The sequence below is a fragment of the Corvus kubaryi genome, unplaced genomic scaffold, assembly GCF_017639235.1.
Source record: "Corvus kubaryi isolate FWS band 111438036 unplaced genomic scaffold, C.kubaryi_AGA036_p1.0 37398, whole genome shotgun sequence".
NCBI lineage: Eukaryota > Metazoa > Chordata > Aves > Passeriformes > Corvidae > Corvus > Corvus kubaryi.
Window position 1 is genome coordinate 36626857 of NW_024581137.1, and position 72089 is coordinate 36698945.

The 72089-nt window shown below is 38.4% G+C and overlaps 1 long non-coding RNA gene across 1 annotated transcript; it reads left to right on the forward strand.

The window, feature by feature from the left end:
• The first annotated feature begins 12050 nt into the window (after positions 1-12050).
• Positions 12051-15582, forward strand: LOC121671767. Its single transcript, XR_006018594.1, has 3 exons — positions 12051-13449; positions 15053-15224; positions 15328-15582. It is a non-coding gene; the product is annotated as an uncharacterized LOC121671767 (long non-coding RNA).
• Positions 15583-72089: the final 56507 nt, after the last annotated feature.

Consider the following 72089-nt stretch of genomic DNA (forward strand, 5'->3'; position numbering starts at 1 on the left):
TTAAGAGCAGAATTTATCCTCTTATGACATGAGTCTATAATATATATGGGAAGAAAAATATTAAATTAGAGATAGGTAGAAACAGAAAGATTGTTTTAGAGAAGTGTTTTATGGTAAAAGAAGTTTCATGAAAATAAAAAAATAATTTAATCCCCAAACAAAATGCTGACATACACTGTGCTAAAGTGCCTCAACTGTCAGCCTCTCATCTTGGACAATTCTTGAAAAATATAGGAAAACATATTTGAGAGCATTTGATTTTTTGTCTTTCCATGAATTGAAAAGAGCTGAAACTGTAAATTAATCTCTTTTTAAAATTAGAACAATAGCAATATTACTTCATGAGACAGCTTTTAAAGAAAGAATTACAATATGGCAGAAGGAAGAGCTTTAGTTAAGAGAAATTTAATGTCATCATAAATGTACTAAACTATTGACCGGCTGCTCTCATATGTGGTGTTTTTGTTTTCCAAAGACAGATGTTCTAAATAATTTATTACCTGTTTGAAGAAGTTAATGAACAGTACGAAAAGGGGACACTTTTGTTCTTTACCTTTTTTCATTCTGTGATGATGTTTACTGTCTGGCACAATGATTATTCAATTTTCAGAGATGTTCACCACCTTCTGCTGCTGATTAAATTCCTGTTTGGTTTCCCTGCCAAATCTGCTGGATTAAATTAACAAGCTCTGTCTGCTTTAGTGGAAATGACCTGCACTGACCTTCAGCTTGTACAAAATAATAATCTTTTCAGTGATTTATTGATTCAGTACTCTTTATCTTCTTTTAAAGTAATGTGCAATGGAAATGTTTGCCTTTACCTTGACAGAATTTGCAGACACGCTCTGCTTATTTCATTATGCTGGAGACTTTGGCCCTTTATATGTAATAGTTTTGGACTCTTTGCTATTATTAACACTTTGTTTTCTTCAGAAGATTCACTGGAGCTTGATTACCCTAAGGAAAAACTTCATATGATCCTTCAATCTATAATAGGTCCCAGTCTTGAAAATTACCCACATCAAAGGACCAATTTAAGAAGATTAAAGCCTTTCTCTTTTTTCTAAAGTAAATTCAATTTTTTTAAAATTACTTCCTTAATTCATTTGTTTTGTGGTTGTCAAACAGGTAGTGAAGAAACTGTAGAGAAATTATGTTAGGAGCAAATGTGAAAAGGATCTAAATTATAGTGCGTGTAAGTATCTTGAGTATTTAATCATACTTCCATTGCTGTTCCAGTTGACTTAATAATCACTAAGTGGAGAAACTACTTTTGAAGTCCAGAGAAATGTAAGTACAAACTCTCCATTCTTTTTGGCAGGATAGATTTCTGCTGGGTGGTTTTGCAGTCCTTGCATTATATGTGTGGGCTGTGAATGGTGCCTTGACTCATGAAATCTGATGGCCATTGCTAAGGCATAATATTCGTGATCTGCTGTGGAAAATAGTGCTCTAAGGATACAGATAACTTCAGATAACATCTGTGGAGTAAAGAAGGAGAAAGGTTGTTGAAAACAAAGAATGTGACCAAGCTGAAACAGAAACATTGCTAGACGTTTATCTACAGTTTGGTCAGCTTCCTCTTTGAGATTACTGTTTAATACTCACTGCCTTTTGTAGTGTCTTAAAAGGCACCACATTTCTAGAAATGACAGGTTGATATGGGCAGGTGTGAAAGACTGCCCATTAGGAAAGGGATCTACATTCCTTTTCTGAGGTGTTAAAATATTTTTCCAGCTGGTACTGTACCAGTTTCATAGTTTACATTGAAACTGATGAGCTCAAGTAGTACAACCCGTACATTTTCAGCTGCCTCAATGCAGATTATTTTGTCATTCATGGAAATGGAATCCATGTCCATATTTTATAACCTTTGAGGCCATGGCGTTATGGATGGTTTAACAGCCAAAGATATAGAATCCTAGAAAGAACAGTTCTGTGTCTGTTGGGGTAATTTGTGCACTCTTCAGATCAGGACTGCAGAACTAGAGTCATAGAAATGTTCATGGGGTAGACAGAACTCCAGGCCCAGGTTCATGATTTCCATGATCCAGAAGATGTCTGTGAAAAATTATCAAAATGAATGGATTATTGTTGCTGTGATCATATTACATTGGATAGCTAAATATTGTGTGGGATCTCTCACATTATGTACATGTGGGATATTTTATGTAATGACAATACCATTAAAAGAATACATTTCCCTTACACAGATGACTAAATACCTGTTGACTTCTGAAAACTTCTTTGCTAACCAGTATTTTTATGATTTTGATATCATAGTTCATCCTTTTGGCTGTATTTGAGTTTAGTATGAGCATTCCAGTTGTGCTTTTGCAAGACGTGACATTTCATCCTTTGACAATGCTTGGTTTTGTTGACTTCAAGTAGACCTACTGCGTTTGGTCTTGCTGACTGGGTGAGTTGAGAGTTATCAGTTGAGTAGCAGTGTGGTAGCCTGACACTTCAGCTGAATTCTTCAGTGGTCTCAGCTGAAGGCTTTCAAATTCTGTGGTCCATTACTCCAGTCCTTTGAGGTACTGCTGGTAGATATTCAGAAAACCATTCTCATGATGACCTGTTCTCCATCACATAGGCAGTGAGTCTTACCCATGACACTCTGGAATTCACAGAATCACAGAATTACAGCTTTGGAGCCAAGAATCCAGAACTTTCAAATACCTCTGGAGGGTCATAAATTGGCCAATGGAAATTTTGCTTGAAGTTATGGATACAGGAAAACTGAAACTCTGCAGAATAACTAAGAATTGCTTCATTATTTTTCTATTTATTTTTATCTTTCTTTTCTGTTGGGTTTGCTAAGGTGAAGGTATTTTTATTTTATAGAATTGGTTGTCACTTCACTTTTGAAAATACAGTTAATAGTGAAGCCTTTGTAGATCCAAAGCCCATCACCCTTCAGCTGAATGTTGTTTTCCCCATTAGACAGCTGGGAAAACTTTTAAAAACAGATTCCCTTTATTCATGGCTTTGGAATAGATATTTTTCCTTTGTTGTCAGAAGGATATTTTTAAAAATCTGCTTTGTTGACACCACTGCAATATTAAACCATTTCTGAGCTATTTCAGTAAATCGGTTCTTTGGTTTATCCCAGTTGCAGAGCTTCAGCAAATCCTTTTTATGTGAAATGTAACAGAAAAATGGTTGCAATACATTTCAAGCAAAAGACAAGATGAGCACTTACAGACATCTTCTTAAGTGACCAAGTGATTTGTTGATGACACTGATGAAGGGCAGTGTCCCTTAGTAAAGAGAGATGAGGTAACCACATAATACTCTGATATTGGTGTTTTTGTGTTATCGTTGTCTGTGCACATGGATAAAAACTAAAATGGCCATCTAAACCATACTTTAGTGCCTGTATTGATTGCTGGTTCTCAAACCAGCCCTGTTATGAATTGGCCATTTATCACTTCAGAGGAAATGAACATCCCCAGATTTTGAGCTACAACTTCTGTAACAAGGGTCTTTTCAGATAAAAACTCAACATGTAAGATGAAAGCAAAAATAGGAACTATATTTTCTAGCCTTATGTATGTGAAATAATCAGGAAAATACATACAGGTTGTGGTGTTTACTGCATACATGCTGTCTGTTGTGACACACTGGCTGCACTTGAACAAGTCCTCCTGCAAAGCCATTTGGTTTCTTACTCTGCTACACCCAGGAGGATAATAGCTGTCAGTGCACTCTCTAGGACACATTCCTGTGCATTACAGCAGTAATAAAAGTCACTACTGTGCTAAAATAAAATTTCAGTGAGGTCCAAAGGCTGTAGCTTTACTCTGAGCTTCATATTCCATGTAAAAATTGTGTCTGCCTTCATTCTGTAGCCTTCCACACTCTGCTTTTCTTGTTTTCTCTAAGTTTTATGTAAAATGCTTAGGTTTGCTTTGAGAGCACATAAATTTCACAGTCATATTTTACTGATGATAACTTTTACTTTGAAGAGAGTCTCACTTTCCTGCTGTGCATTTGGCAGCTGAAACAGGCTAGTATTATTTGCTTTACACAAGAAAATAAAGGATAGAGATTTTCTAAATTGATTGTCTGAGTCTTAAATACATATTGAGTTTTCTAGTTAAATGTCCTGTTTTCTACAGCTATACTCTATCAGTTGCTCTGAGGTTTGGAGAAAAACCTGAGTAAGCAGTGCTTTGGAAAAGCAGTCCTTCTTGGCTTCTAAATTAATTCTTGACATCTTGTTAAATGGTTTGATTTTTGGGTGTCTTGCTCTTGTAAACATTTTTGCTAACTTTGGTGGGAACAGCTAGCTGGTTTGGCACTACCACTTTAAACTCCATTCTTAATGTGATTTGGCATTCCCTGTATGTCTTCCTTATAAGTATTTCTGTATTTTGATCTCAATTATCCAGTTGCTGGTTTACTATCATTTTGTAGTCTAAACAGACAAGAGACATTAGATAATTATTTTGGATTATGAACCATGTATCAGCCTATCCAACTGGGCAAGCAAAGATCTTATTCCATATGAAATCTTCTGAAATTACTGTGAAGGCTCTTTAAAATGTAAAAATACTTTAAAATTGTAAAATAGGTCTGTGAAGGTATCTGGTCCTTGTGCCATTAGCCAGTCAAAAAACTAACTTACCAAAGTTATGTATCTCTGACTCCTTGTATAGACTATGGGGGAAAACAAGTTCCTTTGTGGAGAATACCGGATCTTGGATGAAGTGTTTTGAGATGTCTTAGTGAGATGGGATGGACTGGAGAAATACATCTATATGTAGACTATGTAACCCTTGTGACTCTGATCTGGAAGGAATCCTGCTATATCAGATAGATAGAAATAAGTAACAGGAAAAGGTTTTTAATAATAGCTATTGTCTTGAGAGTATTCTTCCATATTAATTTTTTGTTACTGGCAGAAATCAATTCTTTCCTTATTTTAAAATATCATTGCTGTCTCTAAAAAAATAAAAATCATGACACAATGATGAAATAGACATCCTTTCACCTGAGAGAAAATCGCACTTTCAGTGGGTAGGGGCTGTTCCACATTATGTTAGTGATGAATTGCAGTTTCATGTATGAAAGATTCATTGACTTCAACTTTGTGTCTCCCTATCAGCAGGCAGAAGATAGGCTATCTCTGTCAGAAATGTGTGATATACTGACAGGATGCCAAATACATGGGCTTGGGAAGAATTTCCTTTCTCCTGCTGTGAATTATGGATGCCTGAACCACATTTTTTCTACAAGCTGCAAGTGACTGTAAGGACATCCACAGTGCGCAGAGGCAGGCATACAAAACCCGTAGCTAAACAAGGACCCAGAACTTCTCAGGTGTGGTTTTAAAATGAATCACAAGATCCTCTTATCATTGCATGACTCTGGGAGAAGCTGCCTTTTGAGACTCACCCTGAGCCAATAGGATCTCTGGCTTGCTCTCACTGCAAGGGAATGGTGATCAAACTAGAAATCAGTCAAATCAACCAAGTTATGGAGAAAAGTCACTAAGGATGAACTTGACTTTTGCAGTTGAAAGGAGGTGGGAAAAGGCTCTTTTATAATGTGTGCTTCACTGTTAAGGTAGAGTTGATGTGGAACTGCTGTGTCTAAAGATGAAACAGCATCTTTAAAAGCACTAATGAATTTGCTGTTTTCATCTGAAGTGCTAGTTTCCCCGAGTTTGGTGACAAACAATGCTGTTATGTCCACATGCACACTTTTTCAAACTTAGCTTTCCCTTCTCCTCTCTTCAAACTACTCACTTGACCAGATCACATGTCTGGAGAGCCTGTAGAATCCTGAAATTCAGATTTGTTTGAAATATAGCTTCATTAACCCAACTGCAAAAAAACTTCTCACTTCTTTTTTTTTTTTTTTGCAGCATATAGTAAGGATGATAATAAGGATGAATAAAATGATCTGTATTTCATAGAATGAAGTTAAATGCAACTGTGTACTTTTATGATTTTTTTTTTTTTACCAGTGTTACAACTCCTGGTTTCTTAGCATGTTTACTTTGCTTTGCAGCTGTCTCAGAGCATTAAATAACAATGAACCCCAGAGAAACAGGCTAGCTATGGATACCCATGTATATGTCTCAATGATATGATGACAATGTTAATCTGATATTAGATCTTTGAGGACAGGAAAGTGTGGTTACTGAAACTGGCATGGTCAAAATATCTTGAATATCTGTAGGTTAGAAGTATTGTTTAGAACAGCCCTGAAACAGCTGTAAATAACTCTAAAGAACTGATTGATGAGGTATGGTACAAAGCACAATTATGGAACTACAAATGGCTCTAAAACCCCTATTTAGCTTTTTCGAATCCAAATAATAATATGAAAGCAGCTTGACCCGAGTTACTAATAGTTTCTAATTTTTCTTTCCTGAAGCAAAGCAAAGGCACATTTCAATGGTGCAGTGACTAGTACAGATGGCAAGGTGACTGGCACCTTGAATGAACACAGTGAATGCTAGGCAGCTAAGAAAATGTGGCATATAAAGTTAGTATGCTAAAGTTAAATGCTCCAATTAAAAAAGAACTTCAGATTATGACCAACAGCTGCCAAACAAATGCTTCCCTTAAATAAGATAGAAATAATGCTGACCTGCATCTACGAGGAGCTTACAACTTGTTAGCCAAATGTCCTTTTTGTTGAACAAAAAACCCCCAGATTTTACAGTGTTAACACATTTCTTCTTATAAGCACCTAAACACAATTTGATCTGGTATGTGGTATAATTAATGATTTATCTGTAAGTCAAAGGAAAAATGAGCTTTATTTTGTTTATACCTTCACTGATGTAAGATTTCATTTTGACAATGTAACATCACTAACACATTCTTTAAAACAAAGGAAGAGACATATTCTTGAGTTCACACAATAGCAATAAAAAATAACTGCATTTTTATAGTTCATCTTGCATGGAACGTTCTCAGGAGAAAATCAGATATAAAATTTTTCTTTGGAGGTGAAATGAAGGGGGAAAAATCAGATCTCAGTTTTTCATTCTTATTTCTGTCATCAGGATTGACTGTTGCCTGTTTATCACTAGAATTCCTCTTCCTCCTCTACCCTTGGAGGTCTCATGGAGAAGGCAATGGGAGCCATACACGAGGCATGTTGCATGTCCACCAGCTGCTCAGTGATCATTGAGGCAATGGGAAAATAAACAAAACAAAACGGTGGTATTTTCTAAATGCTTCCTAAAAGTAATCTTTCAACAGGATGGATTATAGATACGTGGCAAGGCTGGGTAGATCAGAATATACAATTCCAGTTGCTTGCATGACAGTGGTACCGCCTCAACTCTGATAAGCAAGATAGACCTGAAGATTATTCTGAAGCCCACCTCCTGTTGCTGTCCATTTCATATTAAACTCTCACTACCACCTGTCCATCCTGATTAGACTGATCTTACTGCTGCTTTTCAATGAGCTTGATGCTTTCTGCAATGTTTCAAATTCACTTTGTTTTGGTGGTCATAAGTCTAGAGTTCTGTCAGCAGTGATCCCTCTGTGCTCTGCTTCTGCTTCATAATCGTTCTGTATCACTTTCTTGCTTTGTCAAGGACCAGCCTAAAAAGTAGACTGCATGTTAAGTTGGACAGGGGGCCTACTTTGGGTGTCAGAGATGTCAATGTTGGTGGCATTAAGTGGGCCGTGTTGTAGCAGGATGGCTTATATGTCTCAGTATAGTTGAGAACTCTCTGAAGCTTGACCCTAAATATCAGCATGAACAGATGCTGTGTCTTGTTCTAAAGAGGTTTCTTTTTGTTTCTTTCAGCACAACCCAAGTAGTCATGCTTTTTCTGAGGAATATGTGTGCTGGAAGCATCTTCTGTTTGACTTGCACAGTTAGTATTATATATGTTGGATGCTGTGAGAAGCAATGAAGGCAAAAGATTGGGCCCATAGGAAGGTCAGGGAGTTTAGGTTAAAAGTTCAGTGGAGATGCAAATGTAAAACTCATTTTCTCCTACTGGTGTCTGAGCTTTCTTGGCTTCTGTTAAAGGACAGCATTGATCACACTGGAGAAATGAAATGTGGGTTTGTATCTTTGTGCTGGCTGAATTTAAAGTATTTTGTCTAATTTTGGATACATGATTTAGGTACTGCTTGATCTCTCCAGTTAAATAATCCTCATTTTTTGTTTTTTGAATTACCTTGCCTAGAGTAAGTTGCTATCACAGTGAAGGATCTTCTCAAGTGTGGATAATTACCCAGTATCTAATTGACATCCATAGTTTGTAGGTGTGTGCAATGTAAAAAGACGAATCTTTTAAATGTTTCTTAACTTTAAAGATCCTCCTATTTACAGCTAAGTGTTAGGGGCCAAATCTTCAGGTAGAGTAAAGCAATGTCTTTGTATCATGCCAATATAAACTATTTTGATTTACAGCTACTGAATGTCTCACCCAAGGTATTGATTTAATATTTTGTTTCCTAATAGGAACAGAGCCTGAATAGCTTCTACATTCTTTTTGCTTCCTCTGTTCCTTCTCCTTCTGCATATAAAAAACCATTTGATTATTTTAATAACAAATCCTGTTGCAGTTTTTTTACACTATATAATAAAATCCCTTCAGATTGTTTATTGAAGCTCACTCATTTATTTATGCAAAATTTGTGTATTCTTCACTTTTGTCTCATTTTTCATGGTGTTCGAATTAAATATTTTATTCATTGGTTGCAGTTGTGCCCACCATGCATATTACTTCATCATGATGGAATAAGATTGATGTGCTCTCTTCTAATCACCTATCTATTCAAGCCATCTTTGTCAATACTGGTTCATTTTTCTTTTTCTTTGCCAAGAGGCAAGTGCAGGAAATTGAATAAACCTGTATAATGCTGCTTCAAAATTAAGTTTATAACATGAAATCTGAAAAACACTAGAAAAATAATGGGAGACAGCTGGACAAAGTCCAGGCCACTCTTGGAAGGTTTCACACTGTAATCAGTTGGGCTTTTTGTCAGTGTTCCCTGTAGGATTAGATGGGTGTGTTTTATCAACATTAAAATATATTCAGCTTGAAGAAGAGTCTGCAAGTGTTGTTGCACTGGGAAATTAACATTGTAAAACTGCTTCACTTTCTATTTTAGTGCAGAGAGCTTTGTTTTAATATTTCTTTTTAGTTACTCAAAGACTTTTTCGTAATAAATCCTACCACACATATATTTATAATATCCCACTTTTATAGTACATGATCATACTGTATCACATTTTCTCCATCTCAGAGTACTAAAAGTATACTTCTTGATTTTTTTTATTAGCTTTCTGGAGCAATGAGTTTTTTCATTTTGTACATTGGTTGGCACAGGGCCTCATGCTGGCTCATGAATAAATACAGCAAGAATTAGGCTTTCTGCTCCATGATTCTTGTTAGAATGCAGTTGTGTCATATTTCAGTGTGTTCAATAAAGGCCCTCCTCTCCTCTGAGAAAATGTTAATGTTAAAGGCTTTCCCACCAGTCCCTGGTCTCCACTCCTGACTGTTCAACGGTATCTGAGGAATGGTGTAAGACACAGAGTCTTATTTCTTATTTAACTTGTATAAGGCCACATATAAATGCGTGTGTAGTTGTAGGGTTGAAGGAAATGCTAAAAGTCACAGATCACTATGTAACTTCAGGACTTAAATACAGCATGGATCCATTACAGCTTTTCTTGAGCATAAAGTTAGTGTGTGACTATCAGGATTCAAAATAGGATTATGCTGGAGACTATTAATCTTAGCAGAGTCATTTGCAACACACTCAATTTGAAAAGTTCTCTTAGTATGGCTGTTTCTGTGCTTAGGAAGGAACACATGCAAAAATAATTGGCTGAATCAGGTCATAATGTAAGCACTGACATGACAGGTTCCAACACTTCCTAGGAAAAATTTCAAACTAGAATTCAATTATTAACAAAAGATTAAAAAGTTTTGTAGGAAAATAAATTGTTGTGGGGTTTTTTTGTGGTTGTTTGTTGGGGGGTTTTTGTTGTTTTGGTTTTGACTTCTTTTTTCCTTCTAGTTTTCCTTTTTTTTTCTTTTTTCCCCCTTTTTTTAAAGCTTTTAATGGTTCTAGAATGCCTGGAAAAAAAACCCCAAACAAACAAAAAAAACCCCAAAAACCAAAAAACCAGGAAGTAAGCTACAAAGGTAATAAATAACCACGTGACTCCAACTTAGTTGTTGTAATTTTTCTTTATAGCATGACCATTTATAACCTGGTGGGCTTTCCACCTCAAAGCATGATAAGATAATGACATTTAGCTACTCAGCAAAGCAGAAGAACATATATCATGGTTGTATAAGAAATGATTGAATTCTATATAGGCAGTGGTGGCCATATGTTCTCTTTGCTTGTTACATACTACCTGTAAAGCACATTTGTCTCCTGCTAAACTATGTGAGTAGTCATATTTGGATTTTTATTTTAATTGAATTTTTACTTTTTTCCCCAGTATTTGCTTCAGGCAGGGCAGAACCAAATTCTGTTGAAATGAATAGAAAAATTCCCCAACATTTTATGGCTTTAGGTTCATAAAATTTTAATCAACTGACTACGAGTGCCAGTCTTTTTTTTTAAGCACTTCTTTCCTAACACTCCTCATGTTTTGTTTCAAAATGTAACCATGCTCATTATATCCTGGCTTCTGGTCCTCAGATAAAGCATGATAAACAAAGTACATCCCTTGTACATGTACAAAATCATAACCACAATATTTGGTTTTTTACCATTGAGCTGTTTCACCTCTTCAAATTGCACCTGCTGTTTAATAGGTCCTAATATCTGACTTCAAACTTGTGCTTGAACATGGTGCTGTTGGAGAATTATTACATTTTCAGCTCTCGAAAGAGACACAGAATTAGATTTCAGCTATTTTATTAACTCCTTGATTTTCACAGTGTAAGAAATTATTTCTACTGTTTTGTCCAACAAAACTTACCTTTCATAATGTTCAACATCTATCACCTTCATTCATATTTGTACTTTGGAGCTCTGTTTTGTAAGATGTTGGAAACCAATAGAAAAGTAGCAAATTCCTCTTGTACCACTGAAGTAGGCACAGTAGGGGCACAATCACCTCAAATATGATTTCCCTCTTTTTAAGTGACACTTTGGCTTAAATTAATTCTCAAGTTTTGTGCTAATTAACAAATCTTATATTTGTCATAATTGGCTAAGCCAAAGTATCCTTTTATGCAGTGATAGAGATTACTATAATGATGTAGATGGTATAAAGGGTTAAAAATCTGAAATGGATCCTTGTAGCATAGAGGCTATTAGCAGCCTGAGCTGCCTCAATCTCATGCTGGTTTTCCTTTTCCAGACTTTTTATGTTTAAAGTGGATAGGTGGTGATGGCAACATTTCAGTGTTCAGTACAGGACAGTGTTCTATAAATTTCTAAATCTAGGAACGTGTCATCTGACCCTTGCCATTTTAGATGTAGGGTGTGCAGTAAAAGAGGGGCGCTCTCAGAGAGGTGAAAAGGTTAGGTCACCATTCACTTATTACATGGATAAGATCCCACAGTAAGCTGGAACTGCAAGCCTGGTACTCTCTTTGGTTTCCAATGGTCCATGAACATTCATTGCATGTTGGATATGTCTGAGTACTTGCTTAACTGTTTGAATAAGTCATAAGTGTTTCAATTCCATCACCTTCAGTACAATTTTCAGAGCACAAAGGGGGGAGGCACATTATAATGAATGTAAAATTAACTTAAACAAAGACCTTTTAGGTTCAAGTCTGAACGCAGCTGGATAAAAGCACATTTTCTTGAATATGAGAGAGCAGCTGGAGTTTTGAATAAGGCAATAATAAAAAAAAAATGGTGGCAATGAAAATGGAAATACATGTTCAAGCTAAGTTATTTTTTAAGATTTTATTGCCTCTATCAGTGAAAATATTGCTTTTATATAATTTTTTTTACAGTGAGATATATTTTGTTAAATAAGTTCTTTTATTTACTTCTATAGAATTACCTCAATTATCTTTTAAGTAAGTGAAAAAATGCTTTTAATTCTTCTTAATTGTGTTTCACTGATTTACCAAAAATACAGAAAAATAGAAAGACAAGTATTATGCTGGTGTCCAGGCTATGGCATCTGCTATTCCATGTGTTTTATGTCATTGACAAATGGTGAAGATTCTGTGTGCTAGTCTGAATAGAAGCTCTTCAAAGGAATAACCTGTCACAAGCTAGTCACTGGTGTTGACAATACTATTATTATCTAGAGACAATGTGAGATGAGTACAATGGAAACTTCCTAGAGTGGAGAAAATACGAGTGAATTTTTTCATCTACAAATGTAATGCATGCTGCCCTGAGGTGGTAAGGACTGGATAAACTGGTAAATATAACCAGGGGACATATGTGAGCATTTCAACACCAGTAAGTTGGATGGATTTTCCTTTTCTTTTCTTGCTTTTCTTTTTCTTTTCCAGTGTTGATGTAATATATATATATTCACTAAAGAAAGCTAGGTTAGTTCTTCAGAAAGAAAATGGTGTGGCAAAAGAAAGTCCTTCAAAGTCCTCAGGCTAATCTTCTGTTTTGTGCTTTAATGGAGGATATAAAGGAACATGAACAAACACTAAGAGAAGAATCACTTGGTTTTGTCCCTGATGCCTTCAGTTTACTTAGCCTTTGGGAGACTGATGCACATCTCCTCAAAACTGGAGCACAAGTTTTGCTGACACGGGCCTGTCTGTGGGTGACCCTTCATGGTCAACACTCTGGCATCTTCCACTGCTGCTGCAGCCTGTGCAGCCAGGTGTTAGAGAAAGACCATCAGGGAAGGACATGACAAGTGGAAAACAGGGGAAGCAATGAAAAAAACCCAGAGGAGAGTAAGTCTTGGTTCCTTAGCAGGAAGTGAGCAGAGGAGTGAAGTATATCACCAAGTCTTTAATACAACTCTTAGCAGGAGTGTAATTGCTACTGTGATAGTTTCAGGTTTTCACATATATCTTTGTCCTTTCACACACTTTTGGATAATAATGTTTTGCAAAGGCATTAGAACTCTGGTTAAAAGGATGCATTTTCTGTCCTCAATTTCATTCCTTTCCCTCTGCCCCCTTTTGAAATTGCTAGACAGTGTGGTCAAAAACTCTGGTATATTTTAGAAAATGATGCACTAGCCAGAAAGCTCTCACAAACAAGTCACGAATAACTGTCACCAGAAAAAAAAAGTATATAGCGTGTTGTGATCAGATGTAATTTTTCTATTGTTTATCTGCAATTTTTGTAAGATTTCTACAAAAATGAAAACTTATGTAACAGTCTGGATGGTATGCAGAAAAAATAGATATGTAATTCTTAACTTCAGTTCAAGCAACTCCATTTTTTTTACAGGAACATCAGGTTCTAGTGGAAAAATACAGGAAAGATCTGTATTAAGAAATAATTCAACAAGAAAAATCTGAATAATGAAAGCATTTGGGAAAATCTGGTGAGTATTTATGAGTAGAAGAAACAAAGATGTCAGAATATTAATTGCAAATGTTCCATTTTAAGGAAAATATAACAAAAAAATGCCAAAAATCCCCCATCCCAAAAAGCAGAAAGAAAGGTTCAAGTGGCTGCTATTTGAAATAATTGAGCAATGGAGATTGTTGCATGTGAATGAGGAGATTTATAAAGGAAACAAGGAGGCTTGAATGGTAGATTATCACTATTATTTCAGGAATTAGATAATCAATGCATTAAATTCTAGTTCTCTAATAATTTATTTCCTAGCATTTTGTACTAGTTTGAAAAATAAACCAGTGGGAGGCACCAAGTCAGAATAACAATTTAATGGGGAAATTAAAGAAAAGGAAAAAAAAAACCTAAAAGAAAACACTGGTTTAAACTGACAGAGTCAAGATACAACCTGAGGCCCTGTTAGGCAGGGTGGTGGTAGCAGTCTGGTAGAATGGTGGCTGCAGTCCTCTGAAGCAGTGATCCTGTAGAAAAAGGGTCTGCTCTTCCTCAGAAAGTCCAGTGGTGGCTGTGTAGCTCCTGTCCTCTGGAAATCCAGTGGAAAGGGTTGTCTCTGGTGTTCAGAGTCTCAGATTATATCCACGATGGGATGCTTGGTTCCTCCCTCTGGGTGGAGCCTCTCACAATGGGGTAATGAGTCATGAGGCCAAGTGTTGATGAGGCTCATTAACAGAAGATAGTCCGGAGGGAGTTATCTCTGAGTCATGCGGCAGGACAATGATGGGCCATTACCAGAAAGACAGCCTGGGGGGAGGAGGCAAGGACACACTGCCCCACCTGATTTCAACAGCTCATGAGGATGGTAATAGAACACACTGCAACCCAGGACACTTCTAAGGTAAGTTTCAGAAATATTAAAAAACTGAGACTATTTACCACTGAGTATATTGTATATTCTGAACAGCTGATGCTGAAATAGGTCATATTTTACATCATGTGCTCTTATATTTGGCTGACTGCTTTCTGGATTCTCCCTCATTGGATATTTCTCTTTCTGCAACAGGAAACCAGGGACACTGTGCATGCAGAGTGTTTCAATGGATATGCTAAATCATTGTATTGACATGCTGTTCGTTTCACTTAATAGACCTTGCTTTTGGTCACGTAGAATGCTGTCAGCTTGAGAAATGCTTGTAAAGTCTAACAAAACACTTAGGACACCATACACACTGGGGACTGTGTGATGGAGTACAGGGAAAATTCAGTCTGCTGGGACTCAGGAGTGACTCTCCATCCCAATCTTTACTCTTTGTCATGTACAAAAAGATCACAGTGAAAGATGCTACAGCCTTACCGTGAATCTCTGCATCCTAGGAAAGGTATGTGACAATACAGATTTTCTACGTAAGTCAGGCCCCAGCTTTGTTCTGGAGGTAATACTTCTAGAGATGAGCACCAAACCTGACTTAGAATTAGTCTCAACCCTGAGGGTTAGAGCAGCTTCTGGAAGAGATAGCAGGAGCTTCCTCAAGGACATACTTTATAAGTATTAAAAGCAGTGCATTATGGTACAAAACATAGGCTGTCTAGTTGCCTTTTTGTTCCATGAAATTTCTTCCTTGTACTTTTAGTGTGTGAAGACTGCACCTTCTGCATATCTGGGTACCGTTCTGAATCCCACAGATGTTTAAAAGGGATTTATATACCTTGCAGCTCAGGACAGTCAGTTCTGAGTGATCAGGAAAGCAGAACTGTCTGCATATCTGTGCCAAACCAAACAGGGAGCTCCAACTGAACTCAAGGGTATGTTGCTGCTGAACAAGGAACTGCTTTCTCATAAATTTTGGGGTTAAAGATTACTTGTCTCTATAAATCCTGTGTTAGTTGCATAATTCTCAACTTTTAGCAGGTTTTTGGTTGATCCAGTGTCCTGGGGTGACGTTATGAAGCCGCTTTATTCCTTAACCGGCCACTCAAGGCCCAAGGACGCTGTGCCTTTAAGATGGACCCGGGGGCGGAGCCACGGGCCCGAGGGGGCGGAGCCACGGCTCAGCCCAAGGGGCTCGGGAGGGCTCGGGAGGGAACACGCCGGGAGCACTGTGCTGCTTTCCTGGGATTCCTCTGTGTCCCAGCTAGCTAGGAAAAGGTTCTGTTGGGGTTTTTTCTTGTTTTTTTTTCCCTTTCCTTCCCCTTGCCTCACTGCCTCCCTTCCCTCCTCGCTGGTCTGGGGGTTCTGCAAGGTGGCCCTGGCTGGTCCGAGCCCACGTGTCTGTTCCCTCTCCAGGAATTTGTTGTATTTTGAGGTTTTGGGGTTTTTTATCCTGTTCTACCCTGTTTTGTTTGTGTGTTAATAAACAGGTGGGTTTTTTTTCCCCACTTTCACTTCTCGTGACCCATTTGTCTCATTGGCGGAGGACAGGGGGGAGGAGGGGGGGCTCTTTTCCCTCGGGGAGGCGCTCATTATGGGGCGCTTCCTCCTAGGATTTTGTCTCCAAAAACCAAGACATCCCAAAAGCAATCATTGCTTGAAGGCAACTGGAGACCTTTGAAGTATTGCTATCACCACTTATGCAAAGCAAATGAAAGAAAACTTCCCGGAAGAAAAGTATTACATGCCCAAAGAAAGAAGCAGACAGTCCACTATGGTGTTTCAGCTATTCTAAAAAAAAAAAAAAAAAGTTTGTTCCAATATCAAGCTCCAACCTCCTATGTTGCAATTCAAGCTTTTTTAATATACATTGCCTCATATATATATATATGTTCCTATAGATGCTTGCATATAAAAAGTTCTGATATACTAGAAAATGTTATTGTGCCAGTTTTTTATTAGACAAAACTGTTGTGGTTTTCCTTAATCTCCCCTCATAGATCATGTTCTGTACATTTTTTTTCAACCCACCTGAACATGATTTCATCTAGAAGTTAGTTCTCCGGTTTGTATATTAGAACATTAAATTTTTTTCTAGATATTAGAAAGGCCTTAATAAAGTCCAGATATGTTGCAGCTGTGACTCTTCTATTATGCAGTTAGGCCAGTAATCAAAGAAAGAAAGAAATTACATTGACTTGATATGATTTGCTCCTGATAAGTCCATGTTTTCTCCTTTTTATTACCATCTTACTGTTTTGTGCCTTAGAAATGAATTTTTAGTAAATTGTCCCAGAATTTTTCAAGGAAGAACAGTTCAAGGACTGGTTTGTACCCTCCCAAGCAGAGATATTTCCCCCTTTTTGAAGTGTGACATTGTGATTGCCCTCTATTTCTCTTCAGGGAATTCTACTTTTCTTCATCAACTCTCCAAGGTAAGTGCTATGATTCAGAGATTACTGGGGTCGCTTTGTTAAGGGTACTTAATTGAAAGTTGTTGAACTAAGCTAAATTGAAAAATCTCTATCTTTTTCAATGTCCTCACCCATATTCAGGAAGACATGCCTATCTCCTTTAAAACTTTAATTTGATTAAGTATTGGATCACAGTTAACATCTATTGGAAAACTGAAAGAATGCATTGGATGCAATGGCCTTCCTTGAGTAATTTATTATTTCATCTCCTTAATACTTCCTTTTACTTCTTTAATGTGTCATGTATTTGTAGGATCTTTTCTTGTTGCTTGCTATGTCCCCTGTTAATTGCAACTCAGCCTTAGCCTTGCTGAATTTTAATGTATCTGAGCAATTCTTTAATATCCTTAAGATATATGCCCTTGTTTTCATTATGTGTTCAGGTCCTTTTTCCATTTCAGATCACTAAACTGCTACTAATACAGTCAAAATATCTTCTAGAGTTCTTATCTTTGAAGTAGTTTCAGTTGTGTTGTTGGCATAATGTTTCCAGTAACCACCAGGTCTCTCATTTTTTAAAAAAAACCCAAATTATCCATGCGAAAGACCTGACAATAAATTCTTTCCACTGATGTCTGCTTTCTCAAAGTGCTGTCAGTATTTTGTAGCCCCCCCTTTTTTTTTTCTGTTTCCAACAGCGTCTCTTTAACCCAAATGACTTTCTGCCTCTGGCAGAATCATTTAAAAATAGCTACTGCCCTAATAATTTCCCTTCCAAAGAAAAGATTGTCTCTGGTACATGGAGCCAACATTTTGGGCCCTACAATATAATTGTTCCAAAATACATAAAGGAAAGTCATGTCCCCAGTCACCAACAGGCTGCCTCCCTTGGGTTGTCTCTAAACAACCATATCCAACAGAGTCTCATTGTTTTAGCAGTGGAGATATTGCCTTAAAATCTCTTTTTTCTACCCCAGAAACGACTGAAACTCATTCACTGTATGTGATTTTCCCAAAGTTCAGAAAGTGCTCTTGATAAATAACCCTTCTACCATTGCATCTTGAGTACTTCTCACCCCTCCCTCGGTGCTTCCTTGTATGCTTGCTATATTCCACTAGTAATTTGTGACACCAATTATACAAATTAGTTAAGTGTTTGAGTTACTCCTGTTTGTTCCTCATGTCCTGACCATGTAGCTAGAAGGTATTTCAGATATTCAGTCACTTGTGACGTTATTCTTTTACTTGCCTCATAGTTTCTCATTTCTTCATCTCACTTTCTAGATAAAGGCTGGTTTCCCCTAAGAAGGAAAAATGGCTAAAGACAGGTCCTCTCTTTTGTTCCTAAAATTTTGGAAGCCAAGCATGTGTTATCACTGAGATGCTGTCTTATTTGCACTGCAGATTGCATATCCATTCCCTCTCCTGTCCTTTGTGTCACAAACAGACTAACTACATTTTGCAGATTATTAGTGACTGCCCCAGGTGACAGTGACATTGCCTTGGAATTAGTGGCAGAAAAGTAGGAACTGTGCCAGTGGATTAAAGTGTATTTGCCAGATTGCAGTCTGATGAAGTACAAAACATCTAGCTGTTACATTTGGTGTTCCTCCTTTGGAGTAGAAGAAGGAGAGTTACCCTAACCCTAGTACTAGAGCTGAAGCAACCACATCTACAAGAAAAAATGACAGCCTGTTCTAAGCCATGATTTTCTTTCTTATCTAAAATCAAAGGAGAAAAATCAGTTTTCTCCACATGCCTGCATTTGAGAAAGATTTGGGGTAGACCTTTTTCTGATATGAAGGAAAAGGGCAACATCAGTAGAAGTATTTGCAGTGATCTGGGTGAAGATCACATTTCTGTCTTTAAAAGAGATCATCTATGTGGGTAAACCAGAGTAGTGTCACTGCTGTTGCTGTTAAAATGCAGTTCGTTCAGCGACTGTCTAGAGAAATCGAATCTTTAGGTGTTTCAGCAGCCTGAGTTACAGCTTCTCTTGGGAAGCATGATACTGAAATATAGAGCCCTTCATTCCAAGGTCAGTGACTCAGATCTGCCCCTAGGTGGAAGAGCAAAAAAAAACCCCTCACCTGATGGCTTTTTGATGATACATGTGAAGAAAGTCAATGGATTACAAACAGAGAAGTGCCCACACTGCAAAACTACTGTCAGAGTCACTGATGCCTCAGCAAAATGGCCAAGGACAAAATAGTCATGGAGAAGCTACTTACAGCAAATTCCTTCTGGCAGCTGCTGAAGCCAGTGATGGTGGACATATACATGTCCTATCACTGTACTGAGCTTTTGTGGGGAGCAGTGGTGGGTGGGCAGTGAAGAACTTCAACCTGTAACTTCTCTAAGATAAAAGAATCCATATCAGGAAGCCATGTGTATTTGAGGTCTCACCCAGGATTAGTAATTTTTATCACAGATGTCTGAAGCCCTCCCATCCATTCTGAGGAGAAAGGTAAACATGTTTGACAGACTAAAAGCAGTTCTGAAATCTGTTCTGGCAGAAGCCTTCTCCTGGTGGGCTGTGCTGCAATAACTTGTTTTCTTTTAGTGCCACCCAACGCGTTATGAGGAAGAGTGGGATTCAGTGCAGTCTGCCATGTCTGAGGATTCTTCCTCAGAACTACATACAGAGCAGCACTCCAGGGGTTTCTAGCTTTGAGGGAGGAATAAAGCTAACAGGGTATCCATGGATCATCCACTGAATTCAGTGAAGCTCTCAAATGAACTCCTGTACTATGCTTCGGTTTGCACTGTGGAGCAGCCTCAGAGCACGTGAGCTGGATTCCCTTTGTGTGGAACTTAACTGGAAGATGCACTCCAGGAGTTCACCAGTGGCAAGCTGGCAGTCAGTCTGTGAGCAGAGAGCAGAACACAGCTAGTTTGATGCAGAAAAACCCCCATGCAATATGAGCAGGGAGGATGCCAGGTCCTCATCAGCTATTTCACTTTACAGAGCCACTTTCATTGGTCTGTATTGCTTACTAATATAGATGTAGCTTAGCTGGACTAAGGGATTTTGGCATCCTATAGACATGCGACATATTTTGCACTTAGGATAAAAAATTGTATGCAGTATATGTGTAAAAATGAGATAGAAAAATAAAATTTCTATTGCACTTAGTTCAGTGGTTTTTGATTCCTCTGTCATCTATATCAAAGTAAAAGAAAAAATCCTAGTGGATTGAATACTTTGCAATTGTCAACAGTATGTCAGGATAAAATGTATCCTTAAGCATAAAGTATAGCCAGTCTCAAGCTGATCTAGGGAGTTCTTGAAATGACCTTGGAGGCTGAGAATGAGGAACAGACATAGTCAAAAATGCTTTTTTGCCTTCTGAAGCCAGTGGGCTGGATTTGACCATCAGTGTATCACAGAACATCACAAGCTTTCACACTGAATATAGTCCTTTTTGGTGGCTGTGGAAAGCATTTCTACAAATTTTTAAGATTTAAATGTTAGTCGTTTTTTTTCCTAATCTTGGCAAACTCAGGTTTTTACATTTCTTCACCAAACATACTTGCAAATCTGCTTAATTGTAGCAGACCTGTTAATTATGGAAATAATTAAAGGATAAGATTAAAAACCCAAGGACAAGACATAAAGAACTTTAGATTTTTTCCTTTTCTGTAATCCTGTGACAGTCATGTTTTATTTCATGTGAAGAAAATAATGTCAGGAGGATACTAATCATCAGTTTGCTACAGCTGAAAACAGCACAGCTGGCAGATGAGTATTTTAATGTATTTCTAGATTAAGGAAGGCAGTTTAAAGAAAACATCATGCAAAAATTCAATCTCCTATGGCTTTAAAATAAAGTCCTCATCTGTGCCATGGTAGAATGAACAGCTACCTTATGTTTTATCATATTGCAGTGGATTATTTTTCTAATGAAGCTTGTGTCCCTCATAAGCGTTCTTCAGATATTTTGTGTTCAGTTTGGTCTATAATGCACTAACGATTGAGTGCAAGAGTGGATTTTCCTTTAGTAAGGCTCTATCAGGACACTTTTCTTAACAAATTTAACTGAAAGCAATCTACACAGGCAAGGAAAACAAAATTTTGATATATTAATTTCAATGAGATATTTTATTCTCATCAAATTGGATTCTTTGCAAAATTAGTAATGGTTTTGGAAAGGGAGGAAAACAGAAGCTTGGTTCTTGCTTATATTTGTTTTAATACCCCTTTTTCTCTTCCAATCCTTAAATAATAACTCCATATAGTACACTTTAGCTGGAATAATAAAGGTGGATCATAAGAGACTAAAAATTGATATTCAACACTTCATCTATGGCCAGAGATTCCTCTGCTTTCAAGAAGCCTAGATTGAGGGAGAACTAGATCTTAATTACTCCTGAGAATTAGCTAGAATACAGTTATTAAACATGTGTAGGAAATGGTTTCTAAACTGGAGAACACGTAAAGATCATGTAAGGAAAGTGCAGACAACACCTGTTTTTAGTCATTTGTACCTATTGTCTAAGGTTTGGAAGGCATTCACCTTTCCCTTGGCAGTAATAAACTTCTGTAGCTCAAATAGCTGGTCATTTTTGTGTGCTCTCTTGCACCAGCTGATCTATTTAAACCCTGTTACCTATTTGCCTGCTTTTTTTTCCTTTCTGATAAGAAGATGGCATACTCTCCCTCCCTTGGTGGTGGCTGCTTTCCCTGCCTTCCCCTCCCCTTCCCCCCCACCCTTATAGAGCCTTGGGCTCCTTTCAGTTTCGGCCCTGCTAAATGATTTATGTGGAGTTTTCCTCCTGCATCAGTCTCAGTCTCATCTCTTTCTTTGGTGAAGACAGTCTGGCATTCTCTCTCTTCAGTCCAAAAGGAATATTATCAATCTCAGTCAAGGAAATTATTTGGGGCTAATCCTACAAACCATATACTAAAAATGTCCTTCTGATAACCTTATCCTACATTTGAACATGTTTTTTTAACCAAGTACCTCTAGTTTTCAAGACTGGATATGGCTTGGGATATCAAGGGTTTGGATGGGTGCTTTTTGGGGATAATATACTAATTAAGATGGAATGTTCATTAAAGCCCAGTGGAAAATCCCCAGGTAATTTAGGTCATGCTGATCAGCCACTGACTTTTTATCTCATTTCATGCCTTCTCCTTTTGAAGATAATCTTTCAAAGTTGAAGAACCTAATAGTCATCGAAGTGTTACCATGAGAATAAGTAACGCTGTGCATGGTTACTTCAGAGTGATCTGATACTTTTTTAGCTTAGCCTCTCACCTTTTCTCCTCTCCAGTCATGACACAAGGTTAGCAGCTGAATGCCCAAGTGTTCTTCATTTGTTTAAGTTCTATATATAAAGAATATATAGGAAGTAGAAGAGATTTGCTCATTAGTCAAATCTGCAGATGACAGGCAGTTATTTAGAACAGTCAAATTCAGGTTATAAAACACGTAGTGAAGTGTGTGCAAGGTCAAGGAATGCTGAGTACTATACACGATAGGGGAATAGGACAACAGTGCAGTGGTCTGCCGTAAAGGAACAGAGACCTGCTGGCTCTGGTCAGTCCAGCTACACTGACCCCTTCATTTTGGTGGGCAGGTCTGTACTGCCCTTGGCAGAGCTGCAGAGGAGCGTTTCTGAAATCTTAGTGAGACAGCTTAAACTCATCCTCACTGTACCTAACCACTCTTCTTGTGAGAGGGATCTGCATAACAGGTACACAGAGAGGGGTCTGCATTACTTTGGGGATAGTCTAAAGAGAAAAGGCGATCACAGTTCCTCTGCTGATAAAAGTAAACCAGAAAGTAAGGTGGATAAAGAAGAAAATAGAAATTAATACATACTATTATTCTCACATGAACTACTGCACAGAGGCCTGTTATCCTAAGGAATAATATTGTTAAATTAAAGAGCAATCAGAAAAAGGTCTGATTGGTGTGATTAGGTGTTTGAAAATCTCTCTGATTATGATGCTTAAATGATGGGGAATGTCTATTTTAGGTGGACCTTTGCAGGGTTAAGGAGAGAAAATGAGAAAACCAACAATTTAGAGATGAGAGATAATGAAATTCTGCTCTCCTTACCTCATAAAAAAAAGGGAACAAAGAAATATTTTTCTGAAAAATCACAGATTTAAAACTTGCTAAGGAAGTACTTTTTCAGACATGGTGAAATTAGGCTATGAGACTTATGAAGGTATTCCCATAAGATACGTAGGGTTTACTTTAGACCAATTTTGTCACAATGGAAAGGAGGTATGTAGCTGTTTTGGTTGTTATTATGTATACAAATGCAACAATATAAAAGTAGAAAGGTATCACTTCAGAAAATGTATAAGGAGAAGAAAGAGATAGAAAGGATTAGAGTAGAAAGATATCACCACCTGTGGATTAGAAAGATATCACCACCTGTGGATTTAGCCAGGACTTGATTGTTTCTATTGAATTTCTATGTCCATTGTCCAAAGGAATGGTCACGTCTTTATCCGTCAGGGGTGGGGGAAGGCCACAAAACACAGAGTTCAATGGGTTAATATACGTTCACGTTTACTTGGGAATGCCCAGGTACCTCTCCTGGAAGGAGGGAATTTTCCACTGTCTATGGCAGCACTGTGGATCTGGTGTGGTGCGTGCAGCCCCCGTGCACGCACCACGCCTTGGACACGGCAGCAGAGCACCAGGTGCTTCTGCAAAGGGCGATCATTTATCACTGACCATTAGCACCTCAGTCTCCCAAAGTTGGGCATGCACAGAGTGGGAGTGGAGCTCTGGCTTTAGGGGCTGGCAGAACTGAGGAAGGAAGCACTGGGAGATATTGTGGGTGGCTCCTACCTGAGAATTTCAGCTTTTTATTCCTGTTTGCCAGTAGGGACCGTGGGCAGCCTCTTCTCTCATAGAAGAGAAGAGGCTGTAATGTCCTTCCTATCTCCAGTATTCTGATTTTCCTTTTGGATTAAAAAAAGTAGTTAAACAGATACAGATATGAAAAATAGTCAAGATAATGAGAGTAAATGCTAAAATAAAGTGCTAGAAGGAAGAGAGAATGTTGTGACACAGGTTTTGTGATACTTTTTAACAATCTGGACTTGGAAAATCTCTCCTTTGTTACTGAGGAGTTGGTGTCCTGTAGTGCCAGTCACCATCTGCAGATTAGGCAATGGTCTGTATGACAGGTCTGCGCCAGTATAAACATTCTTAACAGTATTGCAGCACTAATTGAAAACCCAAAGTGGGTTAAAAATCCTCTGAAAATGTCTGTGAAATTTATTATTCAATTTGGGAGGGAGTAAACTCAGTTTACTTGTATTTCATTACAGCTGCAGCATCTGTTCCCAAGGAAGTGTGACTGAGTCCTTGACCATGTCTCTCAGTAAGATTAGCAAAACTTTTCTGAGTGATACTGCAGAACTGGAGAGGTGAGGAGCTGGTTATGGGCCTGATTTTTGGAGGTACTGAACAGACATGTATCACTCTGACTGCAGCTGGAGCTGTGGGTATTCAAGGTTTCTGGTAGATTGGAATATTTCCCAAAAGTTTAATCAATCTTTATGGAATTACATTTTTATTAGTCACGAAATGCATTTTTTTACATTGATTATTTTTCTCCAAAAAGCGATTTAAGTGATGCATGAAAAGCAGAGAAGTAACTAAATTAAATTCAAAAGGTTTAAGGAATAATAATTTAACTTTTAAAGATCAATTACATTCTAAATGTAATTCAGAAGACTCAGAAATTCCTTACTACAACTTTTACAAACTTTGACTGCTTGTCTTCTTAATCATCATATAGGAATAGGAATACTCTGCATCTTAATACCCATGTAAAATTTGGTCTTACTTAGAAGTAGTTAATTTCCATTATAGTCTACTGAATAGGATTCACTATTTGCTGAAGACTGCTTAAACTGAAGAAAAACATAGCATGATAAACATATCAATAATACGTAAGTGGGAATGCTAGGAAAGATTTGAGTAAATGTTGGAAAAAGAAGACTTCCACTGATGAAAAAAATCTTGGTGTCTACAGCAGGCCTGAATTAAAAGGCTGCACACAGGGTTTTTTCTCTGCTAGCAGTGAATGTAATGATCAGTAGTTTTCAAATTACTGTCTGTAGATACGAAGGAATTTTCTAAGTCTGTCCTGGTTGTCAGCAGAAAAAAATGTTAATTAACAAGTTAGCCAGGGATGGGACCAGTGGCGGAGGAAGCAGCTCCTGAGAAAGGCAATTATGAAAAGTGCACTGTGAGATGGAGTTTCTCAAAACAGCTAAGCCTCTGGGAAATTAAATGGTGAAGTGCTCCTGTTTTGGCTGTTCTTTTCACATTTATGGCAGCTGAGAGCCCTTGTCCTAGAGCTTGGGACCCCTAATGTCCTGTACAAGCCCAGAGGAGATGGCATTGCTCCTAGAGAGCTTGTTGGGTGACAAAGCAGCTTGGTACAGCAGGTTCAGCGCAGGTTCAGCCCCAGGGACAGCTGTGATACAGGCTTCTGGCTTAAAGCATCAGAGAGCAGATTCAGGATTGCTCAAACCTGACATGCCCCAAGTGTAAGAAAACAGATGGATAGAAGACAGCCAAGAGAAGACCTGGAACCTATGAGACAATTCTGGTCACCTTGATAAGCAGTTATCTCAGCACACAGACTGCTTAAATACTTTCAGATTTAATTATTTGTGCTTTGAGTACTGGTTTTACATAGATTAAGCCCAATTGCTAAATAGCAATAACAAACTACAAAATCACAGGCTTCTTCCTAATGGTTTTCCTACATAAAGTTTTTGCAATGTTTATTTCTCTTGCACATAATGTGCTTGGATTTACTGACTAGTAAAAAAAAAATGCAAGCTCTTCTAATATAAAAGAAGAAAATGTGCTATTTCACTGATTCATAGTCTGGTTGTTTTCATTTTTCCTTTAGCAGACCATAAAAGAAATGTAACACTAAAGAAGGTACAAGAATAAGCATTACTGAAGAGTAAATGGAAACTTAGCGGAGATGAGTCTTACAGCTCGTATATCTTTGCTATCAGCAGCAATGCACAAACAATAGCTTGGAGCCTGTAGGGGTAGAAATATTCTTACTGTTTAGGTAAACAGTTTTTAAAATACCTGTTGGCAGTCCTCTTGCTCAGCTAAGATTAGTTGCTCATGTACTTAGTTTAACGGCAACCTTCACATTAACAAAAACTTCTGCAATGCTAAGTGCAGTGCTCTGAAAGCCATAGATATGCAGTGCAGAATTCTGTAGAAACATCTAACAGACTGAAATTTAATACAGCTCTGCATGGTATGATATCTTATTAAACAGATGATATTTATTTAACAACCCTCCAAACAAACTAATAGGTTAATTTTTTTTTTTTTCTGTACACATAATACTTCTTTTGCCATTGGAATTGTGCATGACTATAAAGCCTGAAGCTATCTTTTCAATCAATGGAAATTTCTTTACTGACTTAAGAGAGCACAAAAGTATATAGATACACTGCTGTTCCTTAGCAGTATAGCAGAATAGCCTTGTAATTTTGTCTGGGCTAGCTACTTGCAGCCAATTTTACTGTCAGTTCTGCTACATCTGTTTCTGAAAAATCTGAATTTGCTATTACTGAAGTTTTCTGTAGTTCTCAGTTTATGACTTAAAAAATCAGGACTTTTGTTAGCCTTTTGAGGTACAGGAAGTGCTGGATTCTTTAACTATGCTTGCTTGTTTTATCAGACACTTCCATCGTCTGTTATCTGTTGATAGACTGACTAAGCTGCTGAACTGTTCACCAATTGAAGTGAATGCTCCCTCTATGTCTCTGGAAACAGAAAAGAAACAGCAGCTAGAGAGCCGAAGTGGGACAGAATTTTATGCAGTATAATTTAATAGGTTATAAATTTATGTCTTAGTTATCTCATTCCAGTGCCTAAACCACTGAGGAGATAAGCTGTCTTTGTTAGAAGCTTGCCTCTGCACAGTTAGCTGATTAATACACTGCTGCCAGATCTTGCTGCAAAAGGGGTTAGGCTGTTTTTAGTTCTCAAAAAGTGTTATTCAGTTGAGTCTGAACAAAGCTGATTCCCAGACACAATGCCAGGGAACAATGCTGATTCCAAAACATATGATATTCTGGTAATTTTAAAGTTAAAAATAGGTTTGTTTGGGGATTTTTTTTTCTAGAACTAAGTTTCTCAAGCTTATTCAGCAAAACTAGTGCAAAGTAGGGCACAGTTCTCCTCTTCACAGGTCACCTTAGAGCACAGATTATTCACAGTTCCAATTTTGAAAATGAGGATTAAATACAGCTTCTGGAAAAATGAAGGGTGGAACATCTCATAAATGTTTTAATAATAATCCTTTTCCAAAGTTCAAGAACATTTCAGCATGGAGCAGATACATGACAACACTATAAATCCCCCAGATTAGCATAAAGTTTTAATGTTAGTACACTAACTTACTTTCTAGGAAGTCCGAGAATCCAAAACATGCCTAAAAAGCTATTTATATTTCTTTATTCTCTGCTGTAAAGAGTTTCAGGGGTGGCTACACACATTTGGACATATTTCTTTTAACAGTTCAAAGTTATCTTGAAAGTAGTTTCCTGTTCTTCCTTCCAATCTAAAAATAAAGTCCCTGAGTGATCAGTAATTACAGATACAATGTGAGAACCAAGTAGCAAAAAGATCAAACGCAGAAAAAAATCATCATAAAGAAAGACAGAAGCTTAGCGAATGGTATCTGAACTGGATTAAAGAAAATATTCAAAATTGGTAATCGTGTGGCACTGAGAAGATCTTAGGCTTATTGGGGGCTAAGAAATACATGTGAGAGTCCAATTAATGATTAAATTTGTTTTTACTGGCATTTCATTAAAGACACCAGGTGGCCACTGAGTTCTAGTAGAAGAACTGTAGTTTTCAAACCAGTTTTGAGTTTGTTTGGTTGCTCCCATTATGCTACTGACAAAGGTTGATATGCTTCTGTTTTATTAAAAACAAGGCCTCGTTCTGCGAGCCCTCCTTTCTTCCACGTCCCTTTAAAAATGAATTGGTTCAAATAGTTTTTCTGCCACCTGAAGACCCACGAGTCTCGAGTTTCTGGGCACTCCATATTCCCTTTGAAAGATAAGTATTACGTTTGTCTTCTTTCTGCCTTTTACTCTGACCTTCCAAGACCATAAAGATAACTCTTATTACTGTTGAGCTCAAATTTGCAAGTTGCCTCCCTCTAAAGCAAATGATTAAAATATCTGAATGCATGAATGTGGCTACAAAGGTAATGAACATTTGGGTTTACTCATATCAGAGAAAAAGAGGTCTTAAAAGCAAAACAAAGTGCACTTACTAGATGTGTATGAAAACACTTGAAGTAACTGAAAATTCTATGGAAATACTTCACTGAAAACATTCTAAAACTTAAACTAAAAATGTTTTTCTTACTGCAAATATTAATTCCAAAGCAATATTTCCATATAAATATATAGATTCAAACATACATTTCCATTTTCTATCACCTTCCAAAATATGCCCCATAAATGGTAAGCAAAAGTAACAACTGAATGAAACAATATTTTGTATTAAAATGTCTTAAGATGGGGATTAAAAAATGCTTTAGCCAAACATTGCTGATTATTTTATCATATAATCATACAATGGGCTGCATTGGAAGAAGGGATCTTAATGACCATTTAGTTCCAATGCCCCTGCTGTGGGCCGGGGCACCTTCCACACTAGACTTGTGTTTTTGGGGTTTTTTTGTTTGTTTGTTTTTGATTTTGTTTTTTGTTTGTTTGCTTGCAAAAAAAGCTAGTGGGATTTGTTTCAAAGTATAGACCTGGATAATCTAACTGCAAATGCCTACTGGTGATAACAATGCGTCAGTGTTTTGATTAACATTTGATGTTACTACAAAAGCCTATCTGAGTGTCTTGTAAAAACTAAGCGCCCTAAAATAAAAACCAAACCTGGTATGCAAAGTGGATATAATAAGGTTTGCTGATGAAAAAGAAAAGGTTGACAGCGAAGAACTGGGAAGGAATTTCACAGTGCTAGATAAGCACATGGTCAAGTGACACAATTGACACTAGAAAGTCACTGTATAGACATAAGATGATGTATGTAAGAGACAATCGTCGTTTCACAGGCACAGTGATGAACTCTGAAGGAGCCGTCACCACTTCAGAAAGAGAATGTGGAGGAAAGAAAAAGGAAATATATTGACTTCAGTGGCCAAATCTGTATTCTGAACTGCAAATCCCATGTGTAGTAGTAGTTCATATAACACCAGAAGGAGAAACAGAAAAGGTCCTCGAGGAGGCAAGAAAGCTGATTAATGGTATGAAATTGCTTTCAAATTAGAACATGGCTGACTAGAGCTGCCCCAGCTGGGGCTGATGGTGACAGAACAGGTAGAGCAGCATTGATAAATTAGCTAGGAGGATTCACGGTCCTTTCTCCTTGTAAAAGACTTACAAGTTATTGAAAATATAGATCAGGTCTCAGCTTTAGAACAGATGTAAGATGGTAACCTCTCAACATAGTGCATAGGTCAGCTAGGGGGTGGCTTTCTGCATTAAAAAGTAGATGTCAGAAGTTTTCAGGTGTCTAAAAAGCAAATAAACTAATGAGAAATGTCAGTTCAGGAATATTATTTTATACAAAGGATCATTTCTGGCTTAGGAAGTCCTTGATCTATGGGTCATTGTGAACCTGCAAAGATATGTTGGAGTCATGCATTGTCTATTTACAGAATTCCTAAACCCTCTCCTAGGTAGGTTTGTTAACTTGTGAAAGATAATGGGGGTCGGGCATGGTTACATGAAGTTGTCCTGTGGATGATGTTTGTTAGTGTTGAGCTATTGCCCTTTGCAAGGCCAGAGCTAAAAAATATTGAGTTTGAAACATAAACATAAGCCATGGTCTAAAACTGATCTTGCACTGCTCCTGTTTTACTCTTTGATGGTAGAGAAGTACTTTGGTTTTAGTAGTGGAAAAATTGTGTCTTGTGTTTGATCTGGGCTGAGATACATCATTGCCTTCTGTGACAATTTCAGGTGGACTGTGCAAAGATGAAATATGCAAAATACCAAATGTTGAACTCAGCCTAGCTGTTCTGGTGGTCATTATTAGAGATTTATTCTAAGAAATGCTTTGCAATTCCTAAAGCTGTCTCAGAAACCAAAAACACAGCCACTCTCTCTTTCGCTTTGCTATGACACAATGCTGGGACTGTTTTATAATTCTCAGTTCTGTTCCTATATATAAGGTAACCAGTAATGCACCCTGGATAATTCCATAATCATTTCTGCCTGTGTCTACAATAATGATTTTTTTTCAGTGCTCTTTCTTCATTTTAATCTCTACTTCAATATTTAGAAACTAACAAACTATCTGTTTGGCCTTACAAATGATATTTTGAAATGATGGCCTTCTAAAGCAGTGACTGTCTGTAAAGAGGTGTGGATACCTCTTAAAAGACAGTACAGTGGTACAGGGATACCACATACTCCAGTCTCCAACACTGTACTTAGCCTGTAATTAGAAAACCTGTCTTTCTGGCAAATTAATTAGTGCTAAATTTGAATAAAAATATGATAAGGAAGGTGAGTCTAGGGACGGCTAACAATGCTCATGTCCATTTAATTTATTTCTCTTTTCCTCCTTCCCTGTCATCAATTAAGTACATAAGAAGAAATTAAGTCTTCTGCAGCTCTCTATTAATTCAGTTTTGGAATGACCTCTGGTGGGGAGAAACCCTCGCTTAATATTAATTCTCTGTACAGGATAAATGTTGCTGAAAAAATACAACCCTTACATCTTAGTTGGTGTATTGTATACTACTCACTCTCAGTTAAAAATCCAGAATGGATCAGTGATTCTTTCAGTGCAGTGTGTTTTTCCATATTACGGTGATTATTTCCTCATAAGACAAGCCCACTAGTAAAGTTCATCAAGCATTCCACCTAATCCACTCCTTACCTGGGAGAAGCAAATTTGGCCAACAAAAACCCAAGAGTACAAAGCTCAGACATTTGGTATAAGTTTGTCATTTGATACTGTTACTGCACAATGCCAGTATTAGATCTATCTCATGCACTTACTGAACTTCTCAGAAGACACCAAGCTGTCTTAAGTTACCAGCTTTTATAGTTTCCTTGGGTTACAGAGTGGAATCTGACCCAGAGGGAATTAATAATTTAATTCTGGATGTTCTACAGTTTGTTGAATGCAGCTGAATGTCTGTGACCTTAAATGTAATTTTTCAAATTACTTACAAACAGGGAATTGAATGCAATCACTTCTTGTGTGTGTTTATACACAGGAGCACCTGCAGAATCTCCATGTCTTTCAATTAATCAGTAAAAACTTTAGAAAATGGGCTTTAGATACATGCACTTGCTAAGAAAGTGATAGTGGAATGAAGTGTAAGAGGAAAAGTATTTTTTCTAAGTGGTTATTGTTGGAGTAGATTACAAAAAAACCCAAAAGGATGGAACTTCACTGTCTTAGACTTCCAAATTAAGTGTCTCAGTGAGGCTTGGGATGTAAAAGTTCTCAAAGAGATCAATTTCCAGTTTTGTAAAACCAGGAAGTTTTGGAGCTACCTTGTGTTTAGTAGCTATATTAAAGTTAATATAATCCATGTTCAGTTCTTGAAAATGATCCAAAGTAACAGTGGAGCATCATTTTGAATTTTTATATTCAACCCAAAGAGATGTTTGTCTAAGGAGATACTGCTAACTATTCTTGCATTTCTAGAGATATTAAACTGATTTAGCTACTAGAATGGGAAGGAATGAAATCCTAAATTCTTTTAAATTTACACAAATCTAGTTTTGGTATTATTTGCTTGAGCAACAGGAAAACATCTACAACAAATGTTAATCCTACATGTAATTTCTAGTTAAAGTCATGCAGGGTGAGAATGAAAAGCTCACAAATGCTTTTTACAAGTGTACTAGTCCAGACACTCACCAAACCGTAATCTCTGGGATCAATATAAAGTAAAAATTCTTGATAAGAATTAGACAGACCCTAAGATAGATCTCCTGCCTTATTAAGCATCTCAAGTGCTTTTCCCCCAGGGAAAAAGTACCACTTATCTCTCATGAAAAGTCTTGAAGGGTGTTTGGATTTCCTTTGGTGTTCAGTGATGAAAAACTTAAAAACTTTTTAATGGTCTGGGAAAGTGTTTTCTAGACAGTCTACCAGTATCTACATGTACGACTAGATGTGACAAGCACAAACACAAAGACACAGATCACTCTTTAAGTTGATAAAGTCTTACATTGAATCAGGATAAGAATGTTGTAAATTGTGAAAAGAATAGATGATATTAGGAAAAGGATTATTCATGGAGAAAAAGAGTATGTGGGTATCCTTAGCATTCACATTTTGGTACCATTAATTTGTAATAGAAACTGAGTTAGGCTAATAGTAAAAACTGCAAATCATCAAAATTCAGTAAGCTGAGATGATTGCGAAAAATTTTGATCCTCTTTAGTTGAATGTGATTAGGGTAAAGAACTGCTATGAGTTGAAAATCCACAGGCAGACATTTCTGTAAAGTAGCTCAAAAGTCAAGCAAAGTAAATCCAATAATAGCACAGTATTTGTTGTCTAGTAAACTGATCAAAAACTTAAAAAGAAACATACAGATTAAGTTTAGAACTCTTGACTATTCAATTAAGAAAATAGTCTTTATGACATCCTGGAGCTGTTAAAAGGTTTTTCTATTGTTGAGAACTAACTCATTGATTAAGGATAATGTGGGAATTACAGACTTTAAAAAATGCTAGCAATTTCTATTATATGAAATATAAACATATATTCAAAATATAATCAGTTCAATATTGTCTTTTCAGGAAACACCTATACAGCTTTTACAGAAAAAAAACAGGACCGGGATAATTCTCTGTTAACTTCCTGTAATTGTAATGATATTTCACAAAAAATAAACAGTCAGTTTGCAATCACATCATATTAGTGCTGTTGAGTGTGTCTCATAGGACACTCTGGTTTGGAACTCATCCTGCTTATATAAATATTCTGTCACCTGTTGCTCTCTCAGTGCTGGCTGTCTCTGTCCTGAAACCATGCTGGTACATGCAGAGACTGGAAAGCAATGAGTACTTTGGTCTTCCCTGCCCATCTGCCATTAGGCTGTCTCTCCAGTTCACAATTTCCCTGTGGGGAGTAGTCAGAGGGGTTGGTGTATCAAACCTCCTTGGCTGGAAAATAGGTGCATGTTCTCCACAAATACTGTAGTTGAAAACCACTGACTGTGGATGTCCCCTTCATAGTGCTGGTCCCCTCCTGAAGAGCTTGGCCATGCTGCCTGATTTCTCCCCTACTTTCCCTCTCTTTTAGCAGAGCCCTTACTCTCTCCTCTAGGTAATGGCTGCAGGTAGAACAGGACTGAAAAATTTTTAACCTGCCGAGAGTTCGTGCAGCTTTTGGCTGCACCATCCTCCTTGTTCTTGCCTTGCCAACATTTACATTTTTTAATATAATAGCTCAAGATTTTTTTACTTCATGCCCAGCATGCATCTTGCCCATGAAAGGTCAAAAGGAATAACAGAAAACCCTGATTTAAAAGGGGTGGAAGGGAATGGAGGTATGGTATACTCCAATGAGGTCCCTGCAGTTACAGAACACTCCAGGGTCTGGAACTGCTGTATATCAGATACCTCTGCAACCTAAAATATACACACACATTACAATAATCCCTAACCCTGCTGTGACCAGGCAACTTTGTGCCTTCTCTCCTATGTATATTCCACTTCAAACTTCACCAGATTTCAAGTTCCTGATCTCATTAAAATGATTCTGAGAAATGATTCTGAGATCTTCCTGAACCTCAAGACATTGCTGGGTTTTGATGTCTTCTCAGAAGCATGTCTGAATGTTCTTCTCAAGGACATGAAGAGGACAGATGTGTCAGCTCAGTGAAGAGAATATAGGTTAAAATGCAGATGAGTTTATATTTAACATGTATGCCACTTGACCTAACTTTTTTTCAAAATTAGTGTGTGCTTCTGGTATCTTGTGACTATTTAGGTGCACCCAAGGAGAAAAAAAGCCTTGAGAATTCATAATAAAAATTACAAAGCACAGTGAAGAGAAATTCTTATAATGATTTTTTCTGTTGTTTTTCCAATTAAGGCAACTGGACAGTAGCTTGGAATATTTAAATAAAAAAAATAATTACATGCTTATCACTAACAAGGGCCATATAAATCTTTGAAGGTATTTTTCATGTGGTTTCACGTTATGCACAAAATGTCTCACTGGTTGAGATTTTTGTAGGATCTTTAGTATAAAGATCTGTTTTAAATGAAGACAAAATAGTGAAAGATTAGTCTTTAGCTCAGGCATTCCATCATTTTCTGAAGGTATGCACTGAGAAATCATTTAATGTGTGCAGAAATGCTTTAGTCAGAATATGCTACTACTATATAATTTGTCAAACTCTAAATCTTGTGCAGACAGAGAAGCTGCTGTAAATACTATTTCAAATTGTTTTCAGATGAGAATGTTATCTGAGAAAATTCAAATTATAAGATGCAAGAGAAGCTTTGCTGTTTGCTTGTCTTTCACAGTCAGTGTAGGATAAGATACATTGATTGCTGTGTTATATTTTTTCTTTCACTGGTAACCTGAGAATTTTGATGTCAACCTTCAGTATTTGCAGGTTTTTTTTCAAACAGGGATAACAGTTTTAGGTCTGTTTTCTGCCATATTTTTAAAAAGGTTGTACAAATACAACCTGGAGAGCTGAACAGATTTTCATGCCCACACAGGGTCCAGTTTTCCTGATATGCATAATCTTTCTTTTCCTTTCCTATCCAGGTTTTACCTCCTTTATTTTTGTTAAGGACTGAAATTCAGCTTCCCATTCATTTTGACAGTCTGAGAGGACCTCAGGGCTAGCCTTAGCCGAAAAACAGAACAACCTGTTGGCTCTGTGCTATAACAAAGTTGCATCAAAAACTGCGTAAGGAAAAAGCTATTCACTGTCTCCATAATACAGTTGCCAAAGAGACAGCAAACGAACTTAGCAAGCAGCTCTGTAAGAATGAAAGGGAGGGCTTTTTCAAAGAACTGTTTCCTTAATCCCTTTTTGATGGATGTGGAGGAGGACAATTCAGGCAGGTTAAGAGGCAGAGACCAACAGACACAAGACATAATTTTCCAGATGCTATTAAACACAAAGAGATACCTGTTGTGATTCCCTCAGTCACAGAGCATGAAAGCTGTGGGGACGCCTCAGTGGTGTCGTTATGTGTCTCGTATTCTTGACCTCTGATACTGGACATTGTGGGAGATAGGATACTGAAACAGGTATTCCCAGACGCTTGTGCTACAGAACAGTCTTGTTGTTCTTACAGGAAGAACCATTTCTGCTGTCTCCAGAGGAAAAAGAAAAAACAAGTAAGACTTAGATAGATTCAGGAATTGATGCAATGTTAAGTATTCCAAATATTTTGGCATTTGATATTTTTTTTCTTTCCCATTAGAAAAGACAGGAAGAAATGAGAAGTATTGCTTACTTCTTCAGATGTCCATTGCCCTGAAACTGTATCAGAATCAGAGAATTATGTTAATAGCAATTACAGAATTTGCTCTTTTCAAGACTACCATGTCTCACGGTATGAGATGAGAAAAAACCCAAAACACCCCACTACACTACCCATGAATTGATATTAATCTGAAAAAATTTGAATGTTGTCAGGACCATTCCTAGTAGCATAATTTCTCCAACCTTTGCAAATGAAGTTTAGTGAGGACTGTTTTGTCTAGCTGCTATGCAGCTGTTAGTGTCCCAGAATTTACTCCCATGACAGAAGTTTATGCCCCCAAAATTTACTGCTGTCATTCATATATGACAACTGGCCTGGATGTGTGCCTGACCATGTGAAGATCTGAGTCATTTCATTACAATGAAATACATAACTGGTAGAAATGGCAATAAAATTTAAAAAAATACTTAAATACTTAGCAACACTTTTAGGTTTCTGATTAAGGTTTCTGTGTTCAGATGCTTTTGGCATTTTAGCAAGGGAATTGTAGCACAAATAAGAAGTAATTCAGTTTCTACTATGTTGTTTGCAGTTACATCTGGTCCTGGGGCTTATCATAGTTCTGTGAAACTATAAAGAGAATAATTCAGCATAATATTGTGTATGAACTTGTGACATAGGTGACTTTGATTTGTTATAAACCACTAGGATTTTATCTGATTTGCATTGCTTTGGCTGAGAAACAGTTAAATTATTAACTTGGCAGGCAAAATCAAGCTCTTTGCACAATCACAACCAAAAATCACAATAGCATTTCTAGCTAAGAAGATTGTAGAAGAGAGAGGGAACAAGAAGGTGACTTAGATGATGTCTTTAGCCAAATTATTCTCCCAGAGAAGGAAAGGAACCACCATTACTGATATGTGTGATTCCAAGTGACAACAAAGTGTATTTTAAAAAGTTTAAAACTTGAAAATACAGAGCTCAGAATCTATTAAAATTACCAGAGCAAGACAACCAATCCCAAATGAACCATAATTCATTTAATATAAAGGTATAAATAATTCTCTAGGGCAGATAATATTTGTTTATTATTATGCTGTGATAGTGGCATCACAGTTCACACAGATTTTCTGTGTTTGCAACAAGCACATTGTGTTTTGCTTCTCATTTTTGGTCTGTAACATAGCCAATGGCTGTTTCATTCCAGATGCATGACATTCACAGTTGTTCTTTTTCTTATTTATCCATGTGTGAAAGAAACAGACTATGGATGTTTTGTCTCCAAATGGTTACTCACAATATTCTTACTTTAGTGATCAAACATTGTCCTATTTTTGTGTTCTTGCAACTTCTGCTTCCTACAATAACGCAGTTTTGATGGTGATGGGATGGAGCTTAATTAAGAGCTTCTAATATTCATTGTGAATATATGGGGCTGAACAGGCAGTCTTCCACAACTTTTAATTTTTTATGTGTGAAACTCCTATTAACAATGAAGCATCTGTTCTCTTAAAGGGAACCATTTTTCACACATGTTGGCATTGGGAGCTCTTGTGATCAATTTATAGTGCAGGACTAGATGTTCTGCTTGGTTCATGAGCCTTAATGGCACTTTGCAAACCTGCTGCTTTTCTTCCTGTAAATTATTTTATCTACACAAATATGTTGGTTTACATGTGAAATAATCAGGGTCTCTAAACCAAAGCAAGCCCCTTCTTTTGGCACAAATTGCTAGTCATATATTCCACTTATTCCCTGCTACAGTTATAACTGGTAAACAGCAGCCTTTTAAGAAATTCCCCTGTGGTGCAGCTAGCAGGAGATTGCTCAAATGTATAATAATCAAATCTGACCAGATGGTGATGAGGCTGGGTACTAAATGTTTTTTAAACTCTCCTGCTAGGTTTTCTCATTTAAAAGAGCAGAAATCACACTTTAAGGCGTACATGATTTGAAAGACACCTTTCCATGAGGCAGAGAGCTTTGCCTATTCTTCCACATAGTGCAGCAGTTCACATTTTCAGGCAGCGTAGAGAAGGGTCATGACTTATTTAGGAAGTCAGCATGTTGCTCAAGGAGAGTACCAGCCTGGTGGCTCTGGAGAAGAAAAGTTAGGGAACACATAAAAATTAGATATGGGAAGCAGATAGTAAGTACCCTATTTATGAGAGCTTCATCTTTATGCAGCTGCAAAATGTCACAGCTTGAGAGCAAAATACCATGGTTGGAGGAGGGAGACTCGAGGTCGGATTCAGCTCACAAATGGAAGGTGTACACTGAGGTGGTCTGTGGAGGTACCTGCAGGTGAGGCAGGGGTCTCTGCTCCAAGTGCAGTCACGAGGTGAAATCAGTACAGTCGGTGACGATGAGAGAGAGCTCTTAACTTCATGAGCTGTGTGGGCAGGGACCTCCAGTGACTGCATTGACTAGAGCACAATCAGCAGAACATGGGAGCTTAAGTACCTGTTGCACATTGCAAACAGCTTCTGCCATTAAATGTGGGTTGTTAATTACTCCCTCTTAATCCCTCTTTCCTTATTAGTCTGTACAGGGGAAATTCTGATCATTTTGGGAACTGTGCAATTCTCCTACAAAAACTTCTTGCAAGCCAGGCCTGTCTCTGAACTGAGAGTCAAAAATTTGTCACTTCAGATCCTTCAGATGTCAGGTCTTGCCTACCATACTTGTATTACTTTGGGTCAGGCTCCATGGGATTTTTTTTTAGTATCAGAAGTTAATCAGCCAGTTGAAATGCTACTGTTTATAGCAAACTTCAGTAAATTTCCTTCTACTGAGTATGAAATACTTTCAGTAACAGAACCCTTATGAACTTCTTTCAATCTATCTATAGAATTGAAGGGTTTTAAAATAAATAAAATCTACTTACCTTAAGTTAGCACTTTCCAAGAACACAAATGTTATCTCTGAAGCATTTTTAAATTTTTTGGTTACTTTAGGTATTTTCATACAGCAGCAATCCAAACTGTAACAATGAAGCAAATGTAACAAAGAACAAGTAAGTGATTATTTTGTGTGAAAATCTATTGTATTTTGGCAGAGAGTTGTGTAAAATGGGATTCCTCATGATAAAATAATTAGCCAATCTGTATGTTGGACACCTATATCAATCTATAAATAAGAATTAGAGAAAGTGTGAGTTTTGGATGGTATTGTAGTTCATGCATCTTACATGTAATGAAGGATTTCACACTCCATTACAAGGATTTCAAAGCACAGATTGTTCTCATTTCCTGGTTTGTTTGTTCTCTTCAGTGTCTAATACTTACGGTTTGAGTCATTGATAACTGGAGTATGAGGTCTGGCACTGGCGGCATAAATGAGGGTTGAGTCTTTTTAAGTTGATGGACATAGGGGTGCTCACATCTCTGAAAAACAAGCCTTTCCAGAAAGATAAATTACTGTGGTCACCTAGAACAAAAAAATTTTGACCACAGTCTTTACCCTGTTAATACATCACCCTGTTAATTTTCATTCAATAAGTATGGCACTTCCATATCTGGCCTGCCATTTCAGATTATTTTGTAACCTGACACTGGGTAGGATGCCATCTTTTAAGTTTCTATTTTATATGGGCAGCAACTAATATTCCAAAGGAGATTTTGCTTCTTCATGTGGCAACTCGGTTTTGACACTAGATTTTTCTTTTTTAAAAAGCCCATGCCCTGTGCTTGCAAGGAATACTACTCTTAGTGACTGAAATATATTTAGTGCTAAAGGTCTTCATCTGTCTACTGATGACAGGCTGAAGCCTGATGTCCCATGAACCTAGTTCTGTGTCTCCTGGTGGTACTGTGGCTGTGGTGTGGTGTCTCCAGGCACCCTGTCTTCTGTCATCCCATCTCTTCCATGGGGTGTCCCCTCTTTCCTTTCTTTGATTTTATTCTATATTATTGATCATATTTTGCTGCCTCCATGCATTCCTTAAATGTGTTTGAGCTAAACACTTTATCTTAAGTCAAGGAAAAAATCCCCTCTAATTCTCTGACCTCCTTTTAAAAAATATTCTTTATTCCCCAAATCAAACTGGAGGTTAATGACAACTAGAGGAATAACCTGATTTTGAACACTCTTGTTCCTTAAGTTGCTTTCATATGAAAGCTGTGGTACCTGTTGCTCAAGGTCTATTCAGCACAATATCTAGCAAGAGGTGCTGCTAGCAGAAGCTAGTTATTGATTCAACATTAGCTTTTGAAAAAGAAAAGCAAATTGCTTTCTGCAGTAGTGAGATCTGAGGAAACAACAAAGCAAGTGTTCAAAAAAGTCAAAGCACCTTGAAAGTGCAAAGCTTCACATAAGGTTATGTATACTCCTGTACAGTAACTCTGTTCTTCCTACAGTAACCCCTAACTCCTCACCTTAACTTAGAAATGCATTACCTGCATTTTCAAAGATGGTGGAAGAAATTGTTTAGACATGTAAGAAACTTCCTTTGCCAAAATGCCGACAAAGCCACTGGCCCTTTTGTGCTCCTCTGAAGAGCATTGGCAGAGGAGAGCACAGCTGAGTTATTGGCTTGGCAGGTGAATCATTAATTTCCAAATCAGCACGTTTTGTCTGACAGCTGCTGCCCTTCCCCAGAGGAAGAGAAGATGGCCTGGCTGGCAGCATGTGCTGCCAAAGCTCCTGGCATCCCTCTGGAGCTAGGCTGTCCATGGGTGCATGAGCCTGGAGCTGTGCCTTGGTCTGCATGTGGGTGTAACCTCCTTCTGCTGGCAGCACAATCAGCTGAACATGAAGCCAGCACCCAGGCGAAGGGTGCTGGAAGATGCTGCAGCCTCACCGGCTGCCTGGGGCAGTCTGCAGTGCAGTGTGCCATGAGCAGGTCAGAGGGCTGGGCACGGCTTAGGTGCAGCTTTGTCTGTGCTATGTGCCTCAGCTATTGCCATCTGAAACCAGGACAGCTATTTTTTTTTTTTCATCCAGAGAGTTAAAGAACTGCTACAAGTGGAAGGGAAGGAAAGCAGTGCTGTGCTTGTGCCCTTCCTCCAGGGGTATGTGCAGATCTTACCCTTACAGTCTGTGGTGTCCTAACCCTATGCAGTGAAGCTTTATGCAGTGCTCCTCTACACACAAGCTGTATTTCCCTGTCTCCCCATCTTATCACTCTGGAAGTTCTGATGTAATTTTTGTGAAATTAGAGATCTTTTTCTTGTGGCATGAATTTAGTTTATTATCCGCTGTATCTGTAGCAGTCAGGCTCTGGCCTTTGTTAAGAACAAAATCTTCAGTATCTCGACAGTTTATTCATCACAGATGTTTCACTTAAAAATAACTCCTTCTTCTTCAGAGTTGTCATTCCTGTGTTTTACATGCATTCAGAGCTGATCCTACCACAAATGCAATTCCCTAGTGTCAAAACTCTACTCTGGCAGTAATTTTCTTACCCTTTTTTAAAGTGCTGAGTACTGGAAGAAAGGCCTATGACCCTTCGGTTTCTTTTATTGTGTGGTTTTTGTTTTGGGTTTTTTTTTCATCATTTAATATCTGTTCTCTCCTTCTGTGCCATAATCTCATTTGTTCATTTTTATATTTCACGTGTTATGAAAATTGCACCAGCTGGTACATCTTCTGAAATGACATACACTAATTAAAGGACTTGCTGACCTACCAGCCACTGAATAATTACATCCTTAGGTGGGGGAATTGCACCAGACTAAAATGCTCTTCAAAGTGATATTCAGACAACTTTCTGAATACTTTTATGTCTGTTTGTGCACATACTTGATGTGAAAGATTGGTAACTAAGGCTTTAAGTTAAAGTATAACCAGCTCTTCTGTAGTCCAGGGAAGAATGGAGTTACCAAATGAGAAATGCTTTTTCTGCCAGGGAGAAGTAACAAATAAAATGAAGCTGGGCACAGTCCTGAAACTGTTTCTGATGGAAAGAAGTGGTTGTCCTAACCTGTACATCATCCATCTCTGCAATAGAAAGCGCAGTTTGAAAAATGGAGAACTGTTTGGAGGGTTTGCATAAGTATGTTTAATTAAACTGTTTGAAGCAAGAAAAGCTACTTAATGGCTTATTGTCAGCCAAGAAACAGAAAGACATATTAATGGCCTGCAAGTTAGGTGAGGATACTGTGGTAGTCATCAATGTTTCATGTACTTTTGCTAAAAACTAAAATGAGCAAAGCTGAAACGATTAACCAGAGCATTCAGTGGCAAGCGATGCCTAACAGGAGTTACTAGTTCAGCTGAGAACAGTGAACCAGGCAGGGCAGGACAGCTTAGGTTTGCCACTCAGGAGTGCAGGAGCCATTTTTGCATGAAAGAAAAGCAGTGAGCTGGCCTTAGTAATTGCATCCCCAAGATAGGACTGTAAAATTTTTATGTTGTGACATAATGTGTTTTTCTATGCATAGTGGATGAATTTCCTTGTTACCTACCATTTTGGTGTTTTTCTTTTCTCTTTTTGAAGTAATGTGGTTTGTTAAGCCGGATGATTCATGTTAGATTAGCTTTTTGAGCATCAGAATGTTTTGTTGAGTTTTTCCAGCATTATAGATGAGCTTTTTAATCAATGTCTCATTAACAACTCTTTCAAATTTGAACCCTTTCCTTCCATTATGTTCCTGGCAGAAACGTTGCAGTTACATTAATCCAGTTTTTATACTTCAAATTTTGGGATGAAACCAGCACTAGGTACATAAATGATTATTTTGCATTATTTCATGCCAAGGACTTTTTTGCAGAGCCACAAGAAATCAACTTCTAAACCAATGAAAAGAAACAAAATAAAATCCTGTTCCACTATCTTCAGACAATTGTCAGGACTCTGTCAAAATAGTTCAGAACCCCGTGCAGTGCTACTGGCTTGGGAATGAGGATCTGGGTGCTGGGATGATTTATCCTGGAGAAAAGGAGGCTCAGGGGAACTTTATTGATCTCTACCACTACTCAAGAGATTGTTGTAGCCAGGTGGTGATTGGTCTCTTCTTCTGGGTAACAAGTGATAGGATGAGAGGACCTCATCCTATCATGAGAGGCCTCAAGTTGCACCAGGGGAGGTTTAGGTTGGATATGAGGACAGAAGTATTCACCTAAAGGGTTGTTGAGCATTGGAATGGGCTGTTCAGGGAAGTGGTGAAATCATCATCGCTGGAGGTAGATGTGGTGTTTGGGGACATAATTTCATGGTGGACATGGCAGTGCTCGGTGAAAAGTCTTAAATGTCTTAAAGGTCTTTTCCAGCCAAAAAAGTTCTATGATTCCATAATTTTATCATGTATCTTAAGGTCCTGGGAATCAACCTAGTGTTCCTCAGTGATACAAAGTAAGGGACTGTTTTGTCGGTGGTCATATGCTTGGAAAGGCACTTATGTTCCTAGTCCTACAAATAAACTTCCAGTGCTTTGCAAAACCTTTGAATAAGATTCACTTAGCTCAGTGAGGAGCTGTGGCAGAATTCAACCCCAAGGCCAGCAGCTGCACCAGAGGGATCTCAAATGGTGAGGACTGTGGTTCCAGGTGAGAAATCATGCTTTGCAGCTGCTGTCTGTTAAACTTGTCATTGTGAAGATGAAAATAACCTGTAGTTTTGGGGCTACAGAATAGGCTGAAATGCAAAGTGTCACCACCAACTGATGAACACAGGGAAGAAGGAGGAGGGAAAGGCATAGTCAAGGTGGGAGAAATTATATGGGATTAATAACTCTATTTTTCGTATCTGTTTCTGGAAGTGAGTGTCCAAGGGGCCTTGCCTGAAAGAGCTTTCTGGAAAACAGTACTTTTCAAGGGTGAGTCTGCTGCGGGAACTGGGCAGAGGCTGGAAATGTAAATACAAGGCCGATACTCTGCTTTGGGCACTGATGTATCAAATGAAGGTCACTGTTTAAGTCCATTTCACAGAGACTGAGATTTTAAGCACTGATGCTGCTTCAGTTCTAAAAGAAAAGTAGAAATGCGGAGTCCTTGTCTGAAGAGAATGAGGCTGGGAATCTTGGCTATCTGTAAGCATTTTCAGATTTCAGTACCTGACATGACATGAAGCAATCTGTCAGTGGAAAGTCACTCAATTTTCTAAGCTTCTGGCAGATTTCTATAAAACTGAGCAAGGTGCCAGGAAGTATTTGGATTCCAGCTAACTTGCAAAGTCTGATGAATGTGCATTTTAACAATAAATCTATCCCAAGAGCTTTTGTTGTGGCTTTAGTTTTTGTATGGATTTAAGATGCAGCCAGATAAATAGTTTATGGTAGTAAAGTTAAACATGTTTCTTGGGAAAGTTTCACCAGACATCACTTGAGCAGTCTTATTTTAGCAAAGTTTATGAAAATAGTAAGAGATCATCAAACATTGAATAATTTCAATGAACTAGTAATTGAGAAACCTTTCTGAGATTGGAGTATAGGCCCAACTTCGCTCTTGTGAGATTCTTCACGCAGGAAAAAATATTTAGTACAGTTTAGAGAGCAGCCTGATTTAAATACCTCTTATTCATTTAACAGTATAATTTGGAACCAGCCGGGACTCAGTATTTTCTGAAGGAAACTTTCTTTGAGCAAAAGTTTTGCTTTGATCAGTGAAAGCTCAGAGAGGAGGTAATTATCAGTTGAGTCTGCTTTTAACCATCTTTGGAAACTGGAAAAGACTTTTTTTGTCCTTAATTAGTTGCGTTGCTGCTGAGGGGTGTGGAGATGGGGGGAAAAAAGATTTTTTCTTTAGTTATTTTTGAGAGGGGAAAAGCTGAGGAGTTAAGGGCTTATAGGGAAAGGCAACTGGGCATAGATATGCAAGTTTCAGGAGATCTTTCTGCCATAGTGCACACAAAAACACTTTAAAAAAGAAAAGGCAGAAGCTACTCTTAGGCAGAGGGTACATTTTTGGTATCCAGGATTGAGGAAAAAAGACGTAAATACTGCTTTTATTGAAAAATTTAAATTGGGATTACCTAAAAAAAAAGAAAGAAGTACTTGCTGTGGCAGACAGAGGAACATGTTTTATATAACCTGTAAACCAGCAGCTGTCAATGACCACTTACAAAAGTCCTGGTGTATCTTTTAGGAATACATATAGATGTTTCAGAGAGAATATTTATTTTTTGTGACACTGACTTGGGGAAGGACCTTTAACAAGGTCAAAAGACTAGAAGGTCTATGCTTTTACACCGAGGTATTTATTATCATAGAGCCCTGATAGTATCTGAAAGCCTCAGTGTCTATGCCCTGGTCCATCTATACATCATTACTTTTGTCTGCAGTATCCTATAATAAAAAAATATATTGTAATATAATTATGTGTTATAAATGAAACTAAACCATAATGACCAGTAGTTTAAACAAAGTTTTCCATGCTTGTGCCTGAAAATAAGTGTAGGAATTTCATCATCTACTATGTCTTTTAGGAATATGCAAATAGTGTTCTCTATTGGTTTAGGTCAACTTGGGTTGAGCATGGAGCCATTCTGAGGGGAAATTTTGACTCTTCTAATGTTGAAGATGTGGTTAAAATTATTTAGTAATCTTTGTGAAGCTACAATTCATGCATTTAAAGTAATCTCTTTACAGCTATATGAAAAAGCAATATGAATTTGAAAACACATTAATCATTGCAGTTTGTAATGAATAATCCATTTGTTTGTTTCTGCACATTATCTGATAATATATGGCAAAGCATGTTTTCCCTCTTCAGTTTGCACATTGCAGCTTTTATGAAACGTATTATGTGTGGAACTTAGTTGGAATTTTTTGTTTGCTTTGCCTTTTTTCTTTTCAGTGCACTTTTCATGTCTGGGAGGGTAGCCAGCACCTTTCCCTTTCTTCCAGCATTCCTACCCTTTAACAGCTGTCTTCTTCAAATATTTCAGCTAAATTTTGCAAACATGTAGAAGCCTGAAAGGTAATTAAACTCCCAAAGCTTTGTGAAAATGTGTAGCCAGTGGAGGAGGAAGTCTGTTGAAGTGGCTCAGCTGAGGGATCTGTTGAGTACTCACGTCACAGGATTCCAGGAAATTCTGGGTGGAAAGATCTGATGAGGGGCACAGAGAAGGAATGTACAGTACACTGCTTTAGGTACCAAGAGCAGTGATGCTTAACTGTATCTACAATCTGCCTTATCCAAGCCACGCTATGAGTTCCTGTCACATCATATCATAAAACTAAGATGTGGTCAACGTATGCCTTAAAGGACCAAGTTTCCAGTGTAAAACTTGGAACTTATTTTCTCCCAGCATAGATAGCCTCTGAGATATAAAATTATGCAACATCTAAATCCATAGGAAACCGGGCTCCTTCAGTGTCAGTACCTGTGGAAAAACATGCTTTCCCTCTCTCCCCTTTTCTTATTTTAAAAATTGCATTTGAAAAAAGACTAAAGCATGGTCTGGAATGCAAGACTCATCTTCTGGATGCACACAGCCATCTGCAGAGTTCTGCTGTACCACTAATTGAAATGAATGTAAAATTTTCTTATGCTATGTATTTTATATTTCACCAGTAGTCCTCCAGTAAATCAAAATATTCCTGTTAAAGAGGAAAAGGTATCACATTTATGCTGCTCTTTCGCTGCTGTAATAAAATAGAATTGCATCAAGAGGGTCTGAGGATAGAAAGTGTTAGAGAAACATTCTGTCACACTCCTCAGGTTTCTTGCTAGTCCTGATCCTCAGCTGTGAGCCATTCTGGTGTGTAGCAGCTGAGGTGTGGGCTGTTCATGCTGTCAGGTAGGTCTCTGAGTAATTTCCATCAGGGGAGTTATTTATAAGATGGACTTGAAAAGTCCAAGCTCATGAAGGTGGAATTTTTGTAAAATATGTAATTAAAATACCGACAAAACCAGATCTGTCTTGTGCTTGCCAAATACTCTATTTTTGTTGTATGACAAGCATTTTTTGTGTTGACAATATGCCTACAGGAGAAAGCAATATTTCCTATAACTTCAGGAAAAGATAAATTATAGTTTGCTCTTTGTCACATTAAATAAAAACTGATAAGCTAATAACCTAATGGGCTTTTCTATTAATACTTGGTTAAATAAAGCACTAGCAAAGAAATATTTGTCCTTTGACTATAAAACCCATTCCAATAGACTAAATGATACAACTCTATAACAAATAAATCTTTCTCACAAATAAGTGTGTCTTTTCCTCAAAAATACCCGTATTTAAGTATTCAATTATCCCTCCCCTGCCCCCCCACTGCATCAGGAGGAAAACAATTCTACCAAACTTGGGGACTTTATTACATAGATAAATGGGTAGTATATTAAAGAAGACAAATAGTAGCTTGTTTCAGTTTGACTACTGAAATATTTAGATTCAGGTAAATGTAAAATAAATATGTTTGCTTCTTTTTCCTTCTGACTGAAACAGATGAGAAAAAAAGAATAAAAAAAATTCCTGTGGAAAAAATTATTATTTTTTTCTACAAAAGAAATTACAGTTTTATATTCTTGACCAACTGAACTTTTCAGTTTACAATGATACTTTTAGGGTGCTGTGGTGTATTGGATCCTTTTTTTTTATGAAGCAGTGCAATATATTGCTTTCTGGTGACTGTTCCACAGAGGGAAAAAATAACTTGTTATTGCTTCAGATAACTGAGTTCTCTTGAAGTGAAGTAGTAGTAGTAGAGGTCAGTGATTTTGCCACAAAAACACTGGGCTCCAATTCCTCAACAAATATTGGGTGAGTGAGGTTTTTTCACTATTGAGCCTGTTTGAAAAACAGATTTCAACAGGCCTCAGATTATCAACTCATATTTTCAGAAATTTTTTCATTCCCCTAAACTAATTTCTATCAGTCCCTACAACAAATAGTTATGAGACCTTGAACTAATTTTCTGACATCTGAAGAGTAATGATTTAAAACAGAATTTTCATGTTCTGAGTGTCTCTTGAATTGGTCTCCTTGAAACTTAAAAAATCCATGCTTATCTTTTCTTGTTGTTCTTGAAACACTAAAACTAATATTTGTTCAGAAATGACAAGAGTTTTTATAGCCTAGTGGGTTTTTTTTGTTTGGTTGGTTTTTTTGTTTTTTTTTTTACATTTTCTAGGGCATTTATCATTAAAAAATATTTTATATTCCAAGAACTTAGTTATGATTAATTTCAGTTGCAAGACTGAGCATACAGTACTTCCACAGCCAGATTTCAAGTGTCTAAAAAATGAGCCGTAAAATCTAAGGAACACAGTTATCAACCAAACATTTTTATGAAATTATTTATCTGGCATCTCTAGTAGGCATTTGGGTAGAAGGGAATTATCTAGGACACCATTTTACTCCCTTAACCTGTTTTTGCTTTTCATTCAATACATCTTCCATCTCCTACAATATGTGACAGGTTTCCTAGAAACAAAAGAGTATTATACAACCTGAATTAGTCTTGTTGCCCATAGGGAATCCTTTAGAAAAATAGTATAGGAGTATTTATTGTCGCTACTGGGGCCAAATAAGGGGGTCTTGACTTGACTCAAGAACTTCTTAATGGACTGTTTTTATTAGATTTCCTTGGCTGTACCTCTTGGCGTCCTTGTGAGGTTAAAATTCCTGTAGTCTCTGGAGAAATACATGACAGAGAAGATGTACTATAAAGGTGGATTGTGCAGAAGAAGGAACTGATGAGGTTCACGGACGACCTAGTCTTAGTAACACTCTGCAAACATTTTTTATTTCTTGGGGAGAACCCAGAATATGAACATTTGGATGAACTTTTGCATGAGAAGAAAAATGCCTGTCCTTGATGTAAAGGTGAGTTTTCCTTTCACTGTGTTACAACGCCTTTGCCCCAGGAGGAAGGCTCTGATGGTTCTCAGTAGAATGGCTAGAAAATGTTACATCAGGAAGTGCTTTTTCTGTGGAAAAGTTGAGTAATTTTAAACTGAAATAAAAACAACAGAAGGACTGGGGAATGCTGAAGTTAATGGTTAGTATTAGTGAAATTATAAGTAACCAAAATGTGGGTATTATCCACTGTCAATCAACTTTAAATAGAGGCAGTACTATCACTGAAATCTATTGTATTAATAGAAGAATGTTAAAGCAGTTAACATAAATAATTTTCAAATAAGACTTCGTGCTTATCAGAAATAAATATCTTTTCTTTTTCAAAACAGCTATAGCAGTCTGAGATATTTAGAGAGAAAAGTCCTCCTATAGAGCTTCTGATATTTTCTCCATATTTTAGAGGGGCAAAATCCAAATAAAACAAGTTTGGAAGAAAGGTTTGGGCTATCACTGTTAAGGATGAAAGTGAAACTTCAGTCCTGCAAATATGTGGGCTCATTTGCCTTTGAACTCATGTGCAGATCAATTTATTTATCTGAGGAAAGCTGTACTTTTTTTGCAGAATCAAGGCCTACATCTGCAAAATACGTTTTGTTTTTGTGCAATGGAGTTCCATATGAACTCATGAGTGTTGGTTACCTTATGGCAGAGTACAAAGAGTTTTCCCCTCATGTGAATTCCCATTAAAAAAAATCCTATCTACTCAACTTCCTAGTTTTAGGTATCTGTGCAGAAATAAGGAAATAAGGTAGAAAAATAAACACGGGCTCTAAACCCCGAAATGTTTTCTTATGCTCCTGCCATGGCCATTTTTTCTCTCAAATCTAAAATATATTTTGGAAGAAGATGCAATCTGAGCAGAAAAGATTTTGAAGACGTATATATATATATATATATATAGTCTTGATTCACAGTGGTACAGTCAAACCTTTGAATGGTTCATTCTCCTAAGCAAAATACTTACTAACCCTCCACATACAGCTCCAGAGAGTCACTAACCTCACCCTGAAAACTTTGGTAGCCTGGTGGGTGTAACAATACTGAGGGTGTGAACGGTAGAAGTACATATGTATGCACTTGCATAAACCTGCAATATTAGTACATATGTAAGTTAGGAAGTACATATATAGTACATACATAAAGCTTCTCATTTTCTTAAATTACAGCAGCTATTTGGAAGGGTTTGTCAAACTCTTTGAGGATCGGAAAAAGAAAAACTATCGCAAACAAAGTCTGCAGTGAGAAGAGAATAGTTCTCTTTCTGATATGTCTCCTTTTGAATTTTTTTGTCTATCCTTTAGCAGTTAAGCTGCTCATTAAGAATTTAATCCTGAAGAGTGGCTTGCTGTCTGTCTCCATATAATTAGATTTAGAAGATGGTGCTCAAAACCTTCCACTGTACCTCTCAAACAACCCGGTCTGACACAATAAATAGTGATCACCTAGGTCTTTTCAAAGATACAGAAATTTCCACTTACTGGAAATTTTCAAAACATTGGTCAGTTAACTGACAATAATAATGGAAGTTTGACTATTTTAAGCATTTAGGCTGCAGGCACTTTTCCACTGTCATTTTCTCCCACAGCCCAAATACAGGAATTAGGGAACCCTTCCTATTCAGCTGGGTGTGAGTGAGGCTTCTGGGGCCCACAAACTTTTGTGGTGGTTGTGCAACATTTCTTGGATATTCTGCCCTGGGCAGAAATTTCCCAGAAGGATCAACCACGGTGCTGATAACTGACACTACCAACTATAGAAGGTATGAGGAAGACAGATGGGACTGTGCAGCTGCTTGGTAGGCAGATGTTTCTGCTACAGACAGGGCAGTCAATGGGAGAAGTCTGGGTTAATGGCACAAAAGGAATTACAAATTGGATTGTGTCTCAACAAGAATGTCATTCAGACTCTTCACAGTCAACACAAAATTCTTCTTACAGTTATTAAGACACTGGTAACATTCTCCATGAATACCTCAAAAGCAGAGTTTATGATGAAAAATTCATCAGTTTGATTTTCTGTGAATGCAGGGCTGCCACCTACAGCTCTACTATTCTACAGGAATAGTCATCAGTCTGTTTTTCTGTGAACATGCAGCTTCTCTGTGGGCACCTCGGGATGGTAACTCAACTGATTCCTCCAGTCTCAGAGTTCTTCCACTCATTTTAGAAATGGAAATACTTTCTGTACATGCTTCCCTCTTCCCTTAATGACTGATGGAGAGGCAGGTCTTTAAAGGAACTCCTCCCTGGTGATCCCAACCAGGATCGACCTTTCTGGGACCTTCAGCTTGCTGTGAGGCTTTATACCCATTGTTCACATAGGTACCTAGTATAGCATGCCAGGGCCCTTATGGGCCACCTCCATAAGGGACTGACAGCTGTAATAGAGGTGTATGGGATATCCACAGCCATGGATGTTACAGTGGTGATACTGAAACGTGTATCAGACAATGAGGCCCGTGGAAAAGAAATCTATATGGACCGATTCTTGATAGATGTTTCAGAGATGTTTATTTCTCCAGCCGCATGGCCGGGGCTCTGCCGAGGAACTGCTCAGTCACGGGACCCGAGGGTCCCTGCCCACACAGGGGAACACAAAACAATCAATGGGGAACGAGGCTGAGCAGGGACAGGGAAACCCCGTGTCTGTCCCCAGGGCCCCTCTCCCAGGGCTACATGGCGGGGGGGGGGGGGGAGACCCAACATTTCACCCGTTTATTTTTAACAAAAAGAGATTTAAAACTTAACATTGAAAACAACTGGATAAACATGAGATAACAAGGACAGTTTCAAAACAAAACAAGCCACCCTCCTGAGTCTTTAAATGTCCAAACAGATTCTCTGGAACATCTTAAGGCTAACAGAAGGGAGACAGGACTCTCCGAGCATGCTTTGTGGGGAAACTGAGGCAGGAGAGGGTTTCTTCCATTTGTACCTGTTGGAACGCTAAACAATTAATTTCTTCCCTCCCCTCTTCATCCCCCACTCGGCATTGGAAAGGGATTTTTGGGGAAACAATTGGCAAAGGCATGGTTTTGTGAAGGAAACCATGGGTGAAAAAATGGATTGGGAATACACTGGGGGTAATAGGATAAAAGGGAAAGGTGGGATTAGGAAAGGGAGACTGTAGGCTTATAATGGAGATATTGTCTAACATGACTACGATTTTTTGCATATATACTGCCTTTTACAGAAACACCGTCAGGCCCAGTGACCTCTGCTGCTTGTAACCCTCTTCTACCTCACACAATTTTGAATTCCACCACCTCTCCATCTCCCAAGCTTGGGATGCATTTTTCAGGGTTATTCTTTTTAATAGCAGTTCTATGAACAAATATGTCTTCTTGGTTGTCACATCTTGCTATAAACCACAATTTTGTTTAACATTATACCATTTCACTGTTCCTTAAACCCTTGCTATGATGATTTTTTCCTTTTTTCGAGTGGTTGCTGTTTTCTGTCTCGCTGTGTTTTTGCTTTCGCTTTCACTTGCTTCCATATTGGAACTGCCAGGGCTGCCAGTGCTGCCGGAGCTGCTCGTGCCTGTGCGCTTCCCGGGGTCGCACTCGGGGCCGTGTGGGCCAGGCTGGGCTGCGCTGCTCAGCTCCCCACGCGCCGTCTCCTCTGCTCTCAGCTGCGCTGCCGCTGCCTGGCGCCGCACCCGTGTCTCGGCCGGGCCCCTGTGCGACGAACCCCCCAGGCCCTGCTCCAGCGTGCATTTCGGCTCGGTGAGGCTCTGCTCCACCACTAGCCGCTGCCCATGTGCCGCTCCTCTCACAGGGCTCGCTCCACCACGCGCTGTGCGGGGCTGGGCGGGCACCGCCGGGTCCCGCCGCTCCCGCCGCGCCTCGCTCTCCTGCCGACACTGCAGCTCGCGTCGCTCTGCCCGCATGGGAGAACTGCCTCGCTGCTGCTCGCAGAGGGCTCAGTCCACGTGGCCTGGGTCGCACGGTCCCTAAGGCACGCTTCCCTTCGCCAAGACACAGCTGACATTGCTCAACAGTCTTAGTAATTAAATAATATTCACAAAAATATTCTTCCATCGGCGTATATTTTGACTCAGAAATTAACTGAGTCCAAACGGTCTTCCAAAAGTCTTTGGTAAGAATCAGATCCCAAGAAACACAGAAAAAGTTCTTAAACAACCATGCCAGGAAGTGTTACAGCTCCTTTTGAGCTTGAATTAGGCTAAAATTTACAAATCGTTGTTCAAGAATCTTTTCAAGTTTAAGATAAATGTATGCAGCTCTGAGAGCCAAGAGTCTTTCCACGGTTCCTCCATAGTTTAGAGACAGAACAGCAAAACAAAAACAAGAAGAGAAATCCAGAATTTACTCACAAATCAGTCAGTGGCCTTAGGGATTGGGGATTGTTCTGCCCACATTACCCACCATTTGTTACAGCGGGGATACTGCGACATGTGTATCAGAAAACGAGGCCCGTGGAAAAGAAATATATATGGACTGACTCTTGATAGATGTTTCAGAGATGTTTATTTTTCCAGCCGCATGGCCGGGGCTCTGCCGAGGAACTGCTCAATCACGGGACCCGAGGGTCCCTGCCCACGCAGGGGAACACAAAACAACCAATGGGAACGAGGCTGAGCAGGCACAGGGAAACCCCGTGTCTCCCCCCAGGGCCCCTCTCCCAGGACCACATGGCAGGGGAGGAGACCCCAGCACATGGAGACCAGCTGGAATACACTAAAGACTCCCAAATGGTCTCTCGAGTGTGTGTGTGGGTAAACCAAACTCTGAAATCCTCAAACACCTGACAGGACTGGACATATTTTTGGGATCTCTCTCACCTGAAGTTTCTTAGCTGGCTGCCTAGATATCTAAGCAGTTTCTGGGATGTTTCAGTGTTGGCTGTTGCAGTATGACATGACACCTTTGTTACGCAGCTCTGAATACATGTAACTTGAACAGAATGCAGGAGCGCTGTGATTGCTGTCATTTATTTTACCTTTGAGATGTATTATATCTTCCTGCCCCTGATGATGTACTAAAGGAATTTTCTTTTTCTTTCTTTTATTTTTTTGCTTGCCTACACTGGTTTAAAAATTAGATTTCTTAAATGAAGTTAAACACATCTTTATGATATGCTTTTTAAAGAATTGGTAGTAGTCCACCTGTAAGGGCTGAGATTAGCACAACCATTTGTTACATAGCACCTGGTCATCTTCCTCTGTCGGGTCTGACTCTCTGGTTTTCTGTCAAGAAATTGTCCTCCCTTATTCCTTGACCATTTTTATTGCTCAGAATACTCTCAATTTTTCTGAATAATTTTCTGCCTAGAAGTTTGCAATATCATGCAGTCAAACACTGGTATAGGTTATAACTTTTCAGGCTCTTGGGTTAATTTTCCTAGTTGTCACCATCCTTTGACTTCCAGAATCTTTCAAGTACTGCATCCACCTTCTCTCCACCAACCTTAAGTGATGTAGAGTAGGTGTTGTTTCAGTCCTTTAACGAGGTTGCTCTATCTGCTACAGAGAAGAATAGGTCTGGCTGGTGAGGGCTTATTCTAAGAGTTGGTGTTAAGAATATATTTATAAGAAAAATAATCAGTTGTGGGATGAATACTCCTTATGCAAATGGTGATCTTCTGGTCCTGGCCTTAGAAATACTCCAAAGTACTACTGACTACAAGTCCCAAAGGGGGAACAACTCAGAACAACCTACCTGAGGAGTCTCTCAAATACGTTCCTGCAAACACTTTTCTCTGATGAACTGGTCTTTCCCAAGGAAAGTACTCAAAGAGCATTTTCATCAAGGAATTCCCAACTGGCCTAGTATTCAGAGCAATGCAACACTCATGCTCAGATAGAACGAGCATTCAGGGAAGAGAGATGTTCTCATTAGATTTCACTAGCACTGTGTGATATTACCAGATTTCCATATCTGAGCTGACAGAGATGATTTAGAGAGCAAATAAACTATTAACATAATAAGATTAGACATACCATGGTGCAATTAGAATTGTCTCTGTCAGACCATTTTTCATTAACAGAACTTATTCAGAATATACTGTCTGCTTCCTGCTTCTCCTAGACTAATTAGTTATATGTATGAATGCTTGGATTGCTTAATTATTTTCACTATTCACCATTAACACCTTGCTGAACTGGGCCATAGTGTCACTCAGAAAGAGGCTGTGGAATTGACCTGGGTCCAGCAGAGTTGGCCAGACATCCACCAGGCTGAAATGATGGTAAGTCTAGGGAAGACCTTAGAATACAGAAACGATACATGGAAGGAGTTAATTGATTTACTGTGAGAAGAGGAAGATATCAGCAAAGTGCTGCTTGGCGACAGATCTTGCTGCTTACAAACAGAACTGAGAAAATGAATCCCAGATAAAGGAGGAAAGTTACTGAGATCTGGGAGAAGGAAAAGACGAGAGACAGGAGAGGAGCCCTTTCATTATTTTTTTCTTTTTAATAGCAAAATGTTATGCTCTTGTCGTAATCTTCTGATGTGATAATTCAAAGATCTCCACAGGCTTTGGTTTTCTAAGCCTTTTAATTAAACCTGATCTAGTAGACTTCTTGCTTTGGTTGGAAAAAAAAAGTAAATTTGAAGTCTGTTTGGGGAAAGAACCTCAAACAACCACACCTTCAGAGATGTCAATTGAAATGTTTGTTAACCTTCCCTTTAGAAAAAGGCAATTTGGGAATGAAAAATACCATTTCAAAACAAAAATAAAAGTTGACATTAAATGAAATGTCAAAACAGAGTGAGTCAACATTTCTAAAATATCTCCTTTTCTCAACAGTCTTCCACTGAAGCTATTTTCCAAATGTGGAATGAGGGCAATTTTCAGCTCCTTCCATCCAGACTGACATCATGCTACATTTATTTTATGACCCAGTATTTTCCAACACTTTTGGCCAGCACTAGTCTTGTTTTTCTGTGAGGGAGGCTTACAAAATCACTCCTCCCAATGCTTTGGTATAGTTCTACCTCCATGAGAAGCTGCTTTCTGAAGCATGCCAAGAAAACAGAAACTCAGCACAGGGTGAAGAAGCACAGTGCCCTCAGTAGACAATACAGCTGTCTAGTTTGGATGAGCACACTGGAAAAGGATTGTGTTGCAATATCACCAAAATGGATAATTTCTAGTCTAACAACAACAACAAAGAGTATGTTTTTCTGTTTAGCTGTGATGAAAATGCTGATATCATCTTTCATCTTAATGAATAAGGATTCAGCTATGCACTGTTATCCCTTCTAATTTCCCCTCTGGCCTTTTGACCTTTCCAGTAAAAAAACAACTGGCAGTTCCTTATTGAATTAGAAGGAAAACAACAGTGTGGCAATGCACTTCTGGTCCCACCTGCATGTTTTTTGGATACAAAAAAAAGAGACAAAAAGGTGACTAAGTAACTTTGCATCTTCTAATACACACCATTAAAGGCAGAATCATGAATTCCTTCAGTTTATTTAATCATAATTCAGTTGTATCAGGCTTTTTCTCATAAATAAAACCTGAACTCTTGATAATCTGGTATGATAAAAGTTCTTAACTTCTTGGTTAATTACCAGACAGACAAATCAGGACCTGTTCAGATTATTTCACGAGTTAGAATTTCAGGTTTAAAAATACCTTCTTGGGCTTAATGTATCATTCAGAGAAACTAGGTCCTCTTCATAATTCTGATAGCTGCACTGATATAAAAGAAATAATAATGAATTTCAGTGAATTTGAAGATTGAAGAAATTTTCCCATTGTATGCTTAGTAACGGAATATTCTGTTCTGTTGTATTCTACATTCAATATATCTCTCAATTATATCTAATAAATGGATAAAATGTATGGAGTTTTTTTGTAATATAAAAGGATAGATTAATAGAAAACTTAAATGTGGCGCAAACGGGCAGAGTTAAAATTTCATCAAGCAGTTTTATTCAATATATGATTGCTCAAGGTCTTTGGGCATGGATATATTCTTTTAGCATACCATTGAAATTACATTTAGTGCTAAATTAGAAATGACAGTTTGAGATATTGTTCACATTGCTTTTCTGTTGTCACTTCAACAGCTGCAGGAGAAGATGTTCTTACTTTTTAAACCTGACATTTCAGCTCTAATTAGGAATGGTTGTGCTGTTAGTTTGTTCACAGCCCTTCTCCAGGCAAGTTGCATGAAGCTTATGGAGTCTTTTCCTTCAAATACTTTAGTGGGTTGGTGGTTTCATTGCAAGAATTTGTAAACTGTGAGCTAAGTGTTAAGCTCATTTGTAGTGATTTCCTCCATATTTTTTTCAAAATCTCTTCATTTCTAATCATTTCGTGCCATGGTTTAGTTGATGAGGTGGTGTTAGGTCACAGGTTGGACTTGATATCAAAGGTCTTTTCCAACCTAGTTAACACTGTGATGTCATTGGACTAGAATATTGGATGTTCCACCCTTAAATATTCTGTTATTAGAGATGCACTAAACAAATGATAAGCAGATATTTTTAATGCAACTTTTAAAATGAGATCAGTAAATCAAAGTGAGTTTTTCACACGTGAGATTTGTTTGTAGTGGTCACCTCAATCCATAAAATATTCTTTTATAATATATAGCACATTTATTATTTTATACAATTTATGGGTATACCATTAGTTTATTAGAAAGCAAAGGAATGAGAGGCAAACTACACAGAAATCCTCCTTATTGAAAGGTTTTCTTGTCATATTCTTGGTTTAACTATCAATTGTCTGAAATTCACATTTATTTATTTATTTATTTATTTTAATGCTAGCATATCCTTAAAGAATAAAATATATATAATATACTTTTCTAATTTTCTTTATCTTGCAGCAGGGATCGTATTATCTCACATGAGTTGTAAAACAACACAATTATAATTTCTACATAGTTAGAAATTTTGTCTGGTCATTGAGCTGATTATCAGTAGCATATACTTACAAGTAAAAACTACTGTAAAGGTTTTGGGTAGTTCAGTATAAAATATAACCATTCCAATGTGAAACTGTAGTCTAAATGGAGACAGTGAAAGATTTTTGAATTGGGTCAAAATTTTACCTGAAAAATGTGTTTGTAACGTGCTACTCCTGCCCTAGGCCTGTAGTCAGTCAGAAAGATGAAACTTTGTGGAAGAATTTGTCTTCTTTGAGGAACGTAATACTTGTATACCTTTCTGTATTTATAGTTCAGGTATCTGAACTGTCCTGAGAAAGGTGTTGTCTACTTCTAATTCTTTGACAATTTCTTTCCAGAAGGAAATAATTTATCTAGAATGTGTGTCTTGCAAGAAGCTATATTCTTGTTTTTCCCTGACAAATCTCCCTTAAACTACTTAATCTTGTTTGTCCGTGGTTATTAAATTCCTCTGTTAAGAAACTAGTTGTTCAAAAACCACCAAAAGAACCTTTGCTTCCTCATTTTAAAATTTCAAAAGAAAACTTTTATCCAGAGAATAAGTGTTTTGTGCTTTCATCTTTGTGGTTTTGTTTATTTTTTTTTTTCTGTCACTATTAGTCTTGCCCAACTGCAATTCTGTCATGAAAGTTAATTGCCCACATGTTCCTCTGAAATCGAAATTCAACAGATTTAGGCTTTACAGAGTCACCTTTAAAAGTTTGTGTAGTGGCACTATTTCCAAATACCCTGGTTAATTTTCAGTATTGGAATAGGAACAATAAGAATCATATTAAGAAGCCATTCTGGGACATGCAGAATACATACACTTCTAGGAGCAGTGCACCCATTATTCTTTGGATGGGGACAGCTATTTGTCTCGTGAAATTATTGTCTCTTGCTGACTTCCAGCAGAGGATCTCCATGCGGAATGCATGCAGTGTGCAGGTTCTGCACTTGGAAATGGCAGGAAACAGTCCAAAACCCTTTCATTCTTGCTCTGTTTCAGGACTAAGGTTTTATAGTAGAGGCTCTCTGCAATTCTTTTTCTCCCCTTTGGAAATAGCTGACACTTGTTATCTATTCAGTAACAAATTGGGTTTTTTTGCTGATTTCTATACCTCAGCCAGTTTCACTGAGTATAGATTTCAAATGTGGGAGGAAGAAACCCTCTTATTTCAAATCTTTTGAAATCTAGAGAACAGCACTGTAGCTACAAATCTTCACTAGTTACAGCATATCCCTCTTCTTACAGAAATAACCTTCATCAGCACAAACTAAAAAGAGCAAGTTAGGTTCATAGAGCAGTATGTGTGGGAAGTGTCTCATAGACTTTTCTCATGTTAAAGATCCAGAGGCTTGCATTTGACATACTGCTGCAATTAAAATTGTTACCACTCTAGGACTTTTCAGTGGTAGGAAATTGTATCAGCCCAGCTTCAGGCAGTAAAGCTCAGGAACTCCAGAGTAACACTTCAGATATCCAGAAACAGTGGTAGGGGCACACTAACACTTTCTGATAAATGTACAGCTTCTAAATGTTTATGACATTAGGCTGGAAAAGTATCAGAAAGAAAACTTTGCATCAGAAAAATCATTCTGACCTTAAAAAACAATGAGACTATATTAATATGAAGAAGCAAAGACAAATATTGAGGAAATGGAAAGTATTAATACCAAAGAAATCCTCTTTATTTATGGTAGATTAGTATTGCATCAAATTGGGTAAGTGAAGAACACACTCATGAAGGACACAAATGAGTCTTAGCTTCAAGTCAAGAATGCTACTCCAGTTTGATTGTTTTTGCTAGTCAAACCAATTCCTAGTGCTGCCACAGGTAAATCTTATCAATAATACTTTATGTACATACCCCTCTAAACAAACCTCATTGAGAAAACAACGTTGTTTCTTTTTAGGCAAATTATCTGTGTCTGCAGAATTCAGGAGTACTTTGCCAAATCATCTTTTGCATGAGTAAGCTTGTTGTAAGGTGTAAAATTAACTTTCCACTGGAATAATAGACAGAATTACAATGAAGAAAGAATGGGGATTTTCTTTTCAAAACCAATGGCAGTTGTATGTTATGTTTTGTCCCTAATTTGTTTGCTCTCTAGAGCCTCCTGCAACATCTCTGACAGGCACACAACACTGATAAACCTACAGATGTGGTTAAGCAATGGAACTGAGAGCCATGAAAAGACAAGACACTTCTGGCCAGTTTTGTCAGCATTGTTAAGCACCCACAGACTTATCAGTGGTCCTTGCTCATGTTAGCTATGGTGCAACAAGAGATTGTCTCATTTTCTAACCCCTCGTCTAAGCAGTACATCAACCATTAGTGTGTCAGGATGGACCATGAGTATAACTTAGTGTACAAGAGCAGAGTGGGTGATGCTCTCAAACTCATATAAAATAGAGTTAAATGCTGAGACTGAGACACAGCAATTTGCTAGTTAGTGGTGTTGCTGAAGTTCTGTTTAAACGCTTCAACATTCAGGGGAGGGAAATGTACCTGAAGTACCAAGGTATAGATCAGCGAGCGCACTCATTACCACTGTGCTTTGATACACAGATCAAAGACTTGCATCTAGAGATGCAAGCTGCCATTGAAGTCCATACTAAACACCTGCTTGATCATGTGCAACTGATTGTATTATGTGTTTCATGCCTTTGAGGAGTGCATTTAAGGACCAAGCTTGCTCAGTGTTTATTGGTATGATGATACGAGTAACTGCTGTAGTACTGAAATCAGCAACATTAGAACTTCTTAGCAGCATCAAAGAAAAAAACTGTTTTATAAAAACAGAGAATATCTATGGTTTTGCACTTTACCCATCCACACAACAAAATCAAGCCTATGTACTAATATCACATATATTATTCCCTTAAAAGAAATTGAATTGAGTGGTTTCTTCTATGTATTTACCATATATTTATCCTGTTTGTGTGAAAAGATGTCCTAGGCATCTTTAAAATTAAAGAAAATTTAATGAGCGTAAAATGTGTCAAAAGTTTGTAGAGCAGTGTGTTACAGCCCAGCAGCAGTAACTGGGCTAAGTTCAATTACAGGTCCTTTAGGAAATAAAGATGGTATTTCATTAGAGACTTCAGCTAGTGTCTTACTCAGGACCACGTTTTAGGAAAGAAACAGAGTGAAGTAATCTACTTACTTCCCAGGATTTCTTCATTACCACAGACCCTCATGGAAGCCCTCTAGAATATTAAACAGAGAAATTTTTTTTAAAAGTTAAACAAACTGGTCAAAAATGATGTTTGTAAAAGCATGCTTTGCCCGTATTATTTAAAGTTATTTAAATGGTCTGTCCTAGAGTCTGCCCGTGTGTCTAAGAGAATGAAATCACTGTTGTAGTGCTAGGTTTGGTTTAGCAAGCTGCAGCTTTCCCTGGGAGCTCAGCGGGGCTTCTCAGGGCAGGGCAGCCATTCTGTCCTCCCGTAGTCCTTTCGGACGGCTCTGCACTCTTGCTCCGGCAGCTCTCAGCTCTACAGCACAGTGACGGCGAAGGAGGCGAGAAGGGTCTCTCCATAAGGGTTTCAGAGGACCTTCAATGGTTACCTCTTGTCCTGGTGACCCCCAGAGGCAGAGAGACCTCGTGATCCGGGTGCAGCGGTTTTTGTCAGATCGGAGGGGCGGGCACATGGGCGGAGTTGGGGTACAGGAACCAGTAGGGAGAGCCCAAGGGAGTGGCCAGGGCTAGGGGGCAGGGGAAAGTGGGGGGAACAATGTGAAAGGCATTTAATAAATGAATCAGTGGGAAATACAACACCACAAATCGCAACTATTCCTAAATCCATGAACTAATCCTTGTTGTCAAAGGACCAGTCAGGTGAAGGTTTATGTCAAGGCCAACTCTTAAATCAACTTCTGTCCTCTCTTTCCTGGTCCATACCTCTCCTTTAGCATTTCAAGACTGAGTTTACTCCCATCTAGCCTGCCAGTATTCTCAGGCTATGCCCAGACCCCACTTTGTGCCAGAAACCTTTGCCTTCTTGCCCAGAAGGTTCCATTTCATGGGCTGTGAAGCTCCGCTAGAAAGTTTTCTCATCTATGGGTTATACAGCATTTTAGGAATTGGGTTTGACATATTTTGCTAAATCTGCTTAACTGTTTAAATTCTCAAAGAAATCGAGATGGACATGGATGATTATCATCTTTCTTGCCTTTGAAGAAAGCTCCTGTTTCTGTGATTTCAGCTGAAGGAAGGGTTCACCTTGCAAGCCCACAAACTCGCTCCTTTTGGAGAACTGCTGCCTAAATACTACCCCTGACCTTGGTCTTTCAGCAGCTGTAGGGCTGAGCCCCTCAGCTGGCACCAGGCCTGAGCTCCTTGTTCAGCCTGAGGAAGTTTTTTTCCATGCTGCATTGACCCCTTTCACCGGGTTTTACCTTTTCAGTCACAAACTCAGCTCCGTATTTCCTGCCTGGCCTGAAAGGAGGCAGCCCCAGAGTTCTGACTCATTTGGTGATGCTCTTGACAAGAAACAGGTTGCTGAGGGCCAAGCATTTTGGTCCAGGCCCAATGTCCTGGTAGCATCCACAGGGACTGCAGGCAGGGGGACGGCAGTGTCTGACAGCTTGGGGTGGCACACGTGTGTCAGTCTATGAGTGTGCTCTGTGAACTTCAGAGTGATCCCTGAGGCAATTCTGCAACTCCCATAGATGATGTCTTCTGGAGTGAAATGGTTTTCTCCTACAGAAGTAAAAGAGAGCTCCTTTCTCTTTCGACGTTCTGGCTCTGGGACTATAATGTGTGAATACTTAACACATGAAGCAAAACATGGATACCCTTTATCCTGGCCCAGGGCAGGACTTTTAGACAGCTTAATAATGTGAACTTGCCAGCATGTAGTTTGCATCACCTGTGGAAATCCTGTTACAGAACTGATTTAAGAAGGGGCTGGTAAATGACTTTGAGGTGTTCAGTGAATTGTGACGTGCTTACCCAGTGACAGCAGAAATAGAAAGCTGATGAGCTGTGCTTAGGCTGAAACTGCTGAGCTCACACAATAACAAAAAAGAAGTCTCAACCCCGTCAGGAAAGGATTATGTAACCCCGTCAGGAAAGGATTATGTCAAGGAGCTAAGGCTCCTATTTTATGTTTTATTTTTGCATATAATCCTGTAAAAACCTCCTACCCTAGCAACAAATGTCACTTATTAGAATCAGGTATGCATCTATTTCCACCTATGAATAGTATAAGAATTCCGCAATGACACAGTGAGCTCCAGCATCTACTGCAAGAAAGCAGAGCGTTGTGTACCTTTGAAGTCACAAATACCAAAAATTTATTTGTTCCTTGCTAGGCAAACTCTTCATTATGAATGCATTCATCACCACCTGAAAGCTGCCTAGAGGTGACCTCTAAAAGTAGGTCTAATTCCCATGAGGATATCCTGGTTTTGGTTCTGAAAGAGTGAGAGTGTGGCTTATGCTCCGTGTAAGGCATGGTGCTGAGCTTTGCCATAGGTCTGCTCAGCAGAGAGGGGTTGTTCTGTCATGCATCGTGTAACTGGGTTGCAAACACAGGACTTGCACACAGGACAGCTCTTTACCTTTGTGTCCCAGAAACCTGGTCCTTCTGGTGAGCAGGTGTGACCAATCTTCGCTCTCAGTGTGAGTGGAGACTGGGGGGGAATGCACAGTTGTGTAACAGGGGAGGAGAGTGCCTCGGGAATGCTTTTTGTGATCATAGTCTCCGCCTAAATCTGGTGTAGTACAATCAGCACAGGGTAAGTGCATTTTCTGTAGTATTGAAAATTTTCAGTTAAAGTATTTTCCTAGTGCTTGAAGAAAGAACAGGTAAAATGCCCAGATGAAGGTGGTACTACCCAGACAGGGTATTTTTCTTCCTCTTTTTCCTTTGGCCTGACAGTCTCCTGTTGTTCTCATCCAGTATCATCTCTTCCCCTAATGGTCTCACAGTTGCTGTATAACATCAGCTTTCTCACCCTTCCTTCTGCATGCTGCCAAGTGCTTTCAAAGAATTCTTAACCCTTTCCCTCCTTGTTGGTGTTTTCGGCAACAAATGGGACGGGAAGCCTGGACAGGTGCTCCAGGAGCCTTTTTATTATTTTATTCTGTTATCAGTCTCACATACAGAGTTGAGACAGAGATGGTACAAAGCTCACGCTGTTGCAGACACCCAAAGGCTTCCTGGTTACAGAGCATTCTTAAAAGCTTCTCAGCCAATAGCATGCTTCTCAAAGTTACAGACAACTGTTTTAACCAATCCTCAACAGTGCCTAAAGTCTTTGCTTTATTTCTGAAACCTGCTTTTTGCTCACACCTAAGAGCTTTTCCACCTTTTATGTTTCTCCACACCTCCTGAGCATTATTCTATGGGAAAACAGGCTAGTGACAGATAATCACATAGTGCTGCTTCAAATTAAAAGGCTTTCCCTTTCTCCCTAATAAAAATTCAGTGAAAAGCCAAAGATTAAGGAAATTGATGAACAAAGATGGAGCCAAGCTGAAGTGTTGGATAAAAATAATTTTACCATTAGAAGGGAAAAGTACTGGCTTTATAATCTGTAGTTGTATTCAGAAGGGATTGCATGGTTTCTACAATGTCAGGATTGAGACTTCTTGAGAATAATTAAATTTCACTCACAGACAGTAGTTTTCTATTTAACATATTTTCTCCATCTGTATTATGGCCATTTTACCTCCAGTAATTATGATTTCCAGTATTTATAAAGCAGATTAATATGCCAAGAGACATATTCATGTCAATCATGCATTTCTTAAAGCAGTATAAAATGGATTATTTACTAAAAGTGCATACATTTATGCAATTAATTTTCTGTATAAATAACTTGTAGAGTGGCTGTGCATTGACCTTTAAAAAGCTGAATTTAGTCTCAGCTCCAACATCCCTGAAGACTGAACTAATTGATATAGAACTAAACCTGAATAAACATCAGAGTAAGTAGACATTGAGATGATTTACTGATATGATCAAAGCTAGATGAAAATTTCAGTGTGTGGAAAAGAGAGTTAAGATAAAGCAGTTTTAAGCTGATGCTTGAAATGACTGGTGTAAATTAAAACAAAGACTAGTCTTAGGTACCAGTTTCAGTTTAGCTAGGTTCAATTGTGATAGAAAATTATGGTTTTAATAAACAATCCTAAATGATTCAGTAATTTATTTCCATTCCTTGTGAACATTGGTCTGTTGACTGACATTTTTACTGACTATCCTAGATAAGACCAAGGTCTGAGCAAACTCTAAAGACTGAATTACATCATTATTAGTGATTCCTTCAGTCAAAAATAAGATGCGTTTCAGGTTCAGAATTGAGATAAATTTCAGTTTTCTCATATAAAAATGAGAATAATTTTTTCCCGAATCAGAGTGATTGATCTGGCACTAGCTATGCCCAGGATATCTGACAAACCCAGCTTTCATCAGAAAGCGTTAGTGTCAATAGCCTGAAATATTTCTTTTGAAGCATCATGAATTCAGTGACCCCTCAACAAATCCAGGACAAGGTCTGGGGATCCAGCTTGCTATGACTATCTTGTAAATTAAGCAGATCCAGGATCCTTTTATGGCATTAAGGCAAACTCAGATTATTTATTACCTCATCCTGAAGAGAGTGTAATTGTTCTCTTACCTGAGCCTTTCAGAAACTGTACTTGGCTTGTACTGGCTGTTTCATTTTCCTGAGGAAATTGCTTGGGGACATGCCAGTTAGAGTTAAAAGCATGCCATGAATGTCTCCAACAGTTTATCAGTACGAACATTTGGGTTCCTGCAGCGCTGGCTGGCACTGCTTCATTTACTGTTATGGACACAATCTGTGCCTACAAGAGGCATCAAGGTATTGCTCCAGCACACAAGTGGATTTTTGAGCAAAGCAGCTTCAAGTCAGGCTCCTGTGATAGGTTCAGAAGGCTGGAGGCTCAATGTGTGCTGCCATGTAGCCTGGATCTGTCCGGGTCAGGAGCTGATCAGGTGTGCAGAATAGATGTTTACTTCTGAGTCACTTGGCCTGGGCTCCCTTTACAGACAGATGAAGGCTTGGAGCATGAGTGACCCAAACTACCTGTGTCTTACAGGACTTCTCACCACTGTCTACAAAGAGAGAGTGGGTGACCTACCAGCACTTGAAGTGGGATGCTATGATTGCCACTCCAAGTCCTGTGATTTCTGAGCATGACTCAGCTGCTGAGATCCAGGAGGTCTTTCAGTTCACAGGAAGATTGGGAAGGTTTCTACTTCATGTAGATGTCAGAATTAAACTGGCTTTTGAGAAAAGTGAAGTTTTGTGTTGTTGGGAGGAAAGGTTAAAAGCAGAAGAATAGCAAAGAGGGTGGTAGAATTGCTCAAGTGACCTTGCAGCTGGGAATACCAGGGCTTGGAGAATATCAGTGATGGAAACCTACTTGGAAGTGGAAATGCCTACAGCTCTTTATCCTCTGTCTGTTTTGAGAAGTAGAATCTCTGTGTAGAGATAACGTAGGAGTTTGCAGAGACTTGAGGGCCCTCTCATGGACATGCTCAAGCTCCCTGTCTTGGGAGAGAGGCCAAAGCTCAGAGATCATAAAAGGCACAAAGGAGATCACAGCGTGCTGGTAAATTCCATGCAGGTGGGCCCTTGATAAATGGGTGCAAACAGCAGCCCCACTGCCTGCCAGGACTGGGCTGAGCCTGACGGTGCCGGCATTCCCACTGGGGTGTCTCTGCTGCCCGCGTGCAGCATCCGGATCCTCCAGTTAGCAAGGTAATGAAACAAATTTACTGTTTTCATTTCAACTGTGGTTTTGGGGTTGTTCTGGCCACCTGCCTGTGTCAATTCACACATCTGTGAACTAGAACTCCAGCTTTTTGGACAGAACTATATCACATCTTTGTAGAGATAATGACTAATCATAGCATGAACTGGAGGTTAAGTCTTGTTTATTTTTCATCAACCAGTCCTTGAAACAGCAAGGAATTCAGAAATAAAAATGATACAATTATTTTAATGAGGCTCTGCTCCTTGATCTTTGTATCTCTTGCCCTACCATTCTAATATTTTCATTTCAGTGTGGTTTCATACCCAATGCTGACCTTCTATAAAGGATTTTGGACTGTTTTTTTGAAATAGTACAGCATCAAATAAAACTAATTTAGCAGTGATTAACATTATAGGTGAATTTAGGAATTTTGCACCAATTTATTCAAAGAACCCAAGGAGCTGGACCAGGTGTCCAGAAACCAGGAATGTCACTATATTCATTATTTTGTATCATATCTGCAGAGTTCAGAAGTCAAACTGAGCCTCCTACAGGACAGTAGTATTGTCAAGAAATCAAAAATGTTCTCAATGACATTAGGTGTTTACTATTAGTAAGAGTAGTATTTGCAGTTATACGACTAGTGCTACAAAACAAACTGCGCAACTGTTTAAACCTCATGCCTGACAGCTAAAATTTGTCAGGAATAAATGATAACTGGTGAAGGACAGGTTATTTCCCATTTGTCTCTCAGAGAAATCATGCATATTCAGTTCAAACTTCTAGTACATTTGGAGATAGGACACCAAAGGTGAATTTTGCCCTGTACACATTCACATTTACCTCCATGCTGGATATCATGTGCACTCTACTCCCCTCATCTCAGAAAGGATGACTTAGAACTGGTGCAGGCTCAGAGAAGGGTGACAAGCATGATGAAATGTGTGTTCTCTGATATAAGGAATAAATGAGCTGTCTGGGGCTTCTCGATATGGAAGAGATGACTTAGGATGCAAAAGACAACTGCAAAATTAGAAATGGCTTAAAGTGAGAAAAGAAAAATTAATTTGTCCAAAAAGAATACAGGAAAAACCACAACTACTAGTGATGCCTATAGATTTTTGCTGTTTCTCTATTTTTCTTATATTCGTAGCTCTGTATAACTATGCTCATTGTATAGTTATGTAGCTCCTGCTATTTTTCCTACCCTTTTTCACTCTGTCTGTGCCTGAGGATGGCCCTTTAGGGCTGTGAAGTTCATCTGGGGAATGATGCACAGCCTACCAGTCAGATGTCCACTCCCAGGCATTTCCCACCATGTTGTACAGGCCATATCCATTGGGAGGAAAGGCAGTGACAGGTGCCGTCCCCTTGCACCTGTCCTCTGCTGTGTTATTAACTGGGAATTCTCCCTGCCAGATATTGGCATAGTGTTGACCTTTGGGCTGTAGTGTGTTGCCCCATGGGAAAAGCCTATTTTCAAGGCCAGGTTCTTCATGACCACCAAGGTTCTCCAAGAGATGTTGAGTAGTGCTGGATTTTTTTCCCCTCAGCAGGAACTTTAAGCAAGATTTTTCCATTCTGTGTCATCAGCAAGGGACACTCCTCACATGTCTCTTTCCTGAGGTGAGATTAAATAATCTTTCAGGCAACACTAGAAGCTGGGTTCAAGGCAAGCAAAATCAGCTGATTCTGCAGCCAAGAGACAGCAGTCTTGTGTGAATACTTGCAAAAGACATTGTGAAAAAAGGAGCCTTGAATATATGTAAAGAATGATTGGAAAAGTACTTACAGAAGAAATCCATTGCAGTTTGCCAATGAGCAATACTATGCCAAGTTTAGGAAATACCCTGAATGAAAGGAGTTTGAGTCTATGAGAAAATTAGGAAAGGATGTTAAACATTTTCCTTGTTTTCACATCTTCCTAGTTATCTCCATCAGTTAGGTGGATTCTTGCTCTGAACCAGAAAATTCTTCTGTTCTTATTCTGGGTTGGATCACAAAGGGTATTTGATATCTTTATACAAACCTGTGGATTCAAAACAAGAAATGGGATATGCATTGATTTTTGCTAAAATAAAAAAGTTGACATAAGCAGACTAAAATACTTCTTAGTGATGCTTCAGGTTTCTTCTGGTCCCTACTATTTCTCACACAGTGGATGGAGGTTGTAGCTGCTGGTTAGTGAATGCTGAGGAATACCTTAAGTGCAGGTATCTCAGTGTGAGCTGCAGGTAGAGCTCTGGCTGGTGGGAACTTGAGGCAAGAGACTGTGACCTGGTGCCAACTCTTTGTACAACAAGGCAGGTGACCAGACACCCAAAGACACAGCAGGAGCCAATGGCCCAGCTGGAAATCACGGACTATCACAGACTGTGAGGGTACAAAAGCCCAAGGTCCCTCCTTGGAGACAGACAGGTCCAGCTGTTCTACTGCTGCACCATGATAAAATCACTTAAAGGAGCCAGAGATCTGGGACTCTGCTATGGAAAACTCGGGGTGGAGCTGATCAGGAAAGGTTGTCTGACTGTGAGAATGGGGTGAGTCGGGAGCCAAGCAAGGCACCTGCTGGCTCACTGGAGCTGTCTGTTGTGAAGGGACCTCGGGCCCAGCAGTTAAAAATCTCTGATGGTGGGAGTGTGATGGCCAAAGTGCCCCCCAAATGGTCAGGCAGGGAAGTTTCCTTAACTTCCTAACCAGCCCCTGATTACATTTATTGTGAATAGTACACATAAAAATATTTTACCCTGTTACAGAGAGTTAGAGATATCAAATCCAGAGTTATGCCACCACCTCAAAGTGAAATCTGACACTGATTATTTTATGTAACTCTATAAATTACTGGAGACAATAGTCTTGGACTCATTGCATGAAATGAGGCAACATTGGCTTCAAAATACAGCAGTGTGTAGTTATTAAAAGAAGCATAAGTCAACTAAGACTGATTTTTTTGCTTTGGAAAAATATCAGGTCTTATATCTGTGGATGACAAACACTGTTTAAAAAAGAAACATAATGGACCATGCAGAAAAAAAAAGAGAGAAAGGGAAAGTCTATTACTGGTGCAAATGATTCAGTTCCTAATGTCTTTAGATAATAAAGTTACTGAACATTTTAAAATATTTCAGTGTATATCTTTGAATCCTTAGAAATGATCTGAGCAGACAGCTTAAGTGTCACTAATACCATTAGGGTTTTAACCATTATTCAGCCATTTTAACTTCCCAGTAGTGAGATGCAGCTTTACTTACCAATTCAATTCCTAAAATGTTTCAAGAGGTTGCTAGTGCTAGCATATTTGAGTTTTACATGTGCCTCAGCATTTCTGCAGGTTAATAATGTCCTGAAGGCTACAGGATTTCCTTTTGGTTTCCAAAATTACATATGCATTATTGCAAATGAGTTCTGCCACAAAGGAATTCATAATGAAAATATCAGAGGGAATTAAAGTGCTTCTTATAATACTTGAGCTTGCTCCATTAATCGGAGGGTAAAATGAATTGAGTTATTATGTTCTCAGACGGTATTAGGGACCAAATGGGAAGTCTTGTCCCAGCTTGATTTTTTTTTTTTTCACTGTAAGTATTTTTTGCTGGGGGAGTGGATCAAGTCCAGGGGCAGCAAATCCATAGTGGGTAATTCAAGTCCCTGAGTAATGTTTTAATTCAAGTTTTAATCTTTATGCACAGAGACAGCAGGTCACTGTTAACTAGCAAGAGAGGCAGAAAGATTAGGAATGTACGCAGCATATTACCTTGAGAGGAGAGGGAAGGAGTGTGTCTTTTACTGTAGAATTATTTGGCTTTCAAGAGCTGCCTTCTCATACCTATATGCATGACTTGATTGGAAATTTGTTGATATCTGAAAGTTGTCTGGAAACCAATAGGCAGCATGATATTTATAATAACAGTAATTATGATTGTCAAGCAAATGAACAAAGCAGTACCTTTAATTAGCTATCTGATCCACCTGGGAGAAAACAGACAAGATTTCAAATCTGAAGTAGGAGCAACAAACTTGGAGTTGGTATTTATTCAAGCAGTTAAAATGTGCAGTTCTGCCACTGCACTGTATATGTTTTATAGGGAGACTTGAGTGCATTTTTATTCATATGTAATGAAGAAACACCTAGATGTCCTGCATGTATCTTTCTACAAAAGTAAGCTTTTAATTAGCCTCTTCAAGTAACATATTTGGTTTCAAGAAGACTGCTCTCATGCTTAAAACACCTCTTATATATTCATGATGGCTGAGGTGTATTTACACTGGGTGTTGTAAGAGGACGCCATTCTGCTCTTGCTCCAGGTGGATGAATTCACTTTATCCATCCTCCAGGTGGATGAATTCACTTTATCCTTGCCACAAGATGGAAAATGTGTGTAACTATTTTAGATGACAGTGAATACGTATGTATACACCACACTGGAAAACTTCCATTTTTTTGTCTATGGTGTTGATACACAATGCTATCTGTGTCTGGTTTGGAGCTCAGTGACCTTGCATGTGACCACAAGAAACCATAAATATGTATCCAAATGATTTCCTTGCATGTGACAAATGATGATTCTGAGAAGTGTTGGAATGGGGCTAGTGGAAGTCTACGTGCCCTGCATGGAAAAGCTGATTTCATGCTTGTGCTCAACAACAGGCTCTGCCTGTGCCGCTGATCTAGGGTTTGCATGGTCTTTTAACAAGGGAACAAGTAAAGGATGGGTGAGGTTGTAGCTTCTTTTCCTGCCCTGAAAATTCTAGCTTATTCTATAGGAAACTCTTTCCTCAAAGATAGCACAGACAGAGCTACAGTTAAAGCTGTTAAGCATATCTTTCATATAAAAGCATTTTTTTTACTGGGAATATCCCACTTTTTAGTCAGCATGTTTCTTGGATATGGCTTGGTTTTCAAGGACTTCCCTAGAAACAAGGACAGAAACCTTTGTGGTCTGTAATTTCAGAGGCCAGGGCATCCACAGCATAGAGCAACGTGCCAGCTGACTCATCAGGGATGACAGAGCTTGCCTGTCCCACAGCAGGGAAGTTCAGTTCCAGCAGAAATCTATGTTTTAGGAGTCTTTTGTGTCTCCTTGTTTCTGTGTGGGCATCCAACAGATCTGAGGAAATTATCCATTTCATTTTGAAATGAAGGAATAGATGTTCTCCGTGAAAAAAGCATTTTATAAATTTTCTTATCTTCAGTATTTTGAAATTAAAATTAAGTTTAATTGAAATTAAATTTCATTTTGAATTGGTCATTATATAAGATTTTTGAAGTGTTATAATTTCCTGAAACTCTGTTATACTAGATCTGTTTATACATTCTAGTTGCTGATGTAGTGAATATAAAATCTTCAAAAAAAAAGGTAAGCCAACTCCTCAATCATGGCAATAAATTAAAAAAATAGAATTTAAGAAAAGAAATATAGTTATTATTTTAAATAATATTCAGGCTGAAAGACTTTCAATTTTTTAACGAGATTAGGCAATTTACCATTTCATTCTGACTTAATGCTAGGATTTTCTTCAAATCAGAAATCCCAGCCAAAAGATTAAGTTAAAAAAACCCCGATAAACATGATGATAAACAATGACAGCAAAAATAATAAATTTTAAAACTCATTCATTCTTCTGGATGCAGTATTTTTTTTAATGTACGTATTTAAAAGAAAAAGCTTTGGGAAAGTGGAAACTAACTTTCAGGGAAGTTTTGTAATTTTAAGTATGAAAACAGAAAGAAGACACTTCCAAAGTTTCCTTCAAAATGAAATACCAGGGACCAAGGTTTAGGCCATTTTTTTCTTAATAGTTTATGTAGGTCTTTATTTTATTTATTTATTTTTTTGTATTACAATGTGTACATTTTTTGAAGCCAATGAGGTAAAAGGGAAAATGGTCAAGTGTAAAAATGTGAAGCATATACCCTCTCTCAGTGGGCTTTTAAATTTCTTTTTTTTTAATCATAAAAGCCAGCATGTAGCCACAGAAACAAAGTGATGTTTCTGCTGCAGTATTTTGACATAAAAAGAATTCCAGGAAAGATAAAGTATTTTTAAATCTAACTGCAAGAAAGAGATTGAAAGACAAACTTTTTCTTTCAGCCAAGAGAAAATTTTAGATACAAGTAAGCTTTGTATGCACATTTCCTCCCTGTAAAAAACATGGGGTGTGTTGGGTTTGTGGGGCAAGGTTTTGGTAGTGGGCGTACTACAGGGGTGCCTACAGTGAGAAGCTGCCAGAAGCTTCCCCTACCTCTGACAGAGCCAATGCCAGCTGGCCCCAAGATAGACTCATTGTGAGAGTGTAAGGCACAGGAACAGTTTGCCCAGGGAAACTGTAGATGGAAATCCACAACATCCGTGGAAATGTTCAAGGCCAGTTTGGATGGGCTCTGAGCAACCTGGTCCAGTGGAAGGTATCCCTGCTTATGGCAGGGGTGTTGGAACCAGATGATCTTTAAGGTTCCTTCCAACCCAAATCATTCTGTGATTCCATGATAAGATGCTAGGCAGTGAGACAGTTGGAAAACTGTGGCTGCACCTCCCCA